The sequence below is a fragment of the Brachypodium distachyon genome, chromosome 5 (assembly GCF_000005505.3).
Source record: "Brachypodium distachyon strain Bd21 chromosome 5, Brachypodium_distachyon_v3.0, whole genome shotgun sequence".
NCBI classification, from domain to species: Eukaryota; Viridiplantae; Streptophyta; class Magnoliopsida; order Poales; family Poaceae; genus Brachypodium; species Brachypodium distachyon.
This window is the reverse complement of record NC_016135.3, coordinates 13164396-13225958: the sequence shown is the minus strand read 5'-3', so window position 1 is coordinate 13225958 and position 61563 is coordinate 13164396. Positions and strand designations below refer to the sequence as shown.

Genomic DNA, 61563 nt, shown 5'->3' with positions numbered 1-61563 from the left:
GTGAGTAGGTTAATACAGTACTAATCTAGTGGCACTGCTCGTGTAATACACGGCGATTTGTTGGTCATGTGAAGCTGCACCGAAAACAGAAAAAAGGTGAACGGCAAGTCGGCGACATCGCAAGACCCGTAGTCAAAAATCGTATCAAGTCCGTGTCTCATCGAACCTGCTCCTTAATTGGGATCTCAATAAGGTCTCCAAATGAACTGGAGGAGCAGTTTCGTCCATACTTTACATTGTTCTTGCTAGTCAAAGTCCAGTGACCTAGGTTTACAATAATCATACGAACATATTCTTCCTTTTTCTCTATTTTTCCTTCTTCTTTTTGCAAGGAGGAACATATTCTCGAGTGATGCCGAGGCCATAGAACAGCAAGTACATGGCTGCTCTTTGTAGTGCCCGCTTGGACATGGAGTTCCTTCTCCTTTTTTGCGTTTTCCAGTTATCAGTATCCATAGAGTGTGAAAGCCAAGCGAAGGTTGCTAGATCGTGACCGATACCTATGCAATTTCCACAGGAAGCTGATCCGGTTATAGCCTCAATAGTCAAGATTCACGAAATTTGTACTTCAGTTCATTCCTCGTGCCATTAATTCAGAAGCAATTGCAGGGATGGAAATGATAGTTTCCGACGTATCATAGAGCTCGGTTCAGGATCACTTTGTGACCAGCCCCACTGCTAAGAGGGAAAACGATTTTGGTTATACGGCAGAGCACAAAACATCCAAATAATCATCATTGCGTTTTAACGGAATGATGCATCCTTTCATCATGCAAAAGATGTCCCCCTCGTCTCCTTAGTGGTGCCACAAAAACAGGTCTCCCCATACATTATTGCTATCTAATTTAAGCATCAATGCACCATTGTGCATTTGTGCTCACGTTGAGCTATTCGACTAGTGTATACCGTATTTACAAAAAGAAAAATAAATACATACTAGCGCTAGTGCACTTTTAGTTGAGGGGGGGTGCACCCAACACTTTTCTCCAACCATTTTTGTCTCCCAAGCAAACAGGCCAGCAATAGGTCATACTGATATGTTCGGATGCGCACTTTGACCAGAAGGTCCAAAAGATCACCCAACCGATCCCCATCGCAACCAAAGTGCCTTTGTTTTTTCTCGCAAAAAACAGTGCCTTTAGTTTGTAAAAGCATGTACTTTCCTCCGTCCAACAGAAGATGTCTCAAGTTTGTTAAAGTTGGATGTATTTAGACATGATTTAGTGTATAAATGCATTCAAATTTAGTCAAAATTAAGACATCCTTTGTTGGACGGAGCGAGTATGTGATTAGTATTTTGCTAGAGTACACATTTAGTCTCCTTGTATACAAAAACGCTTGGGGACCTTACAAATTTTGATTCGTGGTACGTGGTGAAGGCCATTATTTCTCTTTCACAATTTTATTGAGAAAAATATATTTTGATCCCTTAATTGATAGCACAGTCTAAAATGATCCCTTAACTCGAAACCGTATACATCTGGTCCCTCGATTGTCAAAACCGAATATTTTTGTCTTTCACAACCGGACCAAATGTATACAGTTTTGAGTTGAGGGATCATATGTATACTTGCTGGCAACTGAGGGACCAAAAATACATATTTCTTTTTTATTTGTTGTGGAATTTAGTAAATACATGGTTTGACCATCTATACGTTGATAACTAACAAAATCGTTCAATTACGTCCATTAACTAACGAGATCTTACATTCACAAGGAATTAGTGGGGCCCTATATACCTAGAAGTTAGAATTAATGGAGCATATTGAGCTGTTGTTCAGTATCTTTACTCTAATAAAATGTCAATCGGTGAGAGCGGTCTGTCCCCTCCTCGTTAAAAACTTTCCACCTCCTTATAGTTTGTGCTAAGATAGCAATTTGAAGATATTTAACTTTGGTGAAATATTTTTCAAAAGTTTTGGACCATTGAAAATTACCAAAATCTCAGAGATCAAGGGACTTTTAGATTGAGCCGGGTGCTCTGCATGATCTGGCACCATAAATACTCACATTACTTCGGTGGATGCAATCATTGACCAAGGCCAAGCAAGTTGCTTCCGCATCCATACAAAAAACAGCAAACTATAAAAAGATCAGCACCAACGGTCACTAATCAGCAGTCGCATTGGTTCACAACCGCTGCGGCAGTCCAGACCCAACGACGTCGTGGTACAGTAGTAAGTGGAAAACGGGCGATTAATTAGCCGAGTCCTAGACGTGTATACGCGACCTAATGGGGAAGGAGTGGAGTCATGCGCACGAAAGCGCTCGATGCGCCCGCGCCTAATCGGTGACCCGTGTGCAGTGCTGTGTGGACTGAAGGAACCTAAATCAGTGCGTGTGTCCGGCCATAAAACGAGCGCAGAGACTTCAATGGACGTAATTTAGTGGAGCTACGGCGATGGTTGGCCTAAATCAGCGTGTTCACTGACTGATGTGACACCAGCGAACTGTCCCCTGCTGATTGGGGTAGTCCGAACTTCCATTTTTCCAGAGAACATCGTAGTTTTGCCCACGGCGCCTGTAGTATTTTTGAGAAAGCCCAACTCGGCCGGAGTGTAATTTAGACATTTCATTGAGCATACAGCACTCTGAAGTTTGTTTTCCCGTGGTGAAAACGCAGCTCGACTGTCTCTCAAGTCTTGATGGGCTTATAAATGGGCCTGAGTTAGGACTTACAAACATGAGTTGCACATTTAAAGTCTAAAATTGCACATGATTACTTCTTTGCAAAAAAAAAATTAGTTACAGAAAGGGAGTCTAAGATTTTACATGTTTTGTTTTGTGCAATTTTGGGTATAGACAAGCGCAATTAGGTAGGTGTACGTTCTGTAACACTAAACATGTGCATCTCCGTATTTCCGTAGTCCAAAATGGTCTTCTTGTTTAAGATTTTTTTAGAGGGCATATATATTTTTTTAGAAAAAAAACATTAAGAAATATTAGTTCCTGGTATTCATGTTTTGTTACTTGAAGGTCCAAGACCCTCCTAATGCATCATATCTTAGGCCGTATCATTTATATTAAGTATATGGTTAAAGACAAATTCTCTAATAACTTGTATTTTAATGTTTTATTTAAATATGCTCTTGTTTGATTTGTTGTGATAAAAAATTCATGTGTTTTTAAGTTTTAAGGCAAGAACGGTGTCTGGATTAAGATTAAGATACAATGTCTCCATCTTTCCTCATCAAATGGGATATTATATCAGGATTTTGCTTATTTACTCCCTATGTCCCATATTAAATGTCTCAGTTTTGTCTAGATACGCATATACCATTAAATTAACTTTTAGAACCAGTAGTATTAGTCTACTAGAAAGATTATTTTTAGAGTACATGTTTTTAGAACCGGTAGATGGTGACTACCAGAAAAAAAAAAGTAGCACGGCCGCAAAATTCTTTTTCTTAGAGAATCGCATAGCCAAAGATGATTAGAGCATCTTCGGCAGTGACCCTAAACAGGGTCCCTATCCCGTTTTTAGAGGCTGGAGCCAAAAAAAGCTCTTCAGCAGGGACCCTATTTGAGTCCCTAAAGTAGGGAGGCACCTAAATACACCCCTCAAGCCCCTATTCCCAGGGACCCGGAAGGGAGTCCCTATTCCTCCTTCCCACGCCACGTCACCTTCTGCCCTCTTGTGGAGGCTACGACCATCCTGTGCCGCCTCCGCCCGCCGCCGCTGACCTCCCATGATGCCTCCGCCTGCCGCCGTCGACCTCCCGCGACGCCACCTCCCCTACCACCGTGCGAGTCCGTCATCCCCGGCCGTCTCCCCCGCCTCCGTGCTGCCGCCCCCGACCGCCGCAAGGACGCGGCCCTCGCTCTCCGCCGCGTGCGCGCGTCGCTCCCCAATGCCGGTACGAGCACCACTGTCGTGCCTGCTCTCCGCCGCCACCCTCTCGCTCCCCTGCGCCGGTACGAGCACCCCTGTCGACCACCGCACTCGACCGCTGCCTAGCCTGCCAGTGCGCTCGGCCGCCGCCACCAGCCCACCATGGCCTCGGCTTGGCTTGCCCCCATGCTCTCCTCTGTTGCTGGGAAAGAAGATGAAAGGATGAATTGACCCACTGACAAGTGGGTCCCATGTGTCAGTGTATAAGAGAAAATAAATAGGCCTAGGGACTGATGCTGAAGTGCAAGATGAAATAGGGGGTTAAAATTTTAGGAGGAAGGCCCTAAACAGGATTTAGGGACCCTGTTTTAGGGGCTACTGCTTATCCAGAAACTGGGTTTGAGTTTCCATTCGTGGACCGAAGCAATCAGGACCATATCTGTGACGTGTTAATACAGCTGTTGGTAAATATGCAAGGCCCAGCCCAAACCAAGTCGACTGGACTGATAGAAGATTTCAGCATTCCGCAATCCAAACAGGCTTCGTCTCAGCAGCAGGATTGGTGGTGTGCTTAACTGTCAGTACTGACGTTGCTCTAAAAAAAACTGTCAGTACTGACCCCTAAAAGAAATCAATTGGGTTGATTTTCAGATGTAGTGTTGGCATGCTGAAAAAGGAAGGAAATAAAGAGCAAAGAAGATGGACTTGACAAACTCTGTACACTGCTCTGCACAATCTGCACGTAGCACTGCACTGTTGGGTTACTGCCTACTCGTCGCTCTTTCTCTCGTTGTCATCAATGGCTGCTACTCCTTGGTCTGTTGCGCATTTCTTTCTCGGGACAAATTAAGAAGTAAGAACCCTGGTGCAATCGTGCCCGTCAACTCAAACTGTCCATCGAATGATTCGAATCCACGGAACTGTAGTACCGGCCGGCCTGCGTAAGTGATTGCGTCGAAATATTCAAGCTCGTCGGTGTTTGCTTGTTTGGACGTCATGAAACGAAAGGGGCGCGCGACGTAGCTACACTGCCTCCCTACTGGCCTACAGACCAAACCATGTCCAAGGTCCAAACCATAGCTGCCGATGCTCAAAGTTCATATCCATCCCCGAATTGATTGCCACGCATGCACGAAAATGACGTGTACATGTCGCCATCTCAGTTGTCGCATCGCAAATGCATGCAATTACCAAAGTTTTGCTACGTTAGTCACTCACACTTAACTCATTGAGGATTTGGCGAAGTGATTTGTTAGCTCCGTTGCTTATACTGGATTCAGGGGTAGCTCCGTTGCTTATACTGGATTCAGGGGATCAACTAATAGACTCTCTCCATTTCTTAAATTAGGCTGTGTATTGTTTTCTTTGACCAAATCTTTAACTAAGTATTATTCCATCAACGTGTAGACTTTTTGTGGAGTACAAATCATAATCATATCTAATTGATTTTGAATATGAATGCTATGATATCGATTTTACTTCAGAAAAGAAAAATAATAAACTAATTCATGATCAACAGTTTGGTCAAAGGAAACAATGCACGTCCTAATTTGAGAGACCGAGGAAGTATATATGATGACATATCCCATGACATATTTACGTTGACAGTACATACTCCATCCCTCTGTTTGTATTTACAGGACGTGTAACTTTTGTGCCGAAACTACCCCCAAGAATACGGTGGGGAGAAAGGAATTGAATCCATTCCAAGTTTCCAACTAGTCCTCCTTCCATTTTCTTCTCCACCGCATCCGGCAACAACTAACCATGAAAAGGGGGAGAAAAGAGGGGGTCGACGGCTCGGCCATGGCGGCGGCCGACTGCTCCGGCCTGTCCCTTGCCTTCCTCACGCGCCGCCGAACGGCCACTCTGGGAGATCTTTCCGTGCCCATGGAATCTCGATGGAGTGGTTGGAACTAATATATTTAGAGGAGATTTGTGAGGTATAAGGTTGATTTCCTGATCATTTGGTTGTAATTTTTATTTATTAAGATTGAGATTGACCCCTAGATTTATGATTCATCCATGATCTCCTCTATTGGTTCTTTTTATTTGTGAAGCTAAGAGTTTCTTAGATGAAATCAAACAACGTCATGAGATCAGATGCTGCATGTATTGGCGCAAGTTCCCTTCATGTAAATACAATACGAAGAGGCTACTCTCCTATTGTTTCCAGGTTTGGCCCTAAGTCTATTTTTACTCCAATTCAGTATTAAGGCGTGCATCTGTTTCTTTCAAGCTAGAGTACCAAGCAGGACTGAGGTACGTAACAAACAGTAGTTTAGTTCAGTCTTCTAAGCCTAAATTGCTAATTGCATATTCTCATGAAAATCAAAGACTAGCTAGCTGCATCGATCATCTGATCAATGTACAATAAAGACACGATTATGTAGTTTGTTGATTTTAATTTCTAACCATTGCTTTCTTCAGAATAAAGAAGAGATACTCATCTGTTGAGAATTTTTGTAGGCAAGGTACATTTTATACCATATAGATATCCTTTTTTTGTTCTATTTGGTGTGTCCCACTACTTTCTTTGTAATTTTAAAAGATAAATACCAGAGTATTATCCTGTCTTCGAATGTTCGGACCATACATATATCATGTTTCAGGTGTGCTTTGTCCCTCCTATCATATGACCATATTTGTCCTTCCTATGCTTAATACTCTGATCTAAGTAAATTTAAAATTTTCTTGGCAGATAAATAAATGTCTCTTTTCAGGTAACTATAAGCCAACCTTACTGGTGAGGTGAAGTCAGGAATGCTACGTTAGTGTGAGATGTCGTTGTAAGTTGGTATAAAGATATATTCAGTCCACATTTCAAATGTTCATATCAATATTCTATTATATTCTTTAACTGATGTGTCTTATTTGTCTGTTTTTATGCAATGCATGTGTTTCTTCATACATGCTATAAAAGATTGAAATACGAAAAGTTCTGCCGCAACGTGCGGGGTATCGTCCAGTTAACATAATGCACGAGCACTGATAAGCTATCCGCCCAGATACTCACTAATCAAATACTGCCGCTAAGGCAAAAAAGAAAGAAATATTAGCTCACGATCTAAACTTTGATCCGAGTATCGATAGAATAGTCAAGTCAATTAAAATTTATTATCATGCTATAATTTATTATCGTCACATATCTACCTACTAATATACTTGGAGTAGACGTACATGACATACCCAGCACCACGACCGATCGATCAGCACGAAAAATATAATTTTATGTACAGTGTGATCTACATCATGTATGGTCAAACGTCTTAGGTAGATATCAACATGTTGGTTGGTATAATTTCAGAGACATTGCTAATATTACATGAAACAACAATCAATCCGATGCAAAAGTACGTTGATCACGACTAGTCAGCTCGCCTTCTAATCTTTAATGATGAACTACTATCTGGAACCGCATAAAAAAATACAGCATGAGCTTCTGAACTTCTGCGTGTAGTGACGTTAGTAAATTTTACTTTTCTAGGTGCATTAGGATCGATTAAGCTTGCTTCCTGACGACCAGTCATGCTCATGATCCAAATTTCATTTTGAGTTTATTTGAAATCAAATATTCCAACCTACCTACCACTACCATGACATAAGTTCTAAACTCTTATTATGATATAATATCACATACAAATGGCACACCTATAAAATTATCATGATTTTAGTGTTTTGTGTAATTTGTAGTTAAAAAATAAAAATATTTATCGAATGGACAACGATCAGTAGTAATGGGATATTTGACCTACGGGTTGTAATATTTGATTTCTATCGCTATGTTGTTACTTTTAAAATAAACAAACCACTTTAATAAAAACTGTTGCATGTATCGACCGGGGCATAGGAATGGAGACCTCCCTCTACAGATTTATTTTTTTGTTTTGAATGTTTGCATGTTACACCACACACGTACTCCCAAAAGCCCATGTGGATGGATGTACATTAAGGAGTGTGTGCCATTCTCACTGGATGTGCATGGCCGTTGAGGAGACCGTAAGCCCGGATTGCAGGCATAAGCCACTGCATCTCTCCCCATTCAAGGAGTAGCCTTTTTGTTTTGCCTCCTAGTTTATGTTGTTACCAATTATCTACTTTATATGATTGTTTTAGGCGGCATTACGTCGCCTTTATATTTGGATGTCTTGTCGCTTCTTTCGTTGGATATATGTATCGATCCATGGCTGTTCCTTTAGGCCGTTTGTCCGGAGCCTTATCATCGAAGCAAATCATTACATAATTGTTTGCAAAGCAAAGAGCTCCCCAATACTCTGGACTGCTGTTTTCCGTCAGCAAAAGATCACACAGCAATTGCTTTTCGGTCGGAAAAAGGCGCACGCGTCGTGCACACTGTGTCAATCTATTCCTTTCCTCCACGCAACTACGAGTCTACGAGAAGTACGCAAGACAGCTATCCTGCCGTGGTACGTTCACTCGTGAAGCATGCTACACTTTAAATGCTTCTTCTTCCATGCACATAATCAATCCATATAAATTCGAAGGAATTAACGCTCGTATTGCACAGTATATTTGACTCCAATTCCTCGTAGCCCCCACATCTCCTTTAACTCCAGCACTGTATTGTTCTGTGAGCAGATTAGCCACTGGCCATGCTCTTGTTAAATGCATCTCCAGACTCCAAACATATGCATCAGATGCAATCCTCAAGTCGGCCATTGAATTCCATGTGGGGGCGGAAATACAGCAGCAGAACGCTCACTCACCTACCCAGAGGAGAGGAGACAGAGCCCTCCTTTTCTTCTTTAGCGATGAACCTTCCCTGCTCCTGTCCTGTCATTTTCGTTTGCTTATCTCTCCCTTCCATTTCCTTTTCCCGGTACACAGATGGGAGTGCATTCTCCAGCTTATTAATGCGCTCCAACATCCTCAGCCCCCACCATGCCATCCCCCCACACCGTCCAGTCGTCCAGCGTCCATGTCTATCACCGCCGTTGTACTGTTCTTGATCCAAGTCGATCTCACAAATGTATACTCCTCTAGGCAATGGCTAGAGCCCTAGAGGTAGAGGAGCACATTTATTCCCAACCCCTGCACCAACTCGAACCATCTGTAGACAAAAGCCTATATATAGGTGCGCTCACACGTATGGAGTAGCAATTATCTTCCTGTGCACTGTAGAAACCTAATTAAATTGAGGACTTAACAGAACTTAACACTATGGTCAAATCATCACAACTTCCATGGTACAACCCACGGTGACGATTATAGTATGGAGTACTCCCTCCGTCCCAATATATGAGGCACGCACGCATTCGAAGATTACAAATTTAACTAGCAAAATATAAATTATATTTTATAAAAACTATATCATTAGATTCGTAATCAAATGAACTTTCTAATGATATATTCTTTACATCATATAACTTATATTTTGGTAGTTAAATTGATGATATTGGGAAGCGTGCGTGCCTCGTATAATGGGACAGAGGGAGTACAATTTTTCCATCACGGTGGTAAAATCGTCACAACCATTTATTGCAAACTAGCCTTAACAGAGCTCCAGAAAATGACATCATGCATGTGGATGACAACTTCCAACTTTTTCTTCCCCCCATTGCCGTGAACAAGTCCGTAGAGACTACGGAGATCGAGCTAGCTGATCTATATAAACGTAATGACTTAGACTACTCTCTCCACACGTCAGACGCACATTCTCCCCAACCCAAGCCCATATATATACCACCATCGCCTCCCTAGTCCCTCCTCCTCGCCATTCGTACTCCACCAAAAACCCTTCATCATCACCAACTCATTCCTCATCCACAACCAAGTCCACAACGCTTTCCCTTCATCGCTAGCTGCTTGTTCATGGGTCGCCTCTGCAGCTGGCGAACGAGAAGCAGGAAGCCGGTTCTTCTGCTCTCCCTGCTAGCGCTTCTCCTCCTCGTCCTGCCGAGCTGCGAGGCCACGAGAGGCATGCAGCCCTTCAGGGGGAGGCCGGTTGAGCGAGGAGGAGCCAACCATTTCCTCGGGTTCTTGCCGAGGGGCCAGATGCCGCCGTCCGGCCCGTCGCGGCAGCACAACTCCGTCGGCCTCGAGAGCCAGCTGGAGAACAAGCCATGAAGATACCTTCTAAATTTAGATGTATGTGCAGAGTAGAAATATAGACATAGATCATATATAGATACACTTATGGTTAGTTTGATTGTAGATTAATTTGGTGTATGGAGAAGTGGTTAGTGACATTGATCACTGTGGAGGAGTAGGTTGGTGTGTGCAACAACTATTCTTGGAGAGTTTCCTTGGTTTCTTACTTTTGGTGCAGAGTTGGTTGATGCTCTTCGTTCCTTTTGTAAACGCAATCTCTTTTTCCCTTTGGTAAAGCTAAAGGATGATACATGCATTCCTCTGTCTTTCTAGCTAGATAGCGCGCGGGCTAAGATTACTGAAACTGGTCGGCTGCTAATGATGACTTTGCTGCAGCGTCGATCCAGTTGGGGCCGAAATGCAGGGCCAGGGTTGACAAAATGTTGGCCATGGCCAACAATCGATGCACCTTCTTTGACTACCCTTTTTTAGTCTAATTTTAGCCAACATTCCTTTTTATACATCTAGTACTTTCCTCTAATTTAGAAGATTAACCACCCGCGACGTAATTTGTGCTGCAAGTAGCGTGTGTGTGCACTGTGCGGGCGATCGTTAATCAGCTCTTGTGAAGAGGCGCTAATTAGATACATTTATGTTAGGATGTCATGTCGTCGATCGCGAAATGGTGAGCGTTTATCATACCTAGCTTGTGATCAGCAGATGAGAGAGGTGGAGGGAGTGGTTGCATGGTCTCGGCCGGCGCTTTCGCCTGTGATATTTGGTGAAGGATGGATGGAAAGACAAGCAGGTGTGGACGAGGGGGGGTGGAGTCGTGACATGACGCTTCGGGTCATGCTGCCCTAACTTTTTCCCCTCGAGAGGAAGACTTCTTCTCATCGATTTGCAGACCTTTGACGTGTCCGGCGGCGAAGCGATGTATCATCATGCATGGATAGCCCAGGGACGTCAAAACCAACAAACACGGTTTGACTGGTTCACAAGGATAAAAAAGAAAGAGAAGAAAAAGGAAAGCAGCAGGGCGAAACGAGTTGCATGCGTGGATGCGTGTCGGTGGTGCAAATGGACCCTGCCCATTGTTTGTACTGTTCAGGGACGACTGGTTGCTTTGTGCTGTGCTGGGCACGCGGAAGAAGCCGTTTGGAAGAGAAACGGTCAACCAGGAACAGGAAGCAACGATTCCCTGTCGCTGCGTAGTGTGTACATCTCTCGTCTCTAAATTTTTGCTTCGATTAACTTCGATCCGTCTGCTAGATATGGCATCTCGACCAGAAGTCCACACGACGTCTACAGGAAAGGAGAAGACCTTACGCACACCCAGTAAAGTAGTACGGAGAAAATTTGCGTCGCAGGTCGCATGCAAACTGCAAAGGAAATGTAGCATCCGTCAGTCCTGAGACCTTTGCCGTCCAAAAAAAAAACACAAAGGCCAGGAGGAACGCCCTGTAGGAGAACAGCAGTGCGTCGATATCCCCAGCGAGGTCGACAGACGTGCGACGTGCGTACGTGCGTGCGGCGGCTGCAAAATCTGCAACACGGTACAGAAGCCGGCCAGCGGCAGATTCGAGAGGACCACGCCAAAGCCGGCTGCAGCGCGACGTACGCTCACACTTGGACACGCGCGGGGAGCGCGCGTAGGACTCGACCACTCATCGTGCGGGCGGTGCGGCCAACGGGGCAACGGGAGGATAAACCATTGAATTCGACCGGACGGAAGGAAGATACAGCAGCAGCAGTAGTAGTACACGGGCCAGGCCCCGGGCCGCACGGAGCGAAGCCTAGCCATCGCGCGGCACGCCACCGTCTGAGCGAGCCCGTCACGACGTACTGCCCCTGTTGGCTGATGGGTTTCCTAGGCGTCCGGCGTCTCAGCCGGCCGAGCGCCGGACGGCCGGGGCGGTGGCACGGAATTCTCGCTCGCCATGTGCCCGCTTTGACGAAAGGAGGGTATGTGTGTACGTGGCTGAGTGCTGACTCTATGTATGTGCGTGGGCACCGACGGCGCGTGTAAACGATCGGTCGGTCACGCGCGCGGCCGTCTGTTTGGAAATGAGGAGGACCTTATTGGTTTGAGGGTGCCATTCTTGACTTTCCTTGGCGCGGCCAGCCAATTTGGTTGTCATTGACATAATGTCTGTGGAGGGGAACAGCAACTGGTTTCCATGCCAATTCAGTATCACATCACCGTTTCACATGGGTTAGAACTGAACGGAAAGTTAGCTCTGTTAAATATGACTGCCGACCCTTCACTCCTGAGAGCATCTCCAAGAGCTCCCCAAAATCTCAATGCAGTTGCAACATTGACTAGCAGGTAAAGTATTCTACTCTTTTTCGTCACCCATCACCTAAGAAAACAAATATTAATGGTTCGCCTAAGAAAACACAGCATACTCCACGGTTCACGTGTCTGGACACCAAATCAGGCTCTTCGGGCTGTAAAAGAAGGGATACAAAACATAGGGCAAAACTAAACAATCTCTGAGGTGTTGAGAGATGCCAGCAGCAACAGATTTCACGCACGCCAGACTAGGGCAGCATAAAGCTATTAAAGCACAGAGGAGCAAGACAAAACCGACACGAACCAGCTGAGACACGTTATGTTATTATTACAGCAGACTGGAACACAAAGAGTTGCTTCAAGTTTGCACCGATGTTTGATGATTTAGTTGTTATTTGCACGCTAGCTACACAGGAAATGAAAAGAATATGGAACACCTGGTTCTGATATGTGGTTTTGCTTCAGTTCATCGATGTTCTGCCATGGTTCTCATTTGCAACCTTCCTTCATGCCCTTAGCTCGACATAGGACCCAGAGATCCCTGAGGTACCAATCAGGGTGATCTGCAAGCAAAATAATCACTCCAGGAGTAAGGAATACTGAATAAATTAAACTTCAGTTCAGGAAATACAAGTCAACCAGCTACTGTACAGGCAGAACATTATTCTGCACATGTTATGTCTTCAACAGAAAACAATTCAATGCAAGACCAAAATATCAAGAGGAACAATTGCATTCCATCTTCCATTTGCACACCAGACACTGCTGCGAGTGGGTCAAGAAACCTACACATATATAATCTTTGCCGAGCTGCCTGTACTGGCCAGTTTCTAGTGATAATGTGAAACATTGAAAAAACATGTAGGAAAACCGGATAACACCTGTCCAGGAATCCTGTGTTTCGTTTAGCATATGGTGAAACATGGAGAGGAAACATGCTAATACTTTAAATTTTCAAAACGAGTTCAGATTAGCCCGGACCAACATAATTCGGTCTGATTCAACTGAGTGAAAATTGCACCCTAGCCAGTAGCCAGGGTTTGCACTAACTGCTACCTCGTGGTAACCCAGTAGCAGTTTCTTTTTATTGTTACACATTACAGGAAAAAGAAACCGTTCTCTATGAAATGCACATGCAATCAGCGGCGTGTATAGTGTTCAATTAGAAGTACTACAAGTAGATTTACAAATAAACAATACAAAAAAATAGAATGCATTTTCCCCTACCAAGTGCTCTGTGGCATATAACACTGTAGGATAAACTGAAATGCGCTAATATTTTTCTGTGAAGTATAAGTTGTACCAAATTTGTGTAATTCTGAATATATTTGTTTTACAAATCAAATGAAACAGTAAACAGGATGATGGTCATAGTCCATTGAAGTCTTTTAGTCATTCGAAGCTATCACATGTCTTTCTTTGTATTGTACTGATGTACTCCCTCATTTTCAGTATATAAGGCACATGCAGAATCCTAGATCATCAATTTGACAAATGCAATATGTATTATATTGTACAAAAAGTATACCATTGAATTTGTATCCGAAAGAAGTTTCTAACAGTATTACTTTTTGTGGCATATCACTCATATTTTGGTGGTCAAATAGATGATCTAGGAATATGTGTGTGCCTTCTAAACAAACAGGAGGGAGTACCAAGCAAGACATTGACTAACATCATCGTCATATAACGATTAATATATCGTTGCTCAAAATGATAATCATGACACAATGCAGAAGAAACTGCAGAAACTAACTCGGTTAAAAAGTCGTTAGAAGTATGATCATTTTATTCCATATGCGACACCAGCTAATACAGAAGGCAACAGCTAAACATCATTTTAAATGGAACTAAGAAATGCCCTGTCACAGCACATAAAAACCATGGACGCTCACCCTAAAGCTGGTATGGAGGTAAATCATCACTCATGCTACTGGAGAAAGTAGCAACCAAGATAAACATACCTTTCCCCACTCTGACCCTATGCCACTGCATCTCATTTTAAGGTGAATCATTTTTGTCCCCAACTCACTCTCCACCTTCTTTCGTAGGTAATGTTCATCGGGGCCAAAAGATTCCAGATATGTCATGTATCGACTATACGTGGATTTCACAGCATCTTCTACATAACCAGGCAAGGGGCCCACGTTCTGCAAGAGTTAGGCTTGGTAAGAGACCGAACTCGGCAGAAAGTAAAACAACAAGGGGATGAATTAATTACCGACCTCACCAGTTAGACCGCAAAGGTCATCAAGAGCCATTCTCAGGGTAATTAAAACTCCACCAAATTCTTCACATGCCTCAGCTGCACGAAATACATTTTTCAAAGCCTCTTGACCAGCTGCATCATCGGTAGCTTTTGATACGGCTTTCTTTGCTTCCTCTACAAGAGACTGTGGAAGTTCACTCCAGCTAGCAGCCATCAAATCCTTGAAAGCAGATTCAATTTCTGGGTCAGACATCGCGGGCAGATGCTTTTCATTTGAACTGAGCAAGCGCCTGAAGTTGCACGAGAAAGCATTGTTGCCACCTTTACAACATGCAAAAGTTTATCAATACTGAGCACAAGATAATAAGACATAGGTAAACTATGGAGTTTGAACTAAAGGTACTCCCTCTGATCCTAAATTCTTGACTCAAATTTGTTCAAATATGGATGTATCTATTCTTAAAAAGCGTCTAAATACATGTAATATTTCGACAACAATTTAGGATCGGAGGGAGTACAATATTAGGATTGCAGCATATGAAGAGTGATAAGGATAAGAATTATCTTTGGCATAATTACCAATCTTGATACTCCATCCGGCCAGAATTACTTGTCGAAATATTACATGTATCTAGACGCTTTTTAAACATAGATACATCCATATTTGGGAAAATTTGAGACAAGTAATATGGGTCGGAGGGAGTACTATATTATCGCAGTAAAAAACATAAGACAGTTTATCACTGCATAGTTTTATCAACAACATACTCTAAACAATGTAAAACCATACCTCCAATAAAAAAAAGGTATTCTTGCTGCCAAGCAATATTAGTACTCCCTCCGTCAACAAAAGATGTCTCAAGTTTGTCAAAATTTGAATGCATCTAGACATGACTTAGTGTATAGATGCATTCAAATTTAGTCAAAGTTGAGACATCTTTTGTTGGACGGAGGGAGTATAAATACATAAGTGTTTTTTCCACGAATTGAAGTAAAATACATAGGTTTTGTACTGCTAAATTAAACCATTTGATGCATCGGTTTAAAAAAAGTATGTTTCGTACATTTAAGTGCTCGATCATTTGATGGCAACAATAGCAGAAAAAAAACCTTTGGGGGCCAGACATCTGAACTGTAAGCTGCCATGTTATGCCAACCTACGGCAACATCCTTCAAACATTCTGTAGCGTAACAAAAGGACTAGATCCCAGTTTGAAACTCTATGGGCAGCCTAGCCTAAACAAGCAAGCGAACCGCACAGAAACCTAAGTAGAGATTGGCGCAAATCCAGATAAAAACAGATGGCATCATCAATCATCGACTAGCAAACCAACAAGATGCAGTGCGAGGAGGACCTGAGATGGCGGCGATCGAGCGCGAGAACGGCACCACCGCGGCAGGACGTGAAGGGGAGGGGAGCGTGGTCAAGGCGGCCTGGGATATGCGGAGAACGCGGCGCACGGCGGCGGCGGAAGAGGAGCGGAGGGCGGCGGCCATCGCCGGTGTCGGGATTCGGTGGAGATCGCGGCGAGATGGAGGAGATTTTTTTTTTTTTGAGGGGAGCGAGATGGAGGAGATTGGTCGTGCTCTATTGTGCTAGCCCGTTTGCTTCTGTGGGCCTTAAGCTAGAGACTGGATTGACTGGGCTGTGTTGGGCTACCCGAGATGGCACATGGCCCGTCCCCGTCCCTTGAGGCCTGCGGGTAAAAGAACCCAAAAAAAACCGTGACAGAGTTCGCTGAGTAGAACGGGCTTTTCCCCTGCTGGTTCGACGAGTACAGCCCGTAAGAAAAGCTGATACCCGGCTCATAGAGCTAGAGAAGATCGGATAAAAATACCAGTGACCAAAAGAAAAAAAAAGGCACAATGCACACAGCTCATGCAAGCGTGAAAGAAAAAATTGAAGCGGGATTGAGTTCATGATCATTAAGCAACTGGAGCCGAGTACAGACACTTGCTAAAAGACCTCGACCGAGTACAGACCGTGTGGCCGATACAACCTACAGAACTACATGCAGAAACGATGCAAGTTTACACTGCAGGGGTGCCTTATGAAGGGACTAAACTCGCGTCCTCAAAGGGTATATACACTTTGACGGGATGTAAGCAAACATCTACCTCCTCGGGCTACTCACTCTTTTATATAATTCTTGTTTCAAATTTGACTCAAAATGAATGTTTGGACAATAAATTATGGAACGGTTTATACCGTGGTACAGTACTACCCTACCCCGCATGCCGCGTAGGCGACACGGCGTACCACACTGCCGTGAGTCTGCGTCGAACTGGTTGGTACTTGGTAGACAGACTCCACTTGACACAATCGTAATCCCCGGTGTACCGACCCTGACAGGCTGACAGCCAAACACATGTATGATGCCGTCCCAGTCTCCAAATCCTATGATATCCCTGTTGCAATTAACTACATTACCCACAGCCGATACGCCCCCGATTCGTGCCAGATTAAACCCAGGAGATTCAGACCCCTCTTGCATAATTGCCCCCCCTGAAAAAGCTCACTCATTCGCCGGCTCGTGGCCATCTCGCCTGCCACGACCCCGCCTCACATTGCCACGCCCGCAAAAAGCGATCCCGAAAAGGCGATCATTTGTCCAGCTCGAACGATGCCTTTTTAGTCCACTATCCCCTCCATGTGACAACCGTTCTGCACTTCTGCTGGCCGCGGCAGCCGTGGACTTGGAAGGCTGGAGAACACGCCTCCACTTGGCTGCATGTTTCCGCTCCCGCAATGCAATTTGCGAGCGTGGCCATTAGCCAAAGAGCCCAAGACACGGAACTAAATTAAACAACGGATACGTCGTGCTCATGGCTTGCCCCCCGAAATACGGGCACATGCTTAATCCATGTCCTAAACGTCAGTCAGAGGCTACACGACGAACTTTACCGCGGCTGGAAGTTAGTCGTGTAAAACATACTAATCCAGTACTGACGGCCGTGCATGTCAGTGACAGTCCCTGCTACTTCCCTTCAGAGTCAGAGAGACGAGCATGCTTCTCGCCGGGGCCTTTGCCATGTTGACGGCTGATTAGGGTACACTGGAAAGATCTTAAAGTTAATCGTCACGATTTTGTATGGCGCATGCGACCCGCGCGCGCAGTTATTAAAGCACAGCAGCACACGGCTTGTTAAACAAGAACTGGTCCCCTCTGGCGATCAAAAGCGCTTTTGGGAGTTAAAGGGGATCCATGTAAAAACTGCGGAATCTTTGGCGGTTTAGTTTATATCTGGGTTAATAGACGGGTCAAGCTGATCAGGGCCACATGCTTATCTATCTCCCTGCTGTTTGGAGGAGGAGGAGAGCCTTTGACTTCACAGCTAAAGCTTTGTCATCGCAGATGCTTATTGTCTCTTATCGCTACCCCATAAATTAAGGGCCTGCACTCCTGAACACTGCAGCAACTCCGGAGGACCAAACTGCTCTGCTCTACTACTCTGCCCCGCTCCGCTGCAAAGGCTTTAGGTGCGTGCTCATTCCCTGACCAACGTGTTTGGCACAGAGGCGTTAATTCCCGTGCTTGTTAATGGTCATGTGCATTAGAAAGCTTAGCTTCTTGTTCCAGTATTTATCTGTGCCTGCCTTTGAGATGGAGTAGTCTGCTTCCTGGTGCAATCTGAAAACTCCTTCAGACGCTCGGTGACATCGTTTCAGAGCTAGTAGCTGCCGTGCATAGCATCACTATCTGCCTCCCATTTTTTTTAGCTTATAATATCTATCTGCATTCTGACGCCCCTATTTGGAGATGCCTTCAGTTCTGTGTGCAGAGCTTGGCAGCATTTCTTTGTCAAGACTCGACCAGCCAGAAAACATCACATATTCTCTGGAAAAGCAGCCATGCGTCTAGTGCTTAGCAACCCTAATTTATCATCGTCTTTTCAAGTGAACAAAAGGAAATAACAAGTAGTAATACTGGCTTGTCAACCAATACCCAGAATGATACAGCCATGTGGCAACCTGTAGCCTCGCAAAAACAAGAATAAAACGAACAGGAGCAAGCAACAACTAACTAGTCCATTCCAGCACACCGACGAAAGTTGTTAACCGCGTACTCCGGTATATTATGCAAGCTAGCGTTGCCAGATTAGACCCGTTTATGTATAGCCTGGAAGATTTTCTATGCTAAAGCATTTTTTTTATATCTATCTGGAAGGAAAACGTTGTACTGTGCCCTTTCCCGTGGAACTCTAGCAGTACATGGGAACGCAGGCAGAAACCGGCCGGCCGGTAGGAAGAGCAATCCACAAAGTAAAGTGGAAATCCTCTTATGCGATCAGAAGGATCTAAAAGTGGAATAATCTTTGCGTAGAAAGACGAATGGTGTAGTGGTGGGTTATCTGCAGGATCGAAAAGCGTCCAATTGGAGGGAGGGGTGGATGCTAAATTAATCCAGGCCACCAGCTGATCTTGGCTCCGTTACCCCATTCAAGTCACTGTCCCACTGCCTTTTATACTCGTTGCAAAGTAAGAACTGTAGTGAAGAGTGTATTGAGAAGGGTTTTGTCTAGATGCACGCGGGATTTGGGTATGGGTATGTCCTACAAGTGACAACAGCTAGGTCAGTCTCGATCTCTTTCTGTAATGTATTGAGCTGGAAGATATGGATACCATAAATGTTGGTAGCTATGATTTGTTTTGTCTATACAAATGTTTTGATTTCGGTTCCTTTATTTGTTCAAATAATTCATTTGTGGCCTACTACATCTTTTGATTCTGCTTCATTATTTCCTTTTGGAATGGCCTCTTTATTGAGATTCCTTTTGGTAACATGATCTTCAAATTTATTTGAAGGAATTATGTTTAAAAGTTTTAAAAAATATTGTGCATTCAAGAGGTGGAGTTTTATAAACATCTAAACATGTAAGAGAAAGCCCAATTTCGTTTGAAATGTCCAAAAAAACAAACAAAGAATAGTAGTCTGAACCTGACTTTGTTTTCTACTCGTTGTTGAATTTGTTTTCCACATACGTCCTAGGTTAATATAAGTCTGAACTTGAAATTTTTAGAAACCCTTAAACATGATTATCAAGAAGATTTTGTTGTGATGTGGTTTCCAGTTTCCACCGAATACATTCTCTTCATTTTTTTAGGGTGTGGCCTTATATTAAATATATATAAAGAAAGTAGGTAATTTTGTCTTATTAACTTTTATTCCAAACGCATGTTTTAAACCTCCATCCTCAGAAATTCATTTATATCCTTAGAAATCTGATTTAAATGATCATCATAAAAGTATAAAGTCAGATAAAATCCATAGGGTACATGACGTCCCATGCAAACGCTCGACGTCTGTCACAATACATCAATCATTAAGTAATGTCCCTTAGCACATAATTAAGTACTCCCTCCGATCCTAAATTGTTGGCGTAGTTTTATTTCAAATTTAAAATAAAACAACGACAATAATTTAGGATTGGAGAGAGTGTCTAAAGTAGTTGCCATTTAATGATTTTATGAGAGATATTTAACATCTTTGTGTTGATTACGCGAAAATACAATATTTAATCTAAGAGATAGATGTTTTTTTTCTCTTTCATTAGCTATTGTGCCACATCCGGAATTAATTTTCCCTCTATCTATTATAAGCTACGAAAAAATCAATCAATTTGATCAGGGAAAAGTCACGCAAAATCAAGTAGACGAAACAACTGCAATCTTTTTTTTTAGAGGACGAAACAGCTACAATCTTTCTTTTAGAGGACGAAACAACTACAATCTAGGAGTTAAGTCCATACAACGGCCTGGACTATGGGAAAGGGACTGCTTCACCCACGGAACTACAAAACCGGGTGTTCAATCCCCTCAACTTTGTAAAACCGGGCAAATTACCCCCTGAGACCAGTTTTAGCTGGCTTGGCAGGTGGTTTTGCCTACGTGGAGAATTGGAAGTAACACGCTGGATATTTCTAGGCGGAATCAGTTACGACGAGAACCCCCCTGAACTTTCCCCTCCTTTCCCGCTCTGTTTCAGTTGACCATATAACTTCGGTTGCTACCAAGCTTACACATCACATACATAGCCAAAAGAGCATGAACTTGAGCATGCTTACTAGTTAACTTGCATAGTTTTGAAATCTACCGAGGAACTGGAAAAGGGACGGTGAAAGTTCGGGGGTGGGGGTTGGGGGGGGGGGGGGGTTGACGCCGTCCCCAACCGATCCCCGTAGTGATTGCGGCACTTCCAATTCGCCAAGTGGGCAAAACCACCTACAAAAACCGGTCCGAAAGGGTGATTTGCCCGATTTTACAAAGTTGACGGGATTAAACACCAGATTTGGTAGTTCAGGAGGTGGAGTAGTCCATCTCCCACGCAATCTCTTTTTACCGGTGCCGCGCGGATTGACCACGCGATCCTACCCTCCCTCGCTCGGGATTTGCGCCGGCGCCAGCGCACACCGACGATCTCGGCTGGCCCTGGCGGATCCAACGGACGAAATGGTGCCGGTATATACTGGCGCCGGTAATTTCGCCGCTTCCCCGTAATCCCCCGTAGATCACGGAGTTATATGGACTTAACTCGTGATGTTCTACGGTGGACTCAGAGTTGCCGGCTTGTGAAACAATGATGAGGATGAAGTATACGCCGTCCTGAAATCTGATTTGTGTATGTCTGTGCTATGGTCTCGGTCGACGGTGTCCTAGGCTTAGAACGAACCTAGACGATTTGATGAAATTATAGTTTGTCCTCGAGTTACTTGTCTTGGGCATGCTTATGTTGAATTCCACATCACCATGTCTTTGACCGGAAATTGGAAGTTTTAAAAGTCAAGAGACCTAATCAAGAGCCTCGAAAAGTACTGAACGCCGGATAGAGAACATTTGTAAACTTTTTTTTTTTAAGAAAAGAACATTTGTAAACTTGTGAGGCAGTCCCAGCGGAATTTTCGTATGTCTCTCGTGGCGCGTCACATGCAGTAGTGCTAGGATAACAAATTACCAGTCCAAAGAGGGCAAAGACCGGCTCAGCCCGGTAGCCTCCCGGAGAATGCGACGAGACTCGGATTTAAAGACAACGCGTCGGGATTAGCAGTACAGCTCGCTCGATTAGAAGGAAACAACAGCGACGCCTAGGAAACGAAGACCACAAGGTACAAAGCCACAGCTCGGGAGGGAGCGGGCGATCGGTGGAGTCCAAGAAGAACCACCCCAATCCCCAAGCTCGAACCGGAAGGAGACCCTCATTCCCCTTGTCCCCTCCATCGAACCCTCCGCCTGGGAGCCTGGGAGGGAGCAGGACTAATCGGGATCCCCTGTCGCGCCGCGCGGCCGGACACGGGCGGCGGCGGTTGGCTGCACCCGGGGGCAGCCGGAGCCCGGAGGCAAGGAGGACAAGAGAAGCCGCGGAAGAAGAACCGATTCTCCTCGCCGGCGCGCCTCGTCGTCAGTGCTTTTTGCGAAGGTGAATAGATTCGGATTTGCGCACTCCTTTATCCTTTCCTTTGGGGTCGATCCGTATGGTCTCGTTACTTACTGGAATGGCACAGTGATTTGCTATTTCGGTTCTTCTCCTTTGTGGGGTGTTCCTGTTTGAATGGAACAGTTCTTGGGCGGTGAGACATGCTTCGTTTTTTCGAGTGTATTTCGTTTTTTTTTCCTTTCAAATTTTTGGATTTTTTAGGCCTTGAATTGCTTGCGCTCCCGAGATTTAGCTGGAATTGTTTCGCAGAAACGGGAAAGGCGCATGCTGCTCCGCGACATTTTGGCAGTCCCAAAGCACCTCCCCATCGCGCCACTAGGAAAGGCAAGATTTTTGGGACATTATTGTTTCCACCCGTTTCGAAACGGAAGAGCGTTGCTCTTTTTTCATGTAGTACCAGTAGTTGTTGTCCCATTAAAACATCGGTGCGATCATATTGTCCCTTGAATGGCGCCGTGCAGTCGAGATTACTCCTTCGGAGCCAGACGATCCGTTTTCATTCACATCACATTTACTCGCTTCCTTGTGGATTTTAGTACTACTACTACTGCTCTGCCACCAGTAGTAAAGTTCCTCTACTTCCAGTATTTTGGAAGAGATAAAAAAGAGATCATTCTGGAAAAATAGGAAGGTGAAGATCCGAGAATTGTTCTGCACAAGAACCAAAAAGGCTCTCCTCCCTACAAATCTTTAGTTGCTGACCAAAAACAAAAGGTTGCTCCTTCATCTTTCACTCTTTGATGAGGGCAGAATAAAGACGCGGCTTTAATGGCCAACCACACACCTACGCCTGAGCCTCTCCGGCCGTCGGCGTAGAGGTAGTACTGCTCCTACGAGTAGAGCACTAGAAGTTAATGGAATAGCCGGCGCTCGGCGGCATGGCACGTCGCTGGGCCCGTGCTTCGGGCCGGGCGGGCCATCCACCTCCGATCGGGCACGCAGCAGCCACGGTACGCCAAGCTACACGGTGTAGCGGCAACAGCTGTTGTTTTTACGGTGCCGTCCTAGCAATTGAAACGAAAGTACTTCCCCCTTCTTCTTTTTTCTTACTTTTGTCTGTTTAGCCGCCTTTCTGCGCTGTTTTTTAGCTGTTGCTTTGTGCCAGTTCCTTGGGATCTGCGCGCGCGCACGCCATGTTGCTGCCGCCGCCCGTGTGGGTCGGGTGCCTGTTTCTGCCGGCGGGGCGATCGACGTGGGTACGGTTTGGCAGTGTTGTGTTGGTGAGTTGTTGCCTTGTTGGTGAGCAGGACACAGGGTGTGAATAATGATTCTCTGGGTCTCTGTGATTTAGTTGGGATTGGGAGAGAGAGAGGGGCTGTGCCGTTGGTTTCTTCGTAATTAGGCGTGTTTCTTCTGTTTCTTCTTGTGTGTCCACTTGGTACGTTGTTTCATGATAGATATACTACTCCGTATATGATTTGGCGATGCTCTTTGCTAATTACTCAGTTCATTTATTTCGAGTTCATCTTAAAGGTCTCAGTGCTTGTTGTTTCTTTGCATTACATATAGTACATAACGTTTCTGTGTTGCTTGCCTAATGCTGCAGAGCTGCACGCCTGAGAATTAATCTCAGTTTGCCCACTTGTTTCTTAGTATCTTTCCGTGCTGTTTTTTTTCTTGACCTGTACATTTCTTTGGTTCCTATTGTTGTTCTACCCATTGCACAAAGAAGAATGTTGATATACCATGGCAAGTTTCTATGCTTCATGGGCAATCTTAAAAAAAGTTTGATTTTTGTGTGACTGATCAAGGTTTATTTTTTGGTTTAACTCGTCTCTTTCTGTTTATTATGTTTTTCTCATGCTCTCGCCTTTGTGCTTTATACTATATCATCACGCTGACATTTGCTTGTCAATTGCAGATGACATTTTAGACCACTACAAAGCTTTCCCTGTGGTGTGAGAAGACCTCTCTGCCAAGATCCGACTCAGATAGGGATATGCCAAGATCCGACTCAGACAGGGATGATACATTCTTTGATGCATTTGATGATATTGAATCAGCAAGGGAGCCTTCATCATCAGATGATTGCAGCACGAGTGGTGAAGGATTGGCACCAAGGAAGTTTGAGTATGAGATTTGGGCGAGTGAGCCAATGAGTGTTCAAGAAAGGCGGCAAAGATTCTTGAAGGGGATGGGGTTTGACGACTTTGCTGCTGCTAAAGGGGATCCTTCTCAAGGCCAGGACGAAATAGCAATCAAGGACTCTGATGCTGACTTGGAGGAAAGAACTATCAGTGGCATCTCGTCTTTGAATTCATCTAGTCTGGACAATGAATCATCATTTGATGCTGCCTGTTGCATTAGGGATCTGGACAGCGGAAAGAGATATGTAGTTCACAATGGCGGTCATGACGGACTAACTAGCTTGCTGAAGGAGGTTGCAACAGACAAGGTGCTGTCTTTTCTGGAGTTTGAAAGCTTAGTTGGGGTTTCTCGATCTGTTCAGAAGTTATTTCGAAAGGCTTATTGCAACAGTCCTGCAGCAGAGACAAAAAGGGCTGTTGGTATTAAGAAAAATGATATCAAGAGTTTGTGCAAAAGCTTCATGAAAAAGAGGAGCTTTGGTGGAATATGCAAGTCTAATGTCCATGTAAAGAACAGCACAACAAGTATACCATCCAGAACAAGAGTTCAGCACCAGAAGAAGAAAAATGCAGAATTTTCTGCTGTCTATATGGGTCAAGAAATCCGAGCTCACAAAGGTTTAATCAAAGTGATGAAGTTCAGTCCATCTGGCTGGTATTTAGCAAGTGGTGGTGAAGACTGTGTTGTAAGAATATGGCAGATTACAGAAGTGGAAGCATACTCTAAAATATATGGTAAAGAGAACCATCGTCATGAATATGTAGAGAAAATTAATATCCTTAAGCCGAAGCTAGCAGAGGGGCAGAGTCGGGCCCTTGCAGTAATGCCAAATAAGGGTTTCCACATCTCAGAGACCCCTTTACATGAATTCCATGGCCATACAAGTGATGTCCTAGATATGACATGGTCAAAATCAGATGTAAGTTTCGCTCTGTATTCTCTTAAAGATGCCAATGACTCATAGTCACACTCAAGATACTCACCCAAAATATTGCAACTTTCTAACATAGTCCTAGAATATTCTTTTGTTACATTTGCTTACATTCGTGTGATTGCTTTAACTGCAGTATCTCTTGACCTCATCAAAAGATACGACAGTCCGCTTGTGGAAAGCGGGCTCTGATGGTTGTCTTGCAGTATTCAAACACAAAGACTACGGTAAGCAGACATATCATCAGTGAACTATCATGTGCTTTGATGCCCGAACACCTTGCGCTTTGTCATTTCTTGTTTTCTCTATTAGTATTGTTGTTGCGATGTCTTGTGCTATTCTCCAAACTTTGAGCCAATATAGTTTCAATATTTTTCTCGATAAGAACTTGAATTTCCTTTGAATTTGTGAACAGTGACGTGTGTTCAATTCAACCCCACTGACGAAAGATACTTCATCAGTGGTTCAATAGATGGTAAAGTCCGCATCTGGGATGTTTTAGACCGGCGAGTAGTCAACTGGGCTGATACAAGAAATATCATAAGTGCTGTTAGTTACCAATCAGATGGAAAGGTTTGGATCTGATCAAAATAGTATTGCGTATTATTTTACATCATTGGATCCTAATTCATGCTTTTGCAAATCAGGGTTTTGTTGTTGGCACGACCACAGGAGTATGTCGCTTCTATGATCAATCAGGTACATAGAACTCATTATTTATCCATGTGGTTCTGTTACTTTGGAATTTGGGTGTCTCTAATGGTGTATTAGTACTGTCAACTGAGCGGCCCATTTTTGTAGGTGAAGACATCCAACTAGACAAAGAATTGTTTATGCAAGGGAAGAAATCTGCTGCCAGTCGGATCAAGAGTGTACAGGTGTGATTTCTGCCTTGATAATTGATGAATATTTCTATACAAGTATTTTGAGAAGTAATTGTTATGCCAATTCACTAATTTGTTTTTGCCACTTCGCAGTTATGTGCAAGCAACCCCCCTAGGTTTCTAGTTACATCGACAGATTCTAAGATTCGAGTTGCTGATGGTGTTGATATCGTCCAAAAGTTTAAAGGTAGATTTTTCATACAAGTTCTCATCTTTCATTTGCTTGAAAAGCTACCATTTTTTTAATCTTTTTTTCATTTAGTGATCTCATTAATCATAACACCACTCTTTCTACCTTCAATGCAGGGCCTTGGAAGTCGAAGGCTCTGTCATCACCATCTCTAACATCAGATGGTAGATATCTTATATCTGCCGGCATGGATTCCAATGTCTACATATGGAACTTTGACAATTCAAGCAGAACTTTACAAAAACGCGAAGCTAAAACGGTTCGCTCTTGTGAGATGTTCTTCTCCAAGGACGTGACAACCGCGGTACCATGGCCAGGAGTGCATCAAGACAGGCACGTCAAGCCTTCCTGCTTAACAGAGAAATCTGTTAGCACACCCAGTTTACGGCGACAGGGGGAATGCCGTTCCCCAGGGGCGTGGTTCTTCGCCGACGTTATGAGGGGCTCTGTGACATGGCCAGAGGAGAAGCTCATTTCCGCAAAGCCTGTAAATGGCCCCCGGCTAGCTGATTGTCTCTCGGCGATATCTGCTGCTTGGAACATGGTGATAGTGACAGCGAGCCGTGGCGGAGTGATCCGGTCTTTCCACAACTACGGCTTGCCTGTGAGATTGTGAAAAATGCAGTCTTGCTGAGACATGCCCTCTGACGGAAGCTAAGAGTTGCAAGTTTGGTTGGCTGTTCGCTTCTACTAACGACCTTGAAGTTCTTTCGGAAAGTGTTATTAGGAGAGTGGTGGAATATGATGGGTTGGTATAGCTCGAAGTAAGAGGAAATTTTGTAACATGTGTTTACTCGAAGAAAGGAGTAGGTCCTGAACTTCTGGAAAGGAGATTATCATTACCAATGCTTTGTTTATAAGCTCTCATTTTTTTAATGCATTTCCATCTGTTGTGGGTAAAGGAAGTCATTTGCGATGGCTCATGGCCGTTGTCAAAGATGGCGTGTTGCGATCCCTGTGTACCTTTCCTCCTTGGTTCCACTATAAGACCAGACTACCCAGGTCCTGTTGTTTTGGCTGCATTCTAGTCTCCTTCAATTCAAGTCAGTCGAGATGGTGACTTGGCAGAATGGAACTCCCATGAGCTCCTGGCCAGATTAGCTCCGGTTCCTGAATTGGGTTCACTGGACTGTGCCCCTCCCTCACCATGCAATGCTTGCGGTCGCTGGAATGGACGGCGTCCAGGGTCCAATTACCTCGGGGATCTGGTGGCAGGAAAAGCTCTGGCTCTAACGCATCGGCAGCAGCCGCACGTTCCGATCGGTTCGGCCGGCTGATGGTGGCGTCAGTCGCAGCCGTCACTTGGCTCGATCCAGCGCCAGTCGAGAAGATGTTGACACGGCGTGAAACGTTGGCCCTCGGCGGCGCACCAGTGCCCAAGCCCGCACACATTTAAATCGTCGTGTCATAATTCTGGCGATAAATTTTCTTTCTTTTCTCTATCTGTAAAACGTGCTGATAATTCTCTGTTTTGAGTTGAGGCTTCGGGAACAGCAGTAAGACAGGCGCAGCACGAGCACATCCCCCATGTTGCGGAGAGTAAATGCTGCTGCAACTGAACTACTGGTACGAATTACTCTGCGCCTCGGCACCACGTGGGGGCTATGCCATGCCTGTGCTCGAGGCTCAACCCATTTTAGGTTCAGCTAATCACAACTGACAATGACATTAGCTGATAAATGGGCCAGCACCAGCAAAAAGTATGGCAGCGCCAACAGTGCACTCGTCGTCCTCTCGAGCATCAACCGATCCGACCAGTCTGAAATTGGAGAACGAGTCGAAGATGGCCGACCGCGCTATAACGAGACAATTGACAAAGACTTGATAACCATTTTTTTTAGATGGAGGCTTGATAACCTCATACTCCAGTAGTACTCCGTAAAGCTGAAGTTCAAGCTCGATGTCGGCGGTTGGCCTGAATCTGACCAACAGAAACAATTGGGCACCAATCCGAGACAGGGGAGCGTGAGAGACCCTCCAGCAGGAGAGCTCGGCACATTCTTGATTCTTCCCCCCTGTAATAAACTAATAACGTATCTCGCGGAGAGCACGTGCGAGCGATGGAACGAAGACTCCGATTTCTCGTGCTGGCCGCATCGCCTGCAAGACCCTGTCCGTACCCATCCAGCTACGGTCATTATTCCTTTCTTTCCCATCGTCTTTTCCGCCGGCAAGAAAACTCCACGGGCACAACAACAGTACAACACCAATTCTGACGCAGTCAGTCCACACGATGTACTTCTCCGTCTTTAAATGGTCGTATGTTTACACCTGTCTTAAATCAAACTTAGTGAAGTTAAGTTAAATTTATATGGAAATAGATCACTCTAATGTCTAAGATATTTAATGAATACAATATGAACACATATTTACAGACACAAAGAAACTAATGTGACGACATAAATCTTGATGTATTTTTCTACGGAGTATAAAAGTTGTCACACTCTGAGAAATTTGACTTAGAACAAACTTAATTGTACAACTATTGTGAGATGGAGAAAGTAGTAGCCAATTCCATCGCCTGGCAGAAGAAAACAAAGTTGAGGGCAGCTTTCATGAAAAGGAATTCCAAAGAAATTTTGTATTGTAATCTTTAAGAGTTTTTTTTAACAAGACTTTTTTATTTGTACGATCAAATTTGTAGGAGTTTTGTATACGGTTCACTTTGCATTCATTGAGTCTAACTCTTGGAAGAATTCCTCGTGAGAATTCCTAGATTTTTTTTGTGTTGCAATCAAACATCTTGACTTGTTTATTCCTGTGTTTTCTCTCTTCTGAAACAATATGTCATGAAATTTCAATTCTGCATTTTTTTTCTATTCCTACGATTTGGGAATCCTACGAATTAAGGATTATGTGACTTCTATCCTTTTTTGAAGAAATTTGTTTTTTTTCCTACAAGGACAATACCGGAGAGTTGCGCTTGTTCATCTCTTATGAGATGCACTCATATAACCCAAGACCATAAACTTAACATGTGTGTAACGATTTGTTTTTTATTTTGAATATTCGACATGACATGACACTCCTCCTCCTCGCTAACCCTAGCCGCCACGAATCCACCTTCTTCTCCGTCTTCCATCCCCTTCGCTACCACCGATAGTCATTGTGGGGCAAAGCCCACATGGTTGACAGCGGTGGGGAGTCTTTTTCAGGCTGTTTGGGGACAAGATCCAGATTGTGGACGAGGGGATGTCAATCATGACGATGTGGCTTTTGGCGTTCCCAATAGGATGCACACACGGAACTGCCACTGGACACGGATCACCGCCGATGTAGGTCAGGCATGGTAGTCACAGGACTCGATTTTTCATTGTGGCATACCGGCGGACGCGTGACGGTAGTCGGCAGGGGCATCCTATCCAACCCACTGTAGCGCCACCCCTCCTTGCTGTTGGCAAAGGCGATGGGGCATTCCTCCAATGGAGACAATTGGCTTCGGTGTCTCTCCCTGTCGTGCATGACAATGTTGATAGTGATGATGCTCTGATCGATGAATGTCGATCTGCTACCCACAGGTAACTCTAGATCAGGGCATCCCGGTGGTTGCTAATAGCGTGTATCTCTTTGCCCTTGCAGGAGGTGGAGGGCTTTCGATCTAGTCCAATCCGAGAGATTGATTTTGGCTGACTTGGTGCATCCTCAAGAGGAGTTCTAGATGTGACCGTAGCAGGTGGCTAGTTGCGGAGGACACCAAGGCTGTTCAAAGTAGAGCTACGGTCGTCGCAGTACGGCAATCTTAACACCATGTTTGAGGTGAAAACCCATGATCTAGCCTTCTTTTGTTGGATCCGACGATGACACACACGTATAATCTTTTTTTTTTCAAGGCGTTGTGTTTATTATGGTGATAATCCAGCCTTGCTCGCTTAGACCTGACATCTAGGATAAAAATCCAGGACCTAGCTTTCACTGGCTGACGGCAATGTTGACGTTGTGTGATCTTGTATTTTAAGGTGTTTCTTTGGAACAATAGCAACTTAGTTGTAGGTGTTGTTCTATCATTAATTGTCACTCTACGTGCTTACCTTGTAAATTGATGTTTTGACTGTGTTAGCATATTTTAAGTACATTTTGGCTATATATGTGCATCCAAGAATACAAAGACCGCTAGTTTTGCCTTCTAAAAAAATATCTTTCTCTCTATCTTTCAAATAGTTTTTCAGTTTTTGCGTGTTTATTTTTTTATGACCAATCCAAAAACAACAGTTTAAAAAATCATGTGTTTTGAGGTCACGAAAGAACTCCGAGGTCTCTTTGTTGAATTAAAGGCTGTGTGGGGGGGTGTGTGGGGGGGGTGTGGCAAAGAGTTACCAAGCGTAACACAGAAGTCAGGATGACCTAATCAAGAAACGGCACCGGTGTAAAGAATAAGTCAATAAACTAATGGCCCATTAAGCAAACAATCATTTGCTCAGCTTACACAACAGATGCAAATCTAAACAAAATAAATTTTAAAGAAAAGCTAAACAAGAGCTGGCCGGCCGGCTCCTTCTAGTCATCTACTACTCCTGCTGCTGACTTTGCCATTGCTTTCTCCATTGCTTTCTCCCCCTTTTCTCCCTCACTGCCTAGTGGACTAGTGGTTGCCTTAGAACAATTAAACAAAACCAAAAAGGATAAACTTGCACTAATTAAGTTGTCGTCAGTATATGGGCCCCACCACGCTGGATTGCGCCTAACCAACAAAGAATGGGAAGGAAAAATTCGGCCGCGGTGGCCTAAAGATCCGGCAGGTTGCGCAAGAGCTCGGCGAAGGTCGCCGGCGACGGCATGGTGGGCGTGGCGAGGAGGTTGCGAGGGCTCGGGACGAAGGGGTCGGAGTAGTAGGCCGGCGGCGGCCGGGCGATCCCACCGTTGCCCGCGCCGCCGCCGCCGCCGCTGCCGCTGCCTGAGGAGCCGGCGCCCGTGGAGGCGGCTCGGAGGATGGGGCTGAGCTCGTTGAGCCAGCTGATGCAGCTCGCGTCGAACGGCAGCGGCGAGAAGAGCCCGGAGGCCGCGGCCGGGGGCAGCGACGAGGGCAAAGGGGACAGGATGCCGGGCCGGGCCGCGCCACCGAGGACCGCGGCCAGGCCCCCGTCGTCGAATCTGTCGTTGGAGAAGTCAACATACCCCGACGCCGGCAAGGTGTGCATCGGATTGCGGACGGACCTCTCGATGGTCGCCAGCCTCGCGGCCGGGGACATGGCGGCGGACGGCGAGAGCAGCAGCTCCGGCGGCAGGAACGACGACTGCCCCAGCTGCACGGCATCCTCCATCTGGTAGTCCTGGTCCTGGGTCTGGGCATGGGCCTCGGAGGGGAACGGGCCAGCGCTAGAGCTCGGGCCGGTGAGCCGCTGCACGAGCGCCAGGAACTCGCTGGGCTTGGTGTGGATGATTTTGGGGGACGCGTCGTAGATGATCACGGGCGCCCGCGCCGGCGGCGGCCCGTGCGGTTGCTGCTGCTGATCCCTCCGGCCCTGGGCCTGGGCCTGCGCCGGCGCCCCGGACGGCTTCTTGATGGCGTGCGACTCGGGCCGCACGTTGAGCCGCGGCGGGCGCGGGCCCTGGAGCTGCAGCTGCCGCCGCGGCGTGGTGGGCCGGCCCGACGACGAGGGCGAGTCCATGGGCTGCCGGGCCCGGTGGTGCTCCGAGGGGCTCCCGGCGGCGGCGGCGGCGGCGCGGGAGAGGACGCGCAGGAGCGGGGAAAGGGGACCGTGACGGGAATGGGAATGGGGATGGTTCAGCATGAGGCGCAGACGGTGTGTGGAGCGTGTGTGGGTGTGTGTGAGCTCGGCAAAGGGCAAATCTTGAGGGAAAAGTCAATCGGCTCTTGTGTGATGGAGGATTTATTACGGCCGCTTCGCTTGGCTCCGTGGAGGCTGAACACACTACTCCTATGTACTAGCTCCGCGCGCTCTGTGTCGTGCACGGAGGAATCGTTCGTTCCGGTTCTTTTTCGGGTCTTTGCGGCAGCCGGCAGGACGGCAGCGCAGTGGACTCGGCTCGCTGCCTCGCTCCCGCCGTCCCGCGTCGCCGGTGATGAAGTTTTTGCTTAACGAATTGGGCGACAGTGACTTTGCCGGGATCCGGGAGGACAAAATCGAGATGTGCCGCAGGTTGAACGGGTCTGTGCAGAACAAAGTACGGCATGGTTCCCTTTTTTATACAGCAGTACGGCAAGGGGTTCTTGGTTTGCAGTACGGGGTGCCACTTGGGAGAAACTTTGGTGGTAGTGAGTGATGGCCTCGGAAAAGGTTTCATCTGTCCATGATCAGAACTACCACGGCGGCATCATTGGTGTGTGACAGCTGGGTCGCCGGTCGGCGAAATCGGGTATCCTTTCATGATTCATCTCCATCATTGCCACGTAGCGCTTCCGGCGCGGCCATCGCACATGTGGTAGCCGCCGGGACGGCACGACCTGCTGGCTGCTGCTCATGCGTCCTATCGGTGCCAGTTGCACATCACAGCACCGAATTCCACAGCACCTGCTCGATGAAATGCGTGATGTTCCGTGTCCACTTTGTAATAAAGAAACCGGGAGCACAGATTTCACTTGAAAATTCCTGGAACCGGAGGCACTGCAGAAGCTTCTTGAGACTCAACGGCTGAGAGCAAAGATTTTTCTTTTCTTAGGAAGGCTGAGAGCGAAGATTTGAGTGCATGGTAAGGGCAACTCCAACGAGACGACGCAAACACGCCGGACTGGTCCATTCAGGCCGAAACGGATCAAAAAACGCGTCTAGTGGGACGACGCAGATCCACGCCCGTCCGCTTTTCGGTCCAAGGAGACCCATTCCGGCCCCAAATCTGGGGCTGGTTTGCGTCTACACAGAGTCGCCGTACTGGGACCAATGGTTCCAGCCTGAGCACGACATCCCGCGCCAGTCGCGTTTTACCCCACCACCACCCCCCAGTCGCTCATGTACACCTCGGCGGGCCGCCGCTCCTCCCGGTCAAGCAGGAGGAGGAACCGACCTGCCGAGCCATTCAGGCGTCCAAGAAGGAGATGGCGTCGCTGCCGCGGACGAAGGAGGAGGCCATGTTGCGTGTAGAAGGATTCCGCCCTCGAGGAGCTGGCGGAGTGGCCGGAACTCGCCTCGCCCTCCATCTCTCTGCCCAGGAAGCCCCCCCCGCTCCTGCGCCCCTGAGGAACAGTTGTGGTGGCCGATGCAGGTCAATGAGGTGGAGCAGTGGGGGCGCGTGGTGTGGTTGCCATGGCTAGGGCAGGGGGAGCCAGCGGAGGAACAGTCGCCACCGCCCAAGTGCTTGACTCTGTCGCCACCGGTGATCGTGCTGGACTCCGATTCGGAGTAGAGCATATCATTGTATTATGTGTGCTGCATTTATCTTTGCATCTATCTACTATCAACTATATGTGATCTACTATATTTTTAATCGAAATTTGCGTCCGGCCCAAACGGACAAAAGTCGGACACGGGCCTTTTTGCATCCGGCCAGCGACCCAAACAGATTGAATTGGATACAAACTCTGTTGTTTTACGAAGGTGTGATCGAGCAGAAAATTCCTGAGATGTGAACCGAGCCTATCTCAGGTGGTCTGGTTCCTTGTGGCGGAACCATAGATTATTTCAGGATTTAACCGGCGCTATTCTTTCAGAGGTAGGTGACGTACCCGTCAACAGCGAGACGTCTGCAGTGACTTCGTCAATCTGTCAAGATATGCTAATAGGGGTAGGGGGTGTGCGTGTGCACATTCATAGGGATGAGTGTACGCTTGTATTGTGAGCGTCTTGTTTGTACTGTGTTCCTAAATTTTTTTCATGAGATGGACAACGGAACAAAATATCTCTATTTGTTATTTGACCAGTCAAAATATGTCCATTATTATGGCAAGGTGCGTTGTCCTTCCTTTGCGTCCATGCAGCAGGCCCATTCTGCGTCCCATCTGGACTCTCGACAGAGACGGGCCAGCGCTCCTAGTTCAAAAGGAACAGATTGGGCTGTCGTATCAGCATCAGCATCAGTGAATTCACAGCTAGGAGGAAGTTCCGCTAAAAAAAAAACACAGCTAGGAGCCTAGGAGGAAGTGAGGAACGCAGGAGGAGCTATTTCTCACCCCTGGCTTCCGACGGAAGACGATCTCAGCCTTGGCAGTGTTGGACCCTCACAAAAAGGCTCAACAGTTTTCTGTTCGAACTTGTCGGCCCTTGTAACCCTGTTGCCTCTATCGCCCACCTTTGGGCTTTAGTGACATCAATATTTCACTGTGCTGTGGGCTACTGGACGGCTGGAGCTGTGCTACCTTTCCCAACTCCCGTAGGCTTCTTCTTTGTTGGGCTAACGATTGTTAAGCCTACATGCTGATGGGCTTGCCTGCTCGGCTGCTCCCCGCGCGCTACCATCGGTGAGGAGGCGTTCTAAAAAAAATTAAAAAAAATTGATGACCAAACTTTATGACCAATTTTAGTTAATAATTAGAGAAATATTTTAGTTTGCGTATATAAAATTCATACTCCGTATCATTTGGAGGATCCACCATTGGTGGTTGCACCATGAATCAAACCCCAGGTAGACTTGAGCCATTCTCCGTAAAGCCCAGGGCTAGTGATATGTGAATTCACAACGTTAGTACTAATATTATTGCAGATCACATATTAATACATCAGGTGTGTCGATCTGAAAATACATCATGTATTGAGAAATGGATGGAGCATAATTATTTTGATAGGCCGCATGATTGCTTGAATTAACTAAGCAAAACGGTGGGTCAATAATTTTGATTCTTCGATCGATTCCGAGTCCACAAAGAGACTAGAGCCTGGCCATACACGCAAGAAATCAGCTATACGAATTATCAAAGGGCTGGCTGCGCTGTTCAGGTCAACGAAACCACCTCCCCATCACCGACCAACACGACCGCCACGCAATCGAAAGGACACGTACAGCTCACACCAAGTAAAACTAGGACCGGACGAACTATCTGGCGATCGAGTCGATCTGACGCGCGCAGCCGACTTCCGTTACGCGTCGTCAGGTTCAGATCCATATCGGCCCCTCGCTTAATCAGTTTCTCTTCGTTAATGTGTGATTCTGTGTGATCGCTTCGAGATCTTATCATGAACCCTTAAGTTAGGCAGGAATAACTCTCAGTTGGACTTACTCCCCCGTTTCTTAAAAAATGTCGCTTTGACCACAAATTATTATGTTAAAATGTGGTATATATGACATGAAACTACAAGTGGCGGCCAAGACGACGGACTGACTAATGGGCCCACCTATCGGGAATCCTGTCAAAATCGCTAACCCTTGTGTTTTGGGTTCACTGTTACATTTTGCCCGAATAGTTGTGGCGCATCGGACAAATTAGCGACAAGTGTGGATCTGTGAGAAAGTGTGTTTTTCTGAAATTTACTCAATTTTTGCAGGTCATTCTTCGATCATCGCATTGGATCCGTACGTGGTCTCTACTTCGGAGCGCAAAGGAGCGGGCTTCTTTCCATGGACTTTAGGTTCAACCGATCGGAGACTCGTTTAGCCAATTTGGGTGATGTATTTGCTACATGCTCAATGCTAGGAACATACATAATCAGGGGGATTTCACCCTGATCCTTTTCAAAAAGATATAGAGTTTCACAGAAAAACTTGTATATATGTTTAGGGAATGTCTAGGGCTCAGTCGACTGAGAAATTGAATTTCTCAATCGACTGGATCGCTAGGCCTCTCCCTGGCATAGTGCCGATGTGTGTGTCTGTTGTGTCCGTGTGTGTGTGTGCGCGCATGTGCGTGGGTGTGTGTGTGCATGTGCGTGGGTGTGTGTGTGGATTCCCGTGTTTGTGCATTTGTGTGTGGGTGCCCGTGTGTGTTGGTTTTGCTGATAGGTAGCCTAGTTTTTGTTTTTTTTTCTTGTTGAATTCATTAATAACAATAGGTTTCGGATTACCAAAATTTTAAACGTTGCATGTGAAATTTTATGTGCGATTTTAAAAATTGTACGTGAAATTTTATGCCTAATTTTAAAAATTGCACGAGAAATTTTATGCCTGATTTGATTTTAAAACTTGCACGTGAATTTTGCGTGATTCTAGTTGCACGTGAAATTTTGTGCACGATTTTAAAAATTGCACGTGAGGGTTTGTGCGCGATTCTAAAAATTACACGTGAAATTTTATCCGCGATTCTAATTGCATGTCAAAATTTGTGGGCGATTTGAAAAATGGCACGCGAATTTTGTGCGTGTCTTAAAATTGTACATGAAATTTTATCCACGATTCTAATTGCACGTGAATTTGTGCGCGATTCAAAATTTTGTGCACGATCCTAAAAATTTGCACGTGAAATTTTATGCACGATTCTAAAAGGATAATGAAAACAAAAAATATCAAGAGACAAACAAAACAAAGTATAAATAAGAAAAAGAAATAATAAAGAAGAAAAAACAAATGGAAGAAAAAAGAAATGAAAAAAAAACGATGGCGGCCACAGGACTCAAACTTACAACCTCAGGAATCCGGCAAAGGACACCGCTAATAGCCACAGAACCAATTAGTTGGTACTGCTCAAGTGGAGTTATTATGTTATATATATATATTGATCTATCTCAGATCGACTGAGAAATATCAATTTTCAGGCGACTGAGAACTAGCAATTCCGATATGTTTAGCAAATTAAATTGGAGATATGGTTTGGATGTTGATCGGAAGGCTCAATATTTCAGTCAACTGATGAGTAGATAACTCATTATTTTTTTATTTTTTGTACGCTTTTGGAATGTGCAATAGGGTTATTAGTTTTTGGTTACGTACAGATTCAGGTGACCGAGATTTTCAGAAAATACTGTCAACCCTCGGAGAAATGATAAACAAACTGTAATGAACAAGAGCTAATTTGTTGACGACGGATTTGGAAGACGATCTAGCGCGCAGCTAGTCGTCGCATGCAACACCGGCAAAGGACGCCGCCGTTGCTGACTCGCGCCGGCATGTGATCTGACAGAAAGAGATCACAGAGAGAAGGAGATGTAAATCTACCAAAACTAATTGATTCCGAGACTTTCTAGCCTTGTCTGCCAGTCTCTAGCTAGCATGTTTACCTCGAGTTTGATTTTCAGGAATGCGACGTGCATTCGTGCAGCATCTGGGATTCTGGGCAGAAAGGGCATCGCAGAAGCCATCGAGTCAAAATAATACTCTCCCGTTTCAAAATACTTGTCGTTTGCACTAAAACCGTGACAAGTATTTAGAAACGGCGGGAGTATGTTGGGTTGTTGGCCCGTGCTGTGCATGCACCGTTCTTTACGTGTGTCGCACGTGCTTATATGCACGCAGTAGACATGTAGTGCCATACGTTTACACCGGCCGGGCACAACCTTTTTGGTTTCGTCCTTGTTTGATTGTGGTCCTTTTGGCTTTTGATAGCACTCCTGTGCACGTATTCCATGCAAGGTACTCGAGCCGTGACACTGTAGTAGGTTTTTAACAATGAATTTGTTGACGCTGAACACGAGCGAAAGTTGCAGCCGTACGAGGACCAGATTACATTGATGATAATTAACTGGGAGCCGCGTTGACCTGACATTTTTAGGTTAGATGATGCATGCCAGTATGCCACGGCACGAATATTAATTTGGACCGGAACAAATTTTTAAAACGAGGTTAACAAGAACGAACTGCAAGTCTGCAACTATATATCGACAAGATGCTACCAAAAGTCCATTAGGAAATGCCCGCGCGTGCGTTGAAACGAGATGTGGGTCAAAGCCGGGCATGCATGCTCTGCCGACATGTGGACAGAGGTGACGTTATGCTAGCATCCTGAAACTATACCATGGTAACCGCGTTGTGTTTTATTACTGAAATTTAGTGAAACTCGAGAGAAAGTGTAGTGAAATCATAGTAGTAGCAAAATCTGAACATTTCAAAGTTTATTTATGTTTTATTTCGGTTTCACTATGATTTTCAAAATTAATTAATTTTGTATTTTAGTTGTGAAACAGGAGCGAAACCGAAGTGAAATCAGAGTGGAGGCGGAATGAAGTATTAATGTAAATTTATATTCAAATATTCACTAAATTCCACTCCGATTTCACTAATTCTGTTTCACTTTGATTTCATTAATCTCAGTAATCTGGGAAGTTGTCTCATGCCATACCATGCATCTCTCTGTCTTAAATCTTTTGCCCGGCAGGGGTCCATGAGACAAGATCATCCGTTCCTTGGGATCCATAACGGTATTAACTCCACGGTCTCCTATCGTAACATTCAGTGCACCAAGCACAAGTAGTGGCGCGCAACGTACAGAGAAATTATTGAACGGAGAAAAAAAAACAGTGCATGCATAACAGGTTGCTAATTAATTGCAGTTTGCAAATTCTACAACTGCAACGGTACTAGCCAACTGATTCGTAGAATTTCCAAAGTGAAGTCGAGAGGACGAGAACATCAGTCGACGGCTTGAACTTATATTAATTTAAAAGAAAAGAGAACTAAGAAAACGAAACTGCGTTTTGAAAAGAAAAGAAAAAACGGAAGGTCAAAGCTTCGCGCAGAACGTTTCGTGGTCAATCCTCCGCGCGGTGGCCGCCCTGGCCCGTCCGTCCGGCAACCACGACCCGATGGGCGATGGGGATCCACTCCATCAGGCAGGCTATCAGCTCACCTCTGCTCTGCGAAGCCCGATCTGCTCCCCGGCCTCCCGCGAGGAAATGGCGATCGTCCCCTTATTAATTCCCCACGCCCACCATTCCCTGATTTCTTTTCTCTCCTTCCACACCAACCAACTTGTTCGTCCCATTGATCACCAGCTGCGTTTAACTGTTCTCATCTGATACTTATTCTTAACGCAGCCTGCCTGCGCGCGTCTCAGAAGACTGTAACGCAAGTTGCATGCATGGTGGCCGTATAGAAGAATCTACTGAAATAGGACTTCCACCTCTCCACCGTGGACTTTCTCTGTCTCTCTCTAGATCTCCCGCCCTATAAAGGCGTCTAGCCCGTCTCCTTCAGCTCCAGAACCTACTCCCTGTTTTTGGCGACCAGAGACATTTGTGCTCTTGCTAGAGCTTCTCCTAGCTTATTCACATGTACATAGCTAGCTAGATAGTAGATAGATCCACTGTGCGAATTGTGATTGATGGAGGGGTTTTCGCTGGCGCCGGCGGTGGATGTCCCGTCCTACTTCCTGTGCCCGATCTCGATGGAGATCATGCGGGACCCGGTGACGCTCTCCTCGGGGATCACCTACGACCGGGACAGCATCGAGCGGTGGGTGTTCACGGACGGCCACGGCGAGTGCCCGATGACCAAGCAGCGCCTGGGCGCCGGCGACCGCGAGCCCACGCCCAACCACACGCTCCGGAGGCTCATCCAGGGCTGGTGCGCCGTGCACGCCGTGGAGCGGTTCCCCACCCCGCGCGCCCCCGTCGACGCCGCGCGCGTGGCATCCCTCGTGGACGCGGCCAGGCGGAGCGGCGAGCACGAGCTCATGGCGTCGCTCAGGGAGCTCGCGGACATCGTCGCCGAGCGCGACTGCAACCGGCGCTGCGTCGAGGGCGCGCCCGGCGCCGTCGCGTTCCTCGTGTCCGTCGTCAAGACGCACGCCACTGCCCGCGACGAGGATGACGCTGATGCTGCTGGCGCCGCGGGAGAGAAGCCTTTGTTGCCAGGATCAGCACGGGACGACACGCCGAATAAGGCGAGCTCGCCGGACCCGGAGGAGGTGGCTTTGGGGATCCTGCATTCGCTGAAGCTGTCTCCGGAGAGCTGGAAGCGGATCCTGGAGCGCGGCGACAATTTCCTGGACACCATGGCGTGCGTGCTGAGGCGGTGGCCAAGGCCAGGCCGAAGCGACCTGTCGCGCACGTACGGCATCCAGCTCCTGAAAGCCGCGGTCTCGGAGATGCCCCCGGCGCAGCTGACCTCGGCCAGCGCCGACCTGGTGGACGGGGTCGTGTCGCTGCTGAAGGCAGACAAGCAGCCGCCTTCCCCAGGGAAGATGCAGAACAAGAAGGCGGTGAAGATCTCGCTGCAGGTGCTCTGCCGGCTCTGCCTGTGGGGCCGGAACCGGGTCAAGGCCGTGGAGGCCGGCGCGGTGTCGGCGCTCGTCGAGCTCCTCCTGGACGACCGCGGCAGCGGCAGCAAGCGGGCGGGGGAGCTAGCCGTGGTGGTGATGGACCATCTCTGCGGGTGCGCGGAAGGGCGGCTGGAGCTTGTGGCGCACCCGGCGGGCCTGGCGGTGATGGCGCGCGCGGTGTCGGCACGGGGGGTGGCGACGACGGAGAGCGCGGTGCGCGCGCTGCACGCCGTGGCGAGGCACACGGCGACGCCCGCGGTGCTGCAGGAGATGCTGGCGGTCGGGGTGGTCGGCAGGCTGCTGTTTCTCCTGCAGGCCGGTGCCGTGGGGGACCGGCCCAGGGAGCGGGCCAGGGAGATGCTCAAGATGCACGCCAGGGTATGGAAGGGCTCGCCGTGCTTCGCGCCGCACCTCCATGCTTCCTACCCGTGTTGATATCACATGCATCTTCTAGAGCCAGGGATCGTTCTCGTCTCATCGATCTAGTGTACGTTCGTTACCGCCTCGTCATAGTATGATTCATGCATGCACGGTGGACATCTAGAGCCAGGTTTCCCGATGCCATTTTTGGGTGTAAAGATTGAGTTCCAATCGGCCCGGGAATTTGATCGATCAAATTGAAGTGTACATTTTGAAGATAGCTAACAACAATGTTTAGTTGCCTTGCACGATGCTTTGTTTGAGTTGGTTTACGTGTTGACTTAAGTTTGCCTGACAGCTTGTAGCCTGATGATAGCTGGAATCAGTAGGGATATTCCAAGAGAGAGGATCGATATGATGCTAATTAATCTGGTAATTGTTCAGTCTGAGATATGATCTCGATCGATTGCAATGAATTTATATTTTAGTCGTGTTGTGCAGATAGACAGATACTCAGATCCATGGAATTAATATATAGAGCAAGGTCATAACTCCGTTCGCGATGATAAGGTGCTAGCTAGGTGCATGTGAGCGGGATCATTTTTAATTTGCAAGAAGGGCCTGCCGAAGATAGCATGACACGGCATAAGGTCAAATGAATTGGAACAAAGAGAGCTAAAATTTCAGTTTGCTTATGTATAAAGCCATGCAAGGTGAGTATAAAAAACGAGCTTAGGTTACGTAGCTGGAGCTATATAGTTATCCATATGTCATGATGAATGGTTATTTTTGGATCGTTTCTAATCACAAGTTGTCTACTTTCTTATAAATGTAAGCCCCAGGTACTCCCTCCTCCGATACATAACAAGAAGTGTCTTAGATTTTGTATTAACTCAGCACAAAATTGTTCTAAGTTTTGAGACACTTATTATGGATCGGAGGAAGTATGTGTAACATCCCAAAATTTCAAACTCTTTCATGTGCATTGCATCCATGAGCATCATGCCACTTTTGCATATTTGAATTCAAATTTGAATCTCAAAAGGCTTTAAAAATGTTTTTATTTCATTTTAAACCCTAGTATTTCACCCATTTGAGCTTTGGACTTAAAACCAATAAGGTTTATCTATAAATGGGGTTTATTGCATAAATAAGCTATCCTATAATTTTTGTATATTTATTTGGAGTTGAAAAACTATTTTATTTAAATAGTTATATAGCCCTAAAGTCATTTATAGGGCAAATGTATCTTTATATATTTTATTTTGAGGGAAAATTACTCCCAAAAGTTGAATCATGATAAAACATGATTTTAAAAATTTGCTGCAATTTATTTGGATCAATTTGGAGTTCAAAATCAAAAGATATCAAAGAAAAACAGAAAAGGAAAAAGAAAAGAAAAAAAAGGGTAAAACCGGACCGGACCGGCCACTAGGGCCGAACCGGCCCAACTCGACCGAGCCGCCCGAGCCAGCCGGCCCAGGCCGCGCGCGTCCGTCCGCGCCCGAGCCACTGACGCGCGTGGCCCATGCGTCAGGGTTCTTCTTCCCCAAAACGGGCAAGTCCGTAGTTTCCGCCGCCGCGCGCCGAGCGCCATCTCCGCCGCCCCGTCCGCTCCATGCTCCCGCGGGTTTCCTTCCGTGCCAGTATTTAGCCGAGACCTCCCTCTCCTTTCTCCCCCTCTTCCCTCTGCCGATTGCGCCCCCAGGCCGTCTCTATTCCTCGCCGAAGCTTTGCACTGCCGCCGCCGTTTTGGAGACACGGCCGCCACTCCGGTGAGGCTTGTTGCCCGAGCCCTCCACTGTCTTAACCCTCTCTTCCTCGTGCATCTTTTGACGCGATCCGTTCCTATTTTGGTGCCCTGTAGCCACCGGACGCCGTCTGCCCGTCCTCGCTGGAGCTCTCGTGGCGCCGCCGCTCGTCGTCGTTGTCCTGGGCGTCGTCCCCGACCACGCCTCGCCGCGCCGACCGCGTCACCGAACCCGCCTCGTCGCGCCGCCCTCGCCGGAGCCTTCCCCGCCGCCCGCGCCGCCCCGCCTGTGCCGCGCCGCCGCCGGAACCCTAATTTTTAAGTGAACCGGTACCGACCAATCAGAGAGTGACACGTGGCACCTTAATAGAAAAAGGAAAATGTAAATTTTATTCCCGGATTGAATTAAATGGCAGTTTTGCAGAAAAGCCCCTAGAACTTCAAATGATCATATCTTTTAAACCCTTTGGCCAAATTTGACAAATTTTACCTTTCTGAAAAGCTCTTGACCTGTAGAATCTTTTGGGACTGTTTAAATTTATATTTGAATTTTTTGAATCACAGTCAATTTACAGAAGGGCCTTTTATGCCATTTAATTCATAACTAATTATTTAGAGATCCTTTTTAAATGAAACCAGTGCCCAAAATTTTGTTTCTTTATCCTCTGTTCATTGGGACAGAGAAATAAAATATTTGAATTGAATTAATTGGCTGATGCCAATAAAATCTTAAATTTGGGGTTTCAATACCTTGTTTTGCTTTTGTTCTTAACCTAGTGCACTAATTTTAATTGCTAATACTTTGGACCGAATTTATGATCTGGTTGATCACCCAAATAAAATAAACCAAATCATGTTACATGCTTGCATCGCATCATGGCATATTTACCTTGTATTGGATTGTGTGTTTATATGTGTGTATGTTTGCTTCGTTTAGATTATCCGGAGAGCAATGTGTGTGTTGTGAAGAGTGTATATCAAACTATCATGACAAAGGCAAGTTCACTTTGATCATTCTCCTATTATTTTTCTATGCACTAGATGTTTTTATTAGTTGCATGGATAGGATTATTATTGTATTTATGCTAGCTATGAATTCCTAATAGTGTAGATTTCCCCTGCCGTTTCATTTCCACCAATTGCCATCGCAAGTAGTTGACATGCTACGCTATGTTAGTATACGTGGGAGGGAATCTCAACTACCATGAATCAGATGATGTGGAGCATTTTAGAAAATTGGCAAAACAACCCCAACGAATCATCCTGGGTGGACGGTTTTGAGGATTTGAGATGTTATGCGACACCAGGTCCATTTCTATGAGTCCCTCTGAGTCGAGTCTCCGTGGATTCGGAGACGGATCGTCCATGGACGTCTCTCCCATGGATTCGGGGAGCGCTTGCGTCGCAAATGTGGAATGCCACCTGGGGTATCAGAAACTGGACTGGTTTCCTATTTAGTAGCTTCCAGTACAACCACATGCTAATATGGGCTCTAGCTGGATGGAGTAAGAGATATGATCCTGGATCCGAGGGATTGTGCAGATGTAGCCGTGTAGGTGGGAACGTAGGTCCCTCAGGTGGTCTGGGTAACTATGGTCTGAAAATTCTTGAAGTCGATGCCGTTGTTACTCTACCCTGAGGACAGCAAGGGATTAACACGTCGAATTCTTGTGGGGAATGTGTACAACCTCTGCAGAGCGTCAAACTAAGTACTTAGCCGTGTCCCCGGTTACGGACAATTATGAGCAACTAGATATGGGGGCTGTAAGGAAAATCTCACTCATTCCAATTTCTTAATAAAATGAATGGATTGAACTGGGTAGGAGCAATTGATGTATCTACTCAAGGTGCTCTAGGTTAATACGAGCATGGGTGTTTCTACCCCGTGTCGAATAGTGATAAAACTATTTGTTTAAAAATGATAGGATGAAACATTGATGCTTTTATGCAAATAGCCAAAATCCCTACCTTGCCAAATAATGAATATACTTGAAAGATCTGTTATAATCCTTTGGTGAACTTGTCAATACATTCAATATATTGACCCCCTAGTGACTGCAACATTTAATGTTGCAGGTGAACCAGGTGAAGAGTGATGCACGAATTGTTAGGGTTGCGAGTTTACATTTCAACATGTTTCGACTGTGGAGTTGTTATGGGACTCCTGTATCTTCTGTTTTCCGCTGCAAGATTTTATTTTCTTTTGAAATAACCCATGAGGTTGTGCAATATGTAAGGTACTATTAAATTCTGGATCAACGCGATGTAATATACTTTTGACCTTTGTATCTTGATATTACATTTTGAAACTGTGTGTGCTAGCGAGTCGATTTAGGGACTAGCACTGTAAACACAGAGATCGAATCCGGTACATGGGCGGTCGCTTCAGTATGTTTCTAAACCTTTGGATTAACATATATAAGAATATGAGATAAGATATTTCTGATCCCTCAATTGACAGCAAGGTGTACAAATGATCCCTAAACCCAAAAATGCTACACATTTGATCTTTCAATTGACCAAACAAACCAGATACTTTTGGTCCTTCTCTCAAATACGAACGATTTTTACGTCATGTAGAGTGGTTTTCCCCGGACTTCTTCACGTCAGATACCATGATGACATCAAATTTTCCGTAGGAATGTTCTCTGAATTCGAAATATATAGCATATATTTGGTCCATCACGTGTACTCAAAACTGTTCGAATCCAGAACAGTCACACATGAATCGTTCCCATTGATGAACTGAATCTTTTCTTTCATAATTAGCAAAACCCAACCGTGCAGCAGTAGCGGTCAACTATTTCAAAATCCATGGATATCTAATTAAACGGTTGGAACATTTAATATTTGTACTATTATCTAACCTGTCCTTCCACGTATTTTCGTGGTCAAGATGGGGATCCGAGCAAATTAAACTCGATGCGAACCAATCATACGTACAAAAGCAAAGAAGCAAATTTAAAAAGAAATAAAGCGAAGAATCACATTTGTACAATACACTGGTTAGTCACCAGTGATCGACTCAAATGGGCAACATTCACTGTGTCACGGTAAATATTTGCCCGCACTACGTTAGCCGCACATTGTTCAAGTGTAGTTGATTTTGATTTTTAAACGCACTTTTAGCACTTCAACCGCAGATTTTGTCAATAAAAGTGTGTCAAATACTTTTGCCAACACAAGTATATTCAACACTTTTGAAATGTCACGAATATAAATTTGATGCACTTTGAAGTCAAATTGACGCACTTTGAAATGCGTCCGGTAATCTACCGTGACCTAGTGATTGAACACACATAACTAGCAGTTTTAGCTTATTGGCAATAACTACCTCCGATTCAAAATAAATGTTTAAGTCCCAAAACTAAGTTTCAAACCGAGAGACTTATTTTGAACCGGAACTAGCGTTTAAGTCCCAAACCTAAGTTTCAAACTGAAACACTAATTGTAAATCGGAGGGAGTATTAGGATGCATGATTTCAAGCATCGGTGTCCATGCGCGTGTGCAGCCATATAGGCATATACAGATACGACACGGATATGCAGAGTGATACGATACGAGACGTGTGCCGTGTGCGCATAAAACAGCAAGAAGTTGGTTCGAGGAGGACCGACCGTTTGGAAGTCGATCGTCACTTGGATGCTCCTCCGGCTAGCTCCAAGCCATGCACACTTCCCATCGCGCCGCCCAGTCCAGGTGCAGGCAATGTGCTCCGTGTGTGAATTGGTGCCTGCGGATTAGGTGGCGCGCGGCGCCGAAGAACAAATGTGTGAGCGGCGAGCTCGTGTGTAAACGCTGCGAGCCAATGTGGCCACGTGCGCGGCTAGTGTTTACGATCATCCTTATGTCGTTTACGTGCGTACGAAAATGCCAACTGGAAGTCTGGAACTCACTATACCACATACTACCCCATACTAGTTTTGGAGGCTTTTTGGTGAAGGCTTTTTTTAAATAGCCTTAAATAATCATTATAGAAGCAATTATATGAAATGCCTTCAAAAAACAAGGAAATGCAGGCAATTTTGAGAGAATGCCTCAATTTGTTTTAAGAACAAAGGCATTTTAGAAAAAAAAGCCTCCAAAACTTTGGACATCAAAGACATAATAAAGATAAAGTCTCAAATGATTTAGTAATCAAATGCATTATTGGAAAACCCACAGATCCAATCTTTCAGGGAGGAATTTGTAAATTTCCATCGTAACTTACGAAGGCAATTTCGATAAAAAAAAAGTCTTCAAAAGTCTGTATTCTTTTGCACAAATATCTAATTATTTTGACTTTTCTCAAAAGCACCCTTCCACCTATTTGAGAGGACACGGGTGGGCTTGCAGCCCCCCTTCCCCCTTCTCCCCAGCGCGCCGCCGCCGAGTGCCGCCCTCGTCGTCGTAAGGTCGTGCCACCTCCGCCTTCGCACAGCCGAGCCCTCGCGTCGCCTCCCCTGTCGTGCCGCCATCGTCTACCGGTCATCGTCCTCGCTGTGCCGTCACCTAGCCGCTGCGGCGATCTCCTTCCGTGGAGGCTGCTGCAGCCACCGTCGGCAGCAGCATCCACTCCTCTTCCGTCCGCCAGCGCAGTTCCCGACCTGAGCCTGTCGTCGTTCCCTCCGCAGCGCAGTATTGGTCACGGACCGTACGAATTCATGAACTTGTTTTTCTAGGGAAATGAATTCGGAACTAGGGGATGGCAAGTGAAGATATGTACTCACTCCAGCCGGAAGAACTTGTTTCAGATTTAGTATAAAATTGTACTAAATCAGTCACAAAAAATTGTATTTTTTAGGAACATATGTATTCCTTCATCTGGAAATACTAATTCAGACGAATCCGAATCACTTAATTCCGGAGAGGAAATATACATACTTGAGTAGTATGGCTAAGTAGGAGCAACGTGTGGTGTCCTAATTTTCTTCTATAGAACTTACTGATAAGCTTGTTTCTCTTTTAGTGGATAATCACAGGGGCGATTTTTTTTAGACTGATCACAGGGTGATACGATACGGCCTAATTAGCTGATGGGCCTAGCAAAACCGATCTGTTCGCAGCGGCTCTCTTAGCCCCTGTAGAGGACGACAATTAAGAGCTGGCCCGACTCGACGCCACCACAAGCTTCTGCTGTGCGCCATGTCGGCTTGATGGGTAATCCCCGCATATAACATGAGTTTTATATCACAAAAATTATATCATTATAAACTTTAAAATGTTTTATTTTTTAATGATATAATTTTTATGATATAAAAATCATGTTAAATTAGTTAAATCTTTAACCTAAGGATGTGTTGGGTCCCATATATCGGAACGGAGGGAGTAATACAGGAAGGAGATAAATCTGTCCGGCCCTTGCCGGACATCAATTTTCGCATTCGGTGTCCAGCCGAAAATACGAGGGCCAGTGACACAGCGCCGTTTTTTCCTAGGTCGACCTCCCTATCGTGAGCCGTGGCCCTCGCTCTAATAGGCATCTTACTCGGAAAAATCTCCAACGATGAGTAAATTGCTGATAAAATATCAGAAAACTACAACTCCAATGATACGGTACCTTCAGTTGAAATTCGTCATCTGCAGTGGTTCGGAGTAGACGGGTAGAACAATGTCATGGTCATTCATTTTCTCGGTCCAAGCCTGTAGGACTTAATCAATTACCGCAACAGAAAAATTCACTCTTAAAATACATCTATGCTTGCTTATCAGAGTTGAGTTTCCTTTATCATACCATACTTTATCACACCATTTTGTAGTTGAGTTTCCTTACTTTATCATACCATTTTGTCTGTCTGACACGGCAACAAAAACATTCACTCTTAAAATGAGGAGTAGCATGTTGTCCGTTAATACTAGCCCCCACCTGTTTGAGAATATGATACTATGTGAGAAAAATTGATGTATACATGTTAAAACCACTACTGGGTGCCAACCTCAACTAAACCGTGGTGGTTCTAATCATTATTATTAACTGATGATGTCCAGCATGTTGTCGCGGAAATTTTTAGTCAACATACGTGAGCCCACGTTGTTGAATAAAATTTTTAGTTAACATACATGAGTAAAAAGTAGCACCAAAAGAATATCCATTAAAAACATATAATGTAATTGTATGATAGATTATACATTCTTCACTTAATGAAAATAGCTTGATAAAAAGTAACATGCATGCATGTGCAAAAAAAAGATGAGTTTTTCACTAAATAGATGTGTGAACAAATTAATGGTGTGATAATGTGGCATGCTTGACTGATGAGAGAAATCAAGCAATAAGTTTCCCTGCTTAGATATAGAACCTGCTTAGATATAGAAGATACTGGATTTTTGATGCTACATGTGTGATCCGCACTTTGGACCACCACGGCACGAATAACCTCACAGCTCTCGTCCGTTGTGTGTGCCTCCATGTGGGCACGCCAAGGAGGGCCGAACGCCCACTTAAATGATGGGCCGAGCCGCCGAGCACGCTCGAATTCCCGAGGTGGACTAAAACAACGAAACCTGCTTTACGTCCGTTGCTATCCGTTTTCTTCCCGAACACTTGCCGGTGTCTTGGTACGGACAAACAGAGAAAATTATAAAATCATCAATTAAAGTTTTTTTTTCTTGCAAATGCGTGCCAAGCAAAACACATTACCACATCACATGAAATCCCAAGTTTTTTTCTTCTTTCTCGGCTAAACTTTAAGAAGTTTGATTTAACACAAAGTTAGAACTTCTTATATTTAGAAATTTTAGAAACGAAGATAGTATTCAACGAGCTCATTCAATATCTTGTAAACAAAATAAGAGAAACTATATGCAGAGAATGTATGTCTACAACAAGATTGAAAGTGTTGCTTCACCACAGGAACTTTATGAACTCTTATTAAAAAGGCATGTCATTCGCTGGGAGACACCTTTGAGGCTTCGGCCATAGGATCAGTTACCTTCTAAGTCTAAGAACCTTCTCGAGTTCAGTAAACTGAATCAGCAGGAATGTATATTTTGCTATGTATATTCTGCCTCCAGGTAACTATAGCGATACACAAACATTTATACATTTCGATCAAATGTGTTTGAAGCTAGCCTCTCCTTCCATGCATCCGGTTTAGCAACATGAAAAAAGGCAAGAGTTGTAATAATTTACATCAGGCTAAGAACTTAAGATGCCAAGCAGAAGTTCAGACTTCAATCTTTAAGTTTGGACCAACAGTACATAAAATTGAAAAAAAATGAAGCATTAAAAGAATTCCATAGCCTGACCAACTGTTCACAATTCATATTGTAGCATTATTGCTTGATTAAATCTAATCAGAAGGGTCACTGGGTCAGGCATTTAAAAATGTAGAAACATCCATGTCAGCTAAATCATAGATAAGGACAGCCCGATGCTCATATACTTTGTCGAGTCATCTTACACACTACAACACTAACCAGAGATACATTGTCCCTTTGTATTAGAAACTGGGAGTACCAAAAAACGAAGGTGAATAGAAATATGCCATACGAAAGGAAGTAACTGGCAGCGCAGGTGTAGTGCACAAGAGTAAGAAGAAAACACATGAAATTGCAATCAAGTATGTGAACTGGCTGACGATACCTTACGACAATGCCCCCATGAAACACCTTATTCTCTAAATAGTGGTTTGCTAGCAGTATACGTGATGTCATCAAATACGCAGGTACCGGCTGCATCAGTAGCTGCGCCTACAGAAAATTATCGATTTGTTTGAGATCTACAAGATTAGAACTTTGTTCTAGCTCTATAGGATAAACCCATATCAGTTTTAGACGTCAGTGTTAGATAAGGAAAAAAATAACAGTGCAGAGCAGTAAAGAGAGACAAATCGCCTACCAGGATTCATGTGCATCTGCAAAAGGCAGTAAAGCAGAAGGAAAAGAAAACGCTTATTTACCTTGTTGACCAACAGTTTTTACTGCTGTTATATATTGGAACCAGGGTAAGATTACAATATGTAGATGCATGGTTCTCAGTTTCTACCCTTCTTCTAGCTCTTCTGATTCTCATGTAACTGAAATTAGCTACTGCAAGTTAGGTACAATTGTACAATGAAAAATGTTCTTACCTTGCAACTGAAATTAGCCCTTCCAATTCCACCATGGAAAATGAAAAATCAGATACGTATGATAATCCATAACCCATATCAGTTCTACAAATTAAATTAGCTTACCTTAATTTGGAAGCCCATCTTTCCTGGACGCAGATAGGACAAATGTTCTTTCTTGTCATGATCAATAATTGAATAAGGTACTAACCTTCACAACAACAGAGTTTATAGGTCAGAAGTTGTACCTTCATACATGATACGTAACATTGAAGTAATTACTTACTGAGACACAATAGCACCCCTCCCCCTGCATTGTGAATCACTCTTTTTCTATCTAGGATATGCTAATCACAAAGTAGAACAAGCTGAAAGAAATTAAGATATCAATGCTTGCTAGATGTTGTTACACCTAATTCACCCCAAACTCTGGCACAATCCAAATTCCTCAGTTCAAAATTGTTCTAAAATTGTCTACAGTTGGGTAGATCATCTCAACAGAGGGTAGTAATGAGAAGGCATGATCAGTATAAAGTGGATTAAGGAATCATATTGCGCGACGGTGGCGGAGGAGGGGAACGGCGACAGTGGTCGTCAGGCTTACCTGCGGAGGCGAATCGGCGCTCGAAACACCCCCTTTGAAAATCTTGGAGCGCTTATCAAACAAAAAAATGTGAAATGATGCATGTGTGATACAAATACCCGTATACAATGAAATGTGGAGCACCTGCAAATTGACTGATTGATCCAGCATTGCACGTGTGATAATCAGTGCCAAGGAGAATCTATAAAACAATTGTAGGTAGCTAATCCTGCACAATAAAACTGCAAGCTTCTTCCCGTGCATAGACAGTACAATACCTCACATGGTGGGCAGTGGCCTTCTTGGGCAAGCTCAATGTGACTGCACTCTGGATTTCCCTACAAGCAAACCAGAAATGTAACCCTCTTTTAGACTTGCTATGACCAATTCACTGAACCACATGTCATGAAAAAGAACATTTTTTCATAAAGCTTGCAGGTCCATACGATATTTTTCAAACCTGCCTGAAAGAAAGGGGCTTATCCCTGAATCCTAAATCAGATTTCTACGTCATTCATTTTTTCTTCAAGTGCACTTATATATTACATAGTACGAATACAATAACTATAAGAACTGCGAGGTAAAAAATAATAATCAGGAATCCTGTAATTCATGTAGACCTATAACTCAATTTTGAGGTGAGAATACCTCAATGCAAGAACGCATTAGATAAAATCATGATGCAACTGTCACACACTAAACTAAAGAATATGTAAGACCTTGACATCGGGGAAATTAAAATATGCATTACTAACATAGTGTAACTATAATGTGTGATCAAGAAATTCAGAGGGTAAGGCCGTTCTCTACTCTCTTTTTTCTGACGTCTTATATAATGTACTTCTCATCCACAACAGTTTGTAAGTTTCACTATGTTGTTAGATTTAAGCAGCAAAGGAACTCACCAATGACGTCTTATATAATGTACTTCTCATCCACAACAGTTTGCCGACACCCCTTGTTTCATTAGAAGGGGCAGTTTTTGTAGGGCTTTGTACAGAGATATACCAGCACCTCAGATTTTATCTTTGCTGCTGAACACGTAAGACCATAATATGACCTGCCTGAAACAAGAGCTAGTTAGAATTGACACACAAGAAACTCAGAAGCACACCTACCTAGCAAATCGACCAGATGCCCAATTTCCCCCTCAGCTTACGTGATTCATACACACGGGGGCACGGCCCCTCAGCCTCCTGGTGCTCCCACGAGGCAGCATCGGAGCGGCCAGTAGGATTCGGTGGTCGTGGCGGCGCGGCCACCTGCGGATGGCGGGGCTGCGGCGGTGGTGTGGGAGGGACAGCCACAGGGCTGCGGCGGCGCCGTCGGACGTAGCGGCGGGAGGACGCACGTGCCGGCCGCCTGGATCTCGATGCTGCCACCATCTCCTTATCCCGCGGCATCCGTGGTGGAGGGCGATGGCGGCGGCGTCCGCGGTGGAGCGCGGCGTCATCGTCCGCGGCCTGCGGGGTAGGAGGGCGGCGTCGGCGCGGTGGACGGCGGCTCTATGTGGGCAGATGGAGCGGGCGAGCAGGCTGCGGCGAGGGAAGCGGGGAGATTTCTTTTCCTTTGCGTTTCTGCGAGAGGAGGAGAGGCGCAGCGGGTCGGGTGTTTGCGGGACTCGGAAGTCGGAAGAGGCGGGCGGGCGGAGCCTGCGAGCCTACCACGGACGGACGCACTGCAAATCAAGGAATAGTAAAGATATTACTCGCCGTGCGCGCATGCGGCCTGCGGCCGGCGGTCTGCCTACATATACGGCCAGGTTGGCTGGGTTCGGGGAGGGTCGATCGAGATTGCAACCGGCCAAATGGCTGCGACTCATGGTCAAAAATAAATAAATGGCTGCGACTCGATGTGGCCGGCGGTACGGGTGCGTGCGTACGTGGCCAACCTGAGCATGCACATGCGTCATGCGTGCTGCTTGCAGGCCCCGGCCTTTCTGGTACGTGGCCTCACCTCGCGGCCGGCGGCCTTCCGGTGTGGATGACGTGGCCGGCGCTTGCCCACGTACGTCTCCTCCCGGCGCAGCTAGCGAGCCACTGCGCGACTCCTCTGGTCTCCTGCCAACACTGACAATTGAACACAACCCTTATAATGCTACTTATGAATCTTGCTGATGTATAAGTATTTTAAGCAAACAAGATAATAACCATGTCAAGGTTAGGCATGATTCATGCAACTAGAATACAACTGACGAGGGAATGATATTTCGAATTCTCAACCTTCATATACCCGATACAGCTCAGTAATGGGTTCACTCGAAGGCCCATCAAGTATATGCAGGTCGAGTCTCTTAAAGTGCGGCTCAAGCCAAGAAACATAATCTTTTCTTATCAGAATAAACTGATTTGATTGTAACCTTCCCGACTATCATGTCCGAGACCTAGCCGCCAGTATATAAGGCTAGGAGGAGAAGTCGGGAATGGTAACTTATACACATCCGTCAGATTCATCTGCGCACCATAGCCTCGTAGCTTCTCTGTAATCTCGATCAATACGATACACAAAAAGCAGGACATAGGGGTATTACCGTCCGAGGGCCTTGAACCTGGGTAAAACTTGCGATTCCCCTAGTCCTTGTTAGTCGACGAGATCGGCGACACTCACCTGACAGTCAATCAGGACTCGGGGGCTGCGCGAAACACCCGCCAATATAAGCATTGTACAAACCATGATTATCCCCATCCAGGCGAGGACTCTAAACCATCGGATCGACACCCTCATCAACGGCCGACACTCAGGCGCAAGTCTGTCACACTTCGTCACGACACAAGATATTCAACATCGGCAAGAAGGATCAATGGATAAAGGTACGTATTCCAAATATTTAACTAAAAAAGGTTTGGTTGCCAAAAAAAAGAGTACTAAAACTCAGCGACGTAGTAGAAGTCTATATCATCTCAACAAGGTTGACCAGCTCTCGAGCATGCGACTCGACGGCGTCATGGTAGTACTCCATGTTAATCTCTCCGTCTTCAAAAAACGGCACCACATGCAAACCCCCCAGATCCAGGCCGGGGTATCGAAGCCGAACAAAAGCCAGGCCAACGTTGGCGCCAATTACAAGTTGCTCATGTATATAACTCTCTATGACGGCCGAATCCGTAAACAAACGGACCAAACTCCGGAGACTGTCAAAATCTGGCGTGTTTGGAAATAGCGCTCGGTGAATGTCAGTCATAATCTGGCGGCACGAGCTCAAACAAGCTTTGGCCCGAGCGGCTCGATCCTGCAGAAGCGCCAAAACATACCCCCTATCCGTCGAACTAGAAGGAAGGAACCGTCGCCCATGCCCGTTGAAGCGTGTTCAAGCGATGACGAACGCGGTCAGCTTCCTCATGGGACTCGGGGATAATTTCTGCAAACGCAAGATAGCTTGTTCAAGATAGGAAGCAATACAGAACGGGAAATCACCACGGACAATGCTTACCGCGCAGATCCGAGCTTATCGAAACAAGCTCCCCCAGGAGAAATTCTTCTCGGGTGGCTGCGGCACGAGCCTTCGACTTCCACACAGCAACCTCCCCGGGAAGCGCCAAGAGCTGGTGTTCAGCATCCCTCACGCGATCGTGAAGGTACACGATCTCATCAGAGCGACTCATCTCGGCGAAAGCAATGAAGCAGTTGATCTAGCCAGATATGCCAATCAATGAGTCCAAACCTGACTATAAATAGTTGACCATGGACATGGGGGGCTACTCCCATCGGGAGCGCTGTTCGCGCACCCGACGAAATTTTACTAATTCAAGGTCTGTTCGAGTCCGTGCCTAATTCCACGCAGTTAGCCACGCACTCGAGGGCTACTCCCATCGGGAGCGCTGTCCGCGCACCTGACGAGATTTTCCTAACTCAAGGTCTGTGCGAGATCGTTCCTAACTCCACGCAGTTGGCCACGCACTTGGGAGCTACTCCCATCGGGAGCGCTGTCCGCGCACCCGACGGTAACCGAAGCAGCGAATATGGGCAAGATGTACAGCATATGAACATCGATTTATCATCAATATAACAGATCCATTACAGTGGCCACATGCAAATTGAATTTTTTCTTTCGAGTCCGTCCCCAACTACAAGCAGTTGGACATGCACTCAGGGCCTACTCCCATCGGGAGCGCTGATCGCGCACCCGATATCTTTTCCCTAGGTGCCTACGGTGCGTCTTGATTTGCGACCCGGTTCGCCTCAAGCCGCGTTTGCTCCGCCTCTTCACGAAGAAAGATGATCCATCGAGTCGGTTGCAAAGTTCGATCCATCTGGGGTCGGATATCAATCGTCTCCCCAGGCATCACAGGAAGCTCGTGGATGTGATTAAGATCTATGTTGGGATGCTTCACAAGAGCAAACGCGAAAGCATGTTGAGCGCCCTTGATCATCAAACTCCCGGCAAAATCTTGTATCCCCGTGCTGCCACGAAATTTTTGCATCAAAGCTTGAAGTCCAACAGGCGGTCGACGCAGAGGAAACAGGGCTTGGTATATGTGCTCCAACGTCGATCGACAGGAGTCGGCAAACCCCCTATCTGGTCAACACGGTCTTGCATCAATGCCAAAGCTCGGCCCCTGTCTCTGTCATACCAAAAGGATGATCTGTTCGAAGTGGTTAGCTTGCTCAGTCCGGAGTTCACCCTCTCGGCCTCCAATTGGGGGTCAAGTTGAAGACCTGAAGCATCAGAATCAGTAACAACCACAGTCGCAAAGGTGATAATCAGATTAGACGAAGGAAATCCTGTTACCCGCCAATTTCTCGCACATCATCGACAACTCCTTCATCAGGAATTCCTCGCAGTTAGTGGCGGCTTTGGCTTTTGCCCGTTGCACAGCCATCTCCCCCGTGACCACCCGAAGTTTTTGCTCAAGACCCTTCAGTTGGTCCCTCAAGATCGTCGGGTCCAGAAGAGAGGCGGGGGAAGACGCCGGAGTTGCCGCGGAGGCAAGCACCGGTTGCGGCTGCACAGGAACGGCCTCGGCAAGCGGTGCATCGCGTTTTTCGTCATCATCACTCTACAGCGCCAAACAAGACAGAAAAGCAAATCTATCTTTAAAGATGACCAAGAGACATTCATATCGCATCAAGAGAATAAATTTCAGGCACCATAGTACGGGCTCATCTCAAATGAAGTCATGGCGGAGTCAATACTATGAACTATTACAGCAGGGCAAGAACAAATATCACGACGAAGGATGAGCTCCCACCTCATCCGTAGCCTCCTGCGCGGTCCGGACAGTCGCCGCGTTCAGGTGCTCGATGACGGCGGTAGACTTCTTGCCAGCTTGCGCCCCCGCTTGACGAAACGCTTCAACTCGACGACTTGCCCGTCAGGAGTCGTTGGGGCATCGTCAGCAACTTTCTGCAGCAGTGCCTGGTCGAGTCCATGCGCGAGCGAGAGAATGAAGGCAGCCTCAGCACCCGCCTGCGTCTGTGCCTGGGTGAAATCTTCGAGTGGATCTTCTCCATCGAAGAAGCTTAGAAAGCCGTCGAGTGAGCTCGGCGCCTCGGCGTTTGGATACATGCTCGTGAATACTGACCTCAGAGAGGAAGTCACCTTCGCAAGCATGTCACCCGCATGATCGCACAACTCTCCGACGGAGCCCACCATGCCACTCAACTCAGTGACTTGGTGTTTGCCACGAAGGGAGGATAATGAGCCAAGGGAATCTGCGCCAAATTCACATCAGCCGAAGTAATCAAATTGGAAAGGAAACATCCTAAGATATGATCAAACTCACCGATGAGTGCGTCGACGGCAGCCGAAAGTCGCGTCTTCAACTTGTCATCTCGAGAAGCAATCTCCTTCCTCTCGAGTGCAAAGCTCTCCTGCGCCTCCAGTTTGGCCTGCTTGACAGCTGCGTCCACCTCGGCATGAGCAGCCGCCAATTCCTTGGCGGAATCAACAACTAGTTGCTCGTATTTCGACCGCCATTCTTGACTATTGCCAACCGCCACGTCGCGTAGTCGGTTGGCTTGTTAAGTCAAACCTACAAATACAGGCAGGGTTAACAGGCAACAGTCTGTGCAGACAGTATGGAAGAGGATTAAATCTGGTTAAAGCTCATACCATTGGCGTGAGCGGCGGCCTCTTTCGCCTGGTCCAGCTCCAGGCGTAGCTGCTGGTTCTCCTCCTCTAGTATCAGGTAGCGGTCGCCAAGATCTACCAACTTTTCAACGAAAGGCTGCAATTGACAGAAGCATGAGTGAAAACCCTTAGCAAAAAAAAGAAAATTCACTCAGCACTCCCATCGGGAGAACACTTACATGGTTTTCCAGGGCCAAAGACCCAATACGAAGCTGAGACGCCGAAGTCGACGGCTGCGTGATAGTTGGAGCCGGTGCTGTCTCGGGAAGCCCTGCTGGCGAGTTCCTCGCTAGCGGAGAATCTCGCACCGAGCCAAAGACGCACTCGGTTTCGAAGGACTTCGGGCTGGAGAAACGGGGCGCGAGTTCTTGGCCGCGGCGTCACCATCACTGTGGGTTTCGGCTACTCGTCAACTCAGAAAGAAGAAATCCCAACAGACAAAAGGAGTGGTCTTTTAACAAAGCATACCTGGAGGAGCCACTCGATGAAACATCAAAGATGCGAAGACGTGCCTTCGGTTTGACAGCAACCTTGGCCTTCTTGGTCAGGGGAACCGACGGAGACGGCGACCGGGACCTCGGCTCATCGGATGCGGCTGTAGCACTCGAAGGAAGCGGCTCTTCGGGCACCTCGTGCTGATAAGAATCTCCGATCGATTGCTCCGCCTCACTCGACCGACAACGCTTGCGTGATTGATGGTCATCTTCATTTTCGTCCACGTCGTTCTCGTAAAGGGCATCGGAGTTGGAGCAGTCGACCAGTTCGTCGTCATCGACTGGCACTCCTTCGTCCAATGGGGCTGGCTCATAAGCTCTTGATGGCCCTGCAGCAACACTTTTCAATAAAGATTAACAAGGAAATTGCAAAGTAATGAATGGCGAGTGAGCAAGTAAAAATCACCTCTTCGCGGGATCGATCGGGTTCGTAAGGCGGCAGAGGCGACTCCAGATCTTCCAAAGTGATCTCTTTTCGAGTGACCACCCTTACTCGAGTCAGAAGATCCTCGTCCGACAGCTCCTGCGCACAGACTCGAGTGGAGTCTGACAGCCCCGAGTACTCCCACATGGAGTGAACTCGAGCTTGGATCGGCTCAATCCGCCTCTTCATGAAAAGAGCGATAAGCTGCAGACCGCTCACCTCTTTCTCGGGAGTCTGCGAAAGCTCGACCACTTGCCTCAGTAGAACAGTGGCCTCTGCGTCTTCTTCGGCTGTCAGCTCGTGGTTCCAAGACTTCAACTTCCTCACCTGAGCAGTAGCGGAGAACTCGGGCAGGCTGAAATCCTTGCCCTTGACTGGCTCGTCCTGGAGGTAAAACCACCGACTCCTCCACTGTTGCACCGACTCGATCTGATGAAGGGAGAAGTACTGATCTCCACGAACTTGGATGTTGGCGCCGCCGGTCTTATAGATCCAGTCGCCTTTACCCTGCCGCTTGATGATGAACAGTTTCTTCCACAGACCCCAGTGGGGTTTCAAGCCCAAGTAGCACTCACAGAGCGTGATGAAACACGCAATGTGCAGATAGCTATTGGGCATCAGATCATGCATCTGAAGTCCGTACGCCAGCAGCAGCGCATGGAAGTGGACTGGGAGAGAGAGGCCGCGGATAACAAAATCATAGAAAATAACTCGCTCCCCAGGCCTGGGACGGGGAGTTACCTCATTGCCCGAGATGCGAACCTTGCCGGAGTCTTCTCCTGGAATCAGTCCGTGCTTCCACATCACCGAGAAGTGGCGTGCCAAGATCGCGGAGCGTTTCCACTCCCCGGTCCTCTTGTCACCGCCAGGCGCGGCATCAGTAATCTTCTTGGATTTCTTGTCCAAGGCGGGGGGAGCATCGCGAGATGCCTTGTTGCCGTCAGCAGCAGCGCTGGCACCGGCTGTAGTGGAGATTTTCTTCCTACCCATGGCAGCAAGCGCGCGATGGCAGTGAGGAATGAAGTGGGGAGCGAGAGCAACGGAGAGGAGGCTAGGATTGAGCAAAGGAGCGGAGCGCAAAAGGAAGCTGCGATGGGATGCAGAAGACAAGGGGCGAAATGGGGCAGGAAGAAGATGATTGATAACAGGAAGGAGCGGAATCACCGCCGCACGATTCAGAATGATGCCACGCGTTTCGCATCCACATATGACGCGTGGCCCCAACAGAAACGAGCCGTTTCTCCTCCAATCGGTTCAGGAACCCATGACATCTATTATTGCGCCTAAAATCTCGCGCATGTCGTATGGTCAAATCAAACTGACCACATCCACAGTACTCAATTCAGTCCGTGCATAAAGCATAAGGTACGTCCCATTGACTGCCCAGACCATTTCTTTACTCAAAACGTCAGCAAAGACGTCATATCAAGCTCTAGAAAACTCGGAGCTGCCACCCGACGGCACAGGAACTCGAAGTGTACCCTACTCATGGGCACTCGACAGCAATAACCAGATCGCACAGACTGCGAAACACAGCCAAAGCCACGTTCATTACGTGAAGGTAAGACCTGATGGTTTGTCATCGGGCCTGGAAATCAGCACCTTCAGGCGATTCCAGATTATCCATGCGCTTGCATGAAGAAAAGATCCCAACGGATGCGTTGGTTGATTGCCCCACAGTAGTGGATTTTGAGTCTGTAAAGCCCCTGGCAGGTTTGACTCGAATACCGCCAGTTATCCAGGCTCGAGCCTGGGGACTCGAGTGCTGATGTATGTTAACAAAGATTTTGCCCCGGTGCAATTAACTGGACTCGACTGATCGAGTATTCCAGGCGCGTTACGCAACGATCCCACACTGTATCAGTACAATTCGCAGAAATGCCCTATTGTTTCCAAGCCACAGGTCAGGAATTCCCAAAATTCAGGTCTGATAAACATTCGAGTCAATCGACCGATGGACATTCAAAGCAAGAAGATTATCTACATCTATATATGCAATCGAATAACTGGAATAAAAGCTCTTGAGTCCCTACCCGAGCCTACGCCTCGAACAGGGACTCAGGGGCTAACTGACGAGGGAATGACCCTTCGAATTCTCAACCTTCATATACCCGATACAACCCAGCAGGGGGTCCACTTGAAGGCTCATCAAGTATATGCAGGTCGAGTCTCTCAAAGTGCGGCTCAAGCCAAGGAACATAATCTTTTCGTAGCAGAATAAACTGATTTGATTGTAACCTTCCCGACTATCACGCCCGAGACCTAACCGCCAGTATATAAGGCTAGGAGGGGGAGTCGGGAATGGTTAACTTATACACATCCGCCAGATTCATATGTGCATCATAGCCTTGTAACTTCTCTGTAATCTCGATAAATACAGTACACAAAAAACATGACGTAGGGATATTACCTTTCGAGAGCCCTGAACTTGGGTAAATCTTGCGACTCGCCTAGTCCTTGTTTGTCGACGAGATCGCTGGTGCACCCCGTGCTCTTCCTCAGTCGAAAACCCTCGAATCAGGGTATTGCCGAGATACCCCCTCGTCAACAACAATTGTCAATATAGTTATTACCACACATGCATAAAATAATTCTACAAAGTATATTTTAAACATATGAGCATGACATAAACCAAGATAGATGTTTTGAACAATCAATGAAACTAAACCATTGTGATATACATATCAAGCATACATACATACTGGTGACCTGGAATTTGAATCATACAAAGATTAAGAAGTGATTGATCATAAGCCGAGACTTCAACTCAAAGCTAACGGTGACAGTGCAAAAAATGTGCGGGGTGATATGGTCTTGGAGAGCTTGGAGCGTCAACCCAAAATGAGCACAGTCCATGATATATCCTACTCTTTCCACAAGTCAAGCAGAACGTCAACTCAAAGCGATCACGGTAATAGCTAGATCGTGCGGGGTGATATAGCTCCTAACTCCTTGGCAGGTGGATTTACTTGCACATGATCTTGTCACATCTTAATTAAGCTTGAAACAAACTCCAAACTCTATATACACCATGTGCGTTATAACCATGCTATCACCATGCCACAAACAAGTATCATAAGTTCATAACAGTAACTCACATCAACCATCATAGCCATGAATAAACATATAAAACAAGCAATACATGCTAGTTCACCAAACTAATACTTAAATGGCTAGACATGTGAGGAAATTTTACAAACCCCTCGGATTTGAAATCTGATTCCATCGGAGGGTTACTAAGGTCAAAGGAACATTTTACTAATATACGGTAGGGCTCAGATGATGTAAGGATGATGGAGAACTATGGCGATGTCGATCATCGACACGATGGGATTGATGTTATCGGAGCTCCGCTCATCAGATCAAGAATGACCTTTTATGTTCTCAACTTGTAGAGATGAGTGGCACGAAGTGACCCCAGCAGATTTCACCGGAATAGAGTATAGGATTGGGATTACAAGGCCATGTTATCGGTGGATAACATGGTTTGGCGAACGCGTGACAACCTTTAACAATTGGACAGCAGGCAATGTCAATGACGTAGGCTCGGTACAGATGAGTTTAACGGTGTAAGGAATTTGACGGCAACTCACCGACGGTGAAGGAGTCACGTGGCGAAGGTAGTGGCTGAACCGTTGAGGCGCTGAAGATGACGTAGATGGACGAAATTCATTCCGCGTGGTCGTCCTGCCAGGCTGCAGGTTCGGGTGGTGGGTTCAGCGCATCGAGGCTCTGCTTCTGGCGCGAAGGTTCAATCTTCGGGGCTCCGGTTCGCCGGAAACGGCCTGCGGCGGTGTTGCACCGGCATGGCTTCGGCGCCGGTGCGGCCAACGGCTTAGGTTAGCTGCAAGACCTTGTCTAAGTTTTAGGAGTGGATCAATTAAGATCCAATATGCAAGGAATTGGAGAATAGAGATATATAG

At 46.2% G+C, this 61563-nt stretch overlaps 6 protein-coding genes and 1 long non-coding RNA gene across 18 annotated transcripts; 3 read left to right on the top strand and 4 right to left on the bottom strand.

Moving 5' to 3' along the window:
• The first annotated feature begins 9497 nt into the window (after positions 1-9497).
• LOC112269248 (protein IDA-LIKE 2) lies at positions 9498-10199 on the top strand. Its single transcript, XM_024455501.1, has one exon. It carries the CDS (start codon positions 9665-9667, stop codon positions 9917-9919), a length of 255 nt encoding a protein of 84 aa, XP_024311269.1. The 5' UTR covers positions 9498-9664; the 3' UTR covers positions 9920-10199.
• A 2136-nt stretch (positions 10200-12335) lies between these two features.
• On the bottom strand, positions 12336-15968 carry LOC100844831 (succinate dehydrogenase subunit 5, mitochondrial). The gene is made up of 4 exons (XM_003579675.4): positions 15744-15968; positions 14405-14709; positions 14144-14329; positions 12336-12742 (listed from the first exon to the last, which is right to left on the bottom strand). Exons 1-4 carry the CDS (start codon positions 15883-15885, stop codon positions 12686-12688), a joined length of 690 nt encoding a protein of 229 aa, XP_003579723.1. The 5' UTR covers positions 15886-15968; the 3' UTR covers positions 12336-12685.
• A 5471-nt stretch (positions 15969-21439) lies between these two features.
• Positions 21440-26815, top strand: LOC100844520 (WD repeat-containing protein 44). Of its 2 annotated transcripts, none has more exons than XM_010241588.3 (8): positions 21440-21803; positions 23683-24828; positions 24977-25067; positions 25256-25413; positions 25488-25539; positions 25642-25718; positions 25818-25911; positions 26031-26815. In XM_010241588.3, the coding sequence occupies exons 2-8, from the start codon at positions 23761-23763 to the stop codon at positions 26528-26530; spliced, it is 2040 nt and encodes a 679-aa protein (XP_010239890.1). In that variant the 5' UTR covers positions 21440-21803; positions 23683-23760; the 3' UTR covers positions 26531-26815. The 2 variants fall into 2 exon arrangements, with proteins under 2 accessions (XP_010239890.1, XP_003579722.1); XM_003579674.4 differs by lacking the exon at positions 21440-21803 and adding an exon at positions 22647-22771.
• A 1355-nt stretch (positions 26816-28170) lies between these two features.
• Positions 28171-52422, bottom strand: LOC106865641. Of its 11 annotated transcripts, XR_002961028.1 has the most exons (7): positions 51812-52370; positions 51558-51716; positions 49604-50990; positions 47753-47884; positions 47579-47661; positions 45657-45772; positions 28171-28185 (listed from the first exon to the last, which is right to left on the bottom strand). It is a non-coding gene; the product is annotated as an uncharacterized LOC106865641 (long non-coding RNA). The 11 variants fall into 11 exon arrangements; XR_002961027.1 differs by lacking the exon at positions 28171-28185 and having other exon boundaries at positions 45468-45772; positions 51812-52368; XR_002961029.1 differs by lacking the exon at positions 28171-28185 and having other exon boundaries at positions 45468-45772; positions 47758-47884; positions 51812-52368.
• Positions 30275-31850, bottom strand: LOC100843922 (protein MKS1). Its single transcript, XM_003579672.4, has one exon. It carries the CDS (start codon positions 31641-31643, stop codon positions 30636-30638), a length of 1008 nt encoding a protein of 335 aa, XP_003579720.1. The 5' UTR covers positions 31644-31850; the 3' UTR covers positions 30275-30635.
• LOC100843614 (E3 ubiquitin-protein ligase PUB23) lies at positions 38717-41180 on the top strand. The gene is made up of 2 exons (XM_003579671.4): positions 38717-40720; positions 40790-41180. The coding sequence occupies exon 1, from the start codon at positions 38990-38992 to the stop codon at positions 40361-40363; it is 1374 nt and encodes a 457-aa protein (XP_003579719.1). The 5' UTR covers positions 38717-38989; the 3' UTR covers positions 40364-40720; positions 40790-41180.
• Positions 52423-55743: 3321 nt separating the features above from the next.
• Positions 55744-60038, bottom strand: LOC112269234. The gene is made up of 6 exons (XM_024455471.1): positions 57623-60038; positions 57191-57545; positions 56902-57111; positions 56705-56819; positions 56376-56624; positions 55744-56304 (listed from the first exon to the last, which is right to left on the bottom strand). The coding sequence occupies exons 1-2, from the start codon at positions 58628-58630 to the stop codon at positions 57267-57269; spliced, it is 1287 nt and encodes a 428-aa protein (XP_024311239.1). The 5' UTR covers positions 58631-60038; the 3' UTR covers positions 55744-56304; positions 56376-56624; positions 56705-56819; positions 56902-57111; positions 57191-57266.
• Positions 60039-61563: the final 1525 nt, after the last annotated feature.

Excerpts from the sequence above, each read along its gene's own strand:
- LOC112269248 (XM_024455501.1), top strand. The coding sequence starts at position 9,665 with ATGGGTCGCCTCTGCAGCTGGCGAACGAGAAGCAGGAAGCCGGTTCTT.
- LOC100844831 (XM_003579675.4), bottom strand. The coding sequence starts at position 15,885 with ATGGCCGCCGCCCTCCGCTCCTCTTCCGCCGCCGCCGTGCGCCGCGTT. Across the intron at positions 14,330-14,404 it reads TTTGCGGTCTAACTGGTGAG|AACGTGGGCCCCTTGCCTGG; the intron begins GTCGGTAATTAA and ends TAACTCTTGCAG. Across the intron at positions 12,743-14,143 it reads TAGGGTCAGAGTGGGGAAAG|ATCACCCTGATTGGTACCTC; the intron begins GTATGTTTATCT and ends TTTTGCTTGCAG.
- LOC100843922 (XM_003579672.4), bottom strand. The coding sequence starts at position 31,643 with ATGCTGAACCATCCCCATTCCCATTCCCGTCACGGTCCCCTTTCCCCG.
- LOC100844520 (XM_010241588.3), top strand. The coding sequence starts at position 23,761 with ATGCCAAGATCCGACTCAGACAGGGATGATACATTCTTTGATGCATTT. Across the intron at positions 24,829-24,976 it reads TGACATGGTCAAAATCAGAT|TATCTCTTGACCTCATCAAA; the intron begins GTAAGTTTCGCT and ends CTTTAACTGCAG. Across the intron at positions 25,068-25,255 it reads ATTCAAACACAAAGACTACG|TGACGTGTGTTCAATTCAAC; the intron begins GTAAGCAGACAT and ends ATTTGTGAACAG.
- LOC100843614 (XM_003579671.4), top strand. The coding sequence starts at position 38,990 with ATGGAGGGGTTTTCGCTGGCGCCGGCGGTGGATGTCCCGTCCTACTTC.
- LOC112269234 (XM_024455471.1), bottom strand. The coding sequence starts at position 58,630 with ATGGGTAGGAAGAAAATCTCCACTACAGCCGGTGCCAGCGCTGCTGCT. Across the intron at positions 57,546-57,622 it reads CCGATCGATCCCGCGAAGAG|GGCCATCAAGAGCTTATGAG; the intron begins GTGATTTTTACT and ends GTGTTGCTGCAG.